Source organism: Zingiber officinale, chromosome 2A (assembly GCF_018446385.1).
Source record: "Zingiber officinale cultivar Zhangliang chromosome 2A, Zo_v1.1, whole genome shotgun sequence".
NCBI classification, from domain to species: domain Eukaryota; kingdom Viridiplantae; phylum Streptophyta; class Magnoliopsida; order Zingiberales; family Zingiberaceae; genus Zingiber; species Zingiber officinale.
The window spans coordinates 39,514,516-39,586,604 of NC_055988.1; the positions used below are offsets into that span (position 1 = coordinate 39,514,516).

General features: G+C 36.6%; 3 protein-coding genes across 3 annotated transcripts; 2 read left to right on the forward strand and 1 right to left on the reverse strand.

Moving 5' to 3' along the window:
• The first annotated feature begins 5,398 nt into the window (after nucleotides 1-5,398).
• LOC122041051 (ubiquitin-conjugating enzyme E2-17 kDa-like) lies at nucleotides 5,399-20,358 on the forward strand. The gene is made up of 5 exons (XM_042600591.1): nucleotides 5,399-5,552; nucleotides 5,676-5,760; nucleotides 7,214-7,341; nucleotides 19,448-19,552; nucleotides 19,975-20,358. The coding sequence occupies exons 2-5, from the start codon at nucleotides 5,691-5,693 to the stop codon at nucleotides 20,116-20,118; spliced, it is 447 nt and encodes a 148-aa protein (XP_042456525.1). The 5' UTR covers nucleotides 5,399-5,552; nucleotides 5,676-5,690; the 3' UTR covers nucleotides 20,119-20,358.
• Nucleotides 20,359-35,105: 14,747 nt separating this feature from the next.
• On the forward strand, nucleotides 35,106-35,576 carry LOC122043636 (protein STIG1-like). The gene has a single exon (XM_042604242.1). The coding sequence runs from the start codon at nucleotides 35,106-35,108 to the stop codon at nucleotides 35,574-35,576; it is 471 nt and encodes a 156-aa protein (XP_042460176.1).
• Nucleotides 35,577-36,020: 444 nt separating this feature from the next.
• LOC122043638 (probable serine/threonine-protein kinase At1g54610) lies at nucleotides 36,021-43,238 on the reverse strand. Its single transcript, XM_042604243.1, has 9 exons — nucleotides 42,747-43,238; nucleotides 40,905-41,189; nucleotides 40,493-40,810; nucleotides 39,430-39,657; nucleotides 38,893-38,990; nucleotides 38,698-38,800; nucleotides 37,651-38,091; nucleotides 36,189-36,320; nucleotides 36,021-36,122 (listed from the first exon to the last, which is right to left on the reverse strand). The coding sequence occupies exons 1-9, from the start codon at nucleotides 43,236-43,238 to the stop codon at nucleotides 36,021-36,023; spliced, it is 2,199 nt and encodes a 732-aa protein (XP_042460177.1).
• Nucleotides 43,239-72,089: the final 28,851 nt, after the last annotated feature.

Here is a 72,089-nt window from a genome sequence, read left to right on the forward strand (position 1 = left end):
GGATTCACTGTTATTTGCGAGGGGGCGTATACCCTATGGTCACTCATTAAGATTATTACTCAAAGTCCTTGGGCAAAGCATCACTTGTTAAGAGTGTGAGACTCTTATACATATGTACGAGTAATTTGAATCCATAGAATGAGAAAGTATTACTTGGGCTAGGTGTGATGTAGTCAACCTAGTGGGGACAAGACACATAGACCATATCCTGAACCAAGTGGGTATAAGACGAGCGAAAGGAACGAGGCACGACTCACTATAGTTGCTGAAGGGTTTAAAATTAATTCTAAAATCAACTATGATTTTTCGACTAATTGGGGATTATGATGTACTACTAGGTGTCACTCATGATCGTTCTATAATTAAGTAGTTAATTATGCACGACCAAGATAAATCGGGAACCTATTGGGTTACACACACTAACGAGTCTCTAAAAGACGTAAAACAAATTAAAGAATAGGATTCTTAGATCAAGAGATAAACATTTGGTTGGATCATACATAAGATAAATATGGAAATATTTGTCGCAATAGAAGCATGAATGAGTTATATCTCTTATGGAAGAGTTGGACTATATTTGGTTTAATCATGAATTAGTCATAAACCAACTTGGTTTAGTTGTGAAACAAACCAAGGGGTTAATGGGTTATTTTTTGATTAAGGGACAATGGGTTTGATTTGAGCTTTCTAATCAAACTAATTAATGATGGCTATATATTAATATGGTTGGGAGAAGATTATACATATGAAATCATTAATTGGCTTGTAAGGTTTTTGGAAAACTTTAACCTAATTTCTCTTCTACTCTCCCTCTCCCCTTCTCTTTGTTGCTGACCACACAACAACAAGGAGAAGTTTTCTCCTTGTTGCCGTGACCACCATAAGGGAGAAAACTCTCCCTTGTGTGCTTCTCTTCTTCCTCTTGATTCCTCTTCTTCGCTCGTGGTTAGTAACTTTCGAAGGAGAGGCTTATACTCAAGGAGTTGTCTTGAAGAGCTCAGCGTGAATATGAATAGAAGCGAAGTTCAACAACATTGCTACCGTTGATGTCTTTCTTGTTACAGGTCATCCGTAAGGTACACTTAGCGTAAATTTACTTTTCATAAAAATTTAATTATACGATTATGTTTGGCATGTTATATCCTTGTATGCGTGTGGTGTGTGTGATGTAATAATTTAGGTATTATTATTATTTTATTTTTTGTTGCGCATGTTTACGAAATATGTTTTAGCATACACTACATCGAGCATATCCCAACAAAAACCCTACCTTCATTTACCTTTACTATAGGCACGAAGGTGGAAGGTCCATGTAAGCTGTCATGTAAGCTCTAAGTGAGTTGCATAGACGACCACATGAGCAAAGCGTCGCCTGCTGGCCAACTACATGAGTGGGATGTTATAGTAAGGGTAACAACTGTTGAGCCATACCTCTAACTCAATCTGGTTGTTATCCCAATATCATTCTCAAGGTAAGCAACCTTACTAGATTAGTTTCAGGTCAAGCACTGTCAAAGCTTGAGATCAAAGGGGACCCACTCGCCAGGAGGTTAAGATCAAAAGGGACCCACTCAGCCAGGATTTCTCGTCGTTTAGGAACCACTATAATTGTCTAAGTATGGGAGGTCAGTGTCAAATAGGGTATGATTGCTATGAAAACGTCGGTTAAATCATGGGGCTTAGATAGGACGATGGCCCAATTTGATTTACTTGGGCTATATCAATAACTTATTGGGAAAGTATTTATATAAATTGGGCCAAGTTTTCTCTATATGAAATCACAATAAAAATATGTATATCTATTTTAAAAATTAATAAATCAAATAATCTGTTTGTAAGCTGCAACGGTTGGAATTATGTCCTCCCTCTAATTATATGATGAATCTAATGTATTTACAATTAAAAATAGTCCTTTGCTTTTCTTTTTATTTTTCATTTTTGAAGATGTCATACAGTGGCGGAGGCAAGCGAGCGCGGGGGTGTGCGGAAGCACCCCTTGCTCCAGAAAATTCCACTAACAAACTACAGATTGCAGTGAAGAAGACGGCCACCACTTCCACGCCTAGCTTATCGACCTCTGTGCCAACTCCGGATAGCTCCACTGTGCCCTCCTCATCTTCGCCAACGTCCACCGCCACTCCAGCGTCATCGCCTAGATGTCTGTCATCACCCACATCTCCCACCCCTGCCGACCCCTCGATGCCCTCTCCCTCTTCGCTCAGCTCCACGCCTTCGCCGACCTTGCTCCCAACTCCCACACCTTCTCTGTCATCCTTCCCGCTTGAACTGGTGCCGACATAGACCGCTTCGGCCGCCAGGTCCATGCCCTCGCTCTCCGGCACGGCGCCGCGACTTCGTCTATGTCGCCAGTGCCTTGACCGACATGTACATGAAATGCGACCACATCATGGATTTTCTAAAAGGTGTTCGACGAAATGGCTGTGAGGAACCTCGTCTCTTGGAACGCGTTGATTGTGGGGCTCATCCACATCAAGCTGTACTGCGATGCTATGGAGGCTTTTTGCTCATTGTTGAACGATGATGGGTCCTTGCCCGAATCAGTTGAGCGCCAAGGGCGGTCTTGAGAAAAATTAGGTCCGGGGTAAAATTATAAATTTGGTCATTTGAGCTCTCCCTCTTGCATTAATTTGAAAAATCAAATATATATTAAAAAATTAATTAAATATCATAATCAAAATAAACTAAAATATGTAATTGAAGAAATTATATATTAGATAACATTTTACATGATTTCTCAAAATAACTTATTCAACAATCAATATCACTTAAAATGTACTCTTCTTGCATTTTTTGAAGCAAAGTCATCAATTATATCGTCATATGAGATATCCTCCAATATGTCTTTTTCCATGCAAAGGATCGCTAAGCTATTCAATCTCTCTTGACTCATTGTAGTTCTCAAATAAGATTTCAGTAATTTTAACTTTGAAAAGCTCCGCTGATGCTACAATCACAGGAATAGTCAGTAAAATTTGATAGGCAACCACGATCATAGGGAAAATATCCATTTTCAATGCAAACTCTAAAATTTTAATGGTCGCTCAAGATTTATTTGTGTCACATGCTTCCAGAGTAGCATCTCTTACAACATTCGTAATTCCAAAAGTAGATCATATGCATCAATATCAGACATATCATCCTTTTTTAGAGCAGATTCAAGATTCACACAATATTTTCTCAAATCATCTTCATCCAATGTCATTAATTGTTCTCCATTGAGCAAGAATCCAAACATCTCTTCAAAAGTATTCAATTGTTCAAACCTACTTCTCAACTCCATAAGAGCAATATCTACCACAATAAGAAAATAATCAACCCTAAAATATCTCTTGCAAGTGAGAGCGGCTCAAGGGAGGGCACGGCGAGGGACGACACCGTCGCGGGGAGCTTCGGAGTTCAGGCGCGATGAGGGAGGTCGCGACAAGAGGGAGGGCGAGAAAGGGCTAGGGCGAGAGAGCTTCGCTTGAATCGGCAAGAGGGCTAGGGCGAGAAAGCTTCGCTTGAATCGCTTCGTGAGGAGGATTGAAGAATCGAGAAAATCTAATATATTTTTATATAATATATTAAAAAAATTAAAGGGCCCCCACCCAAAGTGGGGCCCTAGGCAGGTGCCCTGCCTGCCCACCACAAGGGCTGCCCCTGTTGAGCGTGTGCTCAAATGCGTGCAACATCAGATTCAGGAGAGCAGTGCACGGCTTGGCGGTTAAGCTTGAGTCGTCTTTGGCCTATGTGAGGAACTCGCTCATTGACATGTACTGCAAATGTGGGTGCTTGGAAGAAGCTGCAAAGGTGTTTGACAAATGCTCCACATAGATGTTGTGACTTGGAATACTATGATGATGGGTTGGATCGAAAGTGATTGCCTCGAAGATGCTTGTGGTTGTTTCCTACATATAATGGGATAGGGAGTTTTCCCAGATGAAACCTCCTTTTCTACCTTACACCAAGCTTTGGCCATGCTAGATATAGTGGGAGAGGGAGTTTTCCCAGATGAAACCTCTTTTTCTACCTTACTCTAAGTTTTGGCCATACTAGCTTCATAGGGGCACAGTGCTGCAGTCCATTCCTTGATAGTGAAAACCACGTGCGCCCAAAACCAATGTGATGGGAGCTCCTTGATCACCATGTATGCAAAATGCGGTAGGAAGATGCATATCAGACCTTCAATGAGGCAAAGGACCAGTTAAATGTGGTCTGCTTGGACATCCATGGTAACTGCTTTCCAACAACATGAGCATGGATACAAAGTGATCAAATTGTTTGATGAAATGGTGGATTTGGGGATCGACCTAGACTACATCACATTGTTAGTGTTCTATTAGCTTGCAACCATAATGAGCTTGTTGATCAGGGATTCAAGTACTATGCTTGCATGGTAGACTTGCTTGGATGAGTTGGCCACTTGGATGAAGCAATGCAATCCATTGATGCAATGTCTATACAGCCTGATTCATTTGTGTGGGGTGTTTTGCTTGCAGCTTGTAGGAAGTTTAGGAACTTAGAGCTTGACAACAAAGTGGAACAAAAGCTCTTCAGGATCAAACCCCATAACTCTGGCAACTATGTATTGTTTTCAAAGATGTATGCATCCCATGGAATGTTGGAAGAAGCTAAAGAGATCAGGAGACTGATGCAATTCAATGGGGGAGACTGATTCATCTATGTATTGTTTTCAAAGATGTATGCATCCCATGGAATGCAGCTGAATAGACGTATCAAACAAGACGTTTGTTTTCACAACGCATGACCAATCGCACCATGCTACAGAGCAGATATACGAAATGTTAGGGAGGTCGAAGGAGTTGGCGAAGGCAAAAGGTATGCACCTAACTACGTGGATTTCTGAAGCTAAATCGTTTAAAATTTATATCTAGTATCCCTTTAAATTTTTATTTGGATCTGCCACCAATGTCATATTAGTTTTTTTAATTTTTAAGAAGGGCAAAACTCTTTTTTTTTAAAAAAATTATTATTTAAAGGTATCACAAAGTTATTAATAAATACGTTTTTATTTTCAATTTATTTCCTAGGAAATAAAATCTAGAAAGAAATTTTTCCATAAATTAAGACTTTTAGTTTTAAAACCTCACTATATTTTCCGATTAATTAAAAAATTAAAACAATTTCATTTAAGTAATATTTTTTAAAAGGAAAAATAGATATAAATTATCTTTTTTTTTTTTAAATTAGGCAAAAGGTGGCTTTTGGACACGCCAAATTTCGATCGTATGACAACATTCCTAATTTTAATCACCGCAAGGAAATTTTTTCCTAATTGAGGTGGTTAATGGGTGAATTGATCGAAGATGGAAATTTGAGTCACGACGCCGCCTCGAGAAAGCCATGGCTCAAACTTACCCGACTTATTACACGACTTTTCTCATGACGAGGTGGAATCCGTCCATCGTGAGACGAGTCGGTTGGTGGGTCGTGTAGCAACCTCGCGTACAAATTCAGATCTTGGTTCTTTCCCTTCCGCTCCCAATCGCGTGCGAGAGAGATCGATTCCAGGATTTTCCAAGACAGTTTAGGTAATCGCCTCTGTTCCTCCGCTCTTGTTCTCGATTAATCGATTGTTGGTTTTTCTTCTGCGGTTTGATTCGTTCGTAATCGTTTGGATTGTTTTTTCCTGCCTTTTGGCTTTCAACTGGTAGGTCATCGCCGAATCCATGGCTTCGAGGCGTATCATCAAGGAGTTGAAGGATCTCCAGAAGGACCCGCCGACCTCTTGCAGCGCAGGTCCTTCTTCCTCTTATTTTTGTTTTTTTTTCTGGATTACTTGATAAATTCCCTTTAGTTTCTTCATCGGATTTGTCTGTTGGAAACTCGTTACGGGAGGAAACAACGTCATCTTTTCTTCGAAGCATAGACCTGCTTGCTTAGGAGTTTTTAGGATTAGTATGTATGTGTAAAAAGTTCTTCCTTTACTCGTTCTACAGATTATATTCTGCCTTCTGTCTTAAGTGATAATGGTCTGGACATATGATAAAGTTATATTGCAATTGTTCGTGGTAGTGGTTTGGACATTCAGTAAAGTTATACGGAAAATATCATTTTCTTTTATCTGGAATGATAGTGGTCTTATTAGATGATAGGAAACATAAATGAATGCATTTATGGTGTATAGTTGCTTCTCTGTCCTACAAATTATGTTCCTATTTGTTATGGCAAAAATATATAACCAATACAGAAGTTTGTCAGTTTTAAATCTAGCTTGGATCTTAGTTGGAGAAAATGGCTAGAGAAGGCTTGGTTGAGGAGAGATTGATCTGGTTGAATAAGGTATTTGGTTTAACTTGATCAAACTGTAAGGAGTTCAGATGAGGCAGGTTGAATTTTGACGAATGGCAAGCAAGTGGATATAATTTGGGGTTGACTCAAATAATTTGAGTTAAGGTTGAATTTGGCTATGGTAGTGGTGTGGCAATTTGAAGTAAGAAGGATTAAGGTGGAGTGAATTTTGAATTTTGAGATTTAATCGGAGGTGGAGAATGTTGACTACTCCGAGGTGGCGATTAGTTGCCACCCATAGCTTTGTGGTTCCCTGTGGTAGGTCCCTTTTTCGATGTGCCCTGTGCACCCTTGTCCCCTTGTATATGCCTCAATGTGAGTGCACATCCAATGCCTATTAGCTACACGGTCGGAGGAAACATATAGTGCAGGATTGTTCCTTCAAATAGTTTTCACTATGTTAACTAGTCTAAGTGGACAGATGCTAGCTTTCTGTTGGTTGAGTCTATAGAACTTAGATCATTCCCTGTTGGCTTTCTCAAAGAATATGTGCCATCCATCTAAGAGCCTTTTAGAATTGATGGATAATTTCACCTACATCACTATTCATGTATCTTCTTTATCCACTTATCCATGTTACCAAGTTGCTCATAGTTGCTAATTCCATTATATTTCGTATAAACTTTAATGAACGGTAAAGTAACCAATTTCATGGAAAAATATAGAACATGTCACCTTAAGAATGACCCAGGTACATATAGAATAAGCACGATGATACTGCTCTTTGAGGAAACTTGCTAGTTAGTTCAGCAAATGAGTAGCTCAATTCAATATTTCAAGGATTTGAGTGCTTGTGGATTTCTAATGTTGGTTTGGTTTTGGTTAACTTCTCAAGCTTCTGAATCATGCTTATCTAACCTTAATTTGTACAATCAGTTTCAAAAATTTTATTGTCCTGCAGGACCAGTTGCTGAAGATATGTTTCATTGGCAAGCAACAATTATGGGTCCACCTGACAGCCCGTATGCAGGGGGAGTTTTTGTTGTTACTATCCACTTTCCTCCAGATTATCCCTTCAAACCCCCTAAGGTATTGTTGGCATAAGAAGCAAACAAAAGACTTGCACCATGATATCAATGTTCTAATAGAAACAGAAAACATGCACATGCTATGCCTTGTGTCTAACATATAATTTCAGTTTTGTTTCCTACCTGTTTTTAAGATAAATTAGTTAAATAGCATGGATTTTATTGTAGGTTATAAAATATTACCCAATGATGTTGTATAGTTCAAAATATATGCAGAAGTGTGTTATATAATTCAGGGCGTTGTACAAATCCATTATAATGGGACACACATGGACACACATTGAAATATCAGTTTCTAGGGAACATATGTAGAAATTTGAAAGCATATTTGTTATTTTTTTTCACATTAAGCTGATTCTTTGAAGTTGATTACTGCAAATTCCTGATGGATGCTTTATCATATTTCAACTTGGATCAAGGAAGATGTCTCAAGCTTATGTAGATCACATAGATCCTATGCTTAGGTTCGATTTGAGCTATATAATGTCTGGAATACATCTACAATGCCATGTAGGATAAAATGCAAGATGATGACTAAGTTGGTACTAACTGGTACTAGTTATTTGGGTCTTCTTCTTGTCCTTCATTGTAGAGTTATGTGGTGATTGGTACAGTTAGTTCCAGAAAATATCTGCAACCAGGATTATACCCATAATTGAGCTGTTGATCCACACTTGAGAATCTAATTAATAATGTTTGCACCTCAAGCCTATCTCGATCTATAAGGGATTTAGTTTATTTTTGTTACTGAATCTTGCTCAAAACAGAAGACAGCAACTTCTGTTCTGATCTTATAGTATAGGAAACAATTTTATAGTAATCACAAGGTTTAGGTTGGCTGGCTTTATACACTCATATTTAGACCTTGAATTGAAGCTAAAAAAATATGATAACTTAGTGTTAGAGCAGAAACAGCACATCTTGATCATTTTAGACCGATTGCTTTGTCAACAGCCAGCATGAAAGCTTTTACCTTAAATCTTGATCAACGGAGCCTGTATGAGAAGATTAAATGTCTTGGATGCTTCTTCGTATTGGAAGAAGATGATCCATGGCCTTTATGTCTTGCAATTGAGTTGCAGGCAATGTTTAAATATCGTGCCGAGTCGGTCGAAATGAGTGAAACATCTCGTTCCACCCGTCGACCGGCATTGGCACAACCTGGCACCAGGCCCCGCTATAGCTGGGAGCCATCATGTGACCCTGCAGCCGCAATGGAGGGGTTGCGCAACCCTGCAACAGCAGTAGAGGGGTCGCATAACCCCTCCATGACCGTCGCCGAGGCATCGCGCAACTCCGCGGCCTCTCGCGGCCACGCCGGAGGAGTCATGCGACCCTCGCGACCGCTGTTGAGGGTCACGCGACCCCGCGACAGTGTTGGAGGCACGTAAGCTCGCGAGTGGTGCCTAATTTCGGATTTTTTTTAATTAAAACTTAGGTTAATTACTTTAATCAACTCCTAATTATGATGAGATAATCTAATGAGGTTTTATTAAACCCTTATAAAATTATCTAATTAATTTTATATTTCATTTATTTTAATTTAAAAATTATAATAAAATTTTTATTTTTTATTTATCTATTTTCATATCTTTTCCTATTTTAAAAGATTATTTTTTATATTGTTTATTTTTTTAAATATTTATGTTAAATATTTTATTTTTTAATTAATATATTTTATATTTAAAAAATATTAAAACTATATCGGCATGACATGATACGGTACTGAAACCGTATCATTCCTGTTTGATACCGAAAATTCGGCATGGGTCGAAATTTTAAACCTCCTGACTCAAAGGCATCAAACATCAGACATGCATGTTGGACCAAGATCAGCATGCAATGATATGGAATTTTACCAAGATCAGCATGCAATGATATGGAATTTTCTTATCCATAAATGGATGTGTTTTCTCTTTTCTTGTAGGATTCTTTATTTATTGATGAATTACTATCCCACAAGATTAATCAAGGATATATAGTATAATTACAGGTTTTATCATGGAGTATGTTAGAGCATGATTGTAACCTAAAATATCGACCAATTAACATTGACTATCTTATATTCTTTATTAATTAAGAAGATCATCTTGTTGTCATCTACTACTATGGTTTTACCAGCTTTTGGTGTTTCCAAGACAATGGTACAGTTGACTCATGCAAATACTTGAAATTGTATCAAATCATAAATAGAAAGCACTTAAGATGTGCTTTCCTACAAAGAGAAAGCATTTGGAGAGAATGAGAGTAGGGAAATAAATTTATAGGGAAGGATAAGGAACTCCCAATTGTGTTTCCTTGGAGGGAAGAAAAGAGGAAAAGAAAATCTTTCCCACTACTTCCTTGGAGTGAAATGAAGAGGGAGGATAGCTTTATTTTGTTAAATGATTTTTTAAAAAATAAAACAAATAAAAATAAAAAACAATGAAAGAAATAATTTTTTTGCCAAAATTTGTGGCATTTAGGTAGAATTGGAACTTTTTGCTTAATTTTTAGGCCCAGTACTTTGGCCAAAATTGGGGATAGTGTTCCTCAATTGTTTTCTTCCCTCTTCCCATTTTTACCAAGCAAACAAAGGGAAAAAGATAGGTCAGATACTCTTTCCGAGGGGTCATTTCCTTCTCTAAGTATTCTTGCCCAAGGAAACATGTCCTTAATAATTTGTTTATGACAGTAGAAAAATGAAAATTCCATATGGAGTTATATTAATAGGCATGCTATTTCCTTTGATTTAACACTTAGTTTGAACTTTGAACAATTACTCCACACATAAATGTATTTTTATATTAACATGCATTTTTTTGTGTTTATTTGGAGAAGGGCAAGTGAGACAGAAAGCAAACAATTTTAAGTCAAAGGAAAAAAAAAAGAAATGCTGAATTCATTTCCTTCATTAGTGTATATTTGAGGGAAGTTTGCAGGGAAGGAAATAAAAACTTTAATGACTTTGCAAGTTTGCCCGTCAATTTAGTCTTGCATCATTTTCTTTTATGATGTATCTTGGGGTGTTAACCTATGGTTATGTTATTTTTTTCATGACATTTTGTGTTGGGCTGGAGGTTGTATATCTCTCTATACTTTGACATGATGTCTTATTTCATTGTCTTTTGCGGTGCTTGCCGAGGTTAGTCATCGGTGATTTTGATCCTTGTTTCTCACTCAGGCTAAATCTACTTCAGTTGAGGCTCAATTAGTTTGGCTCGATGTCGATTTGCTTAAGAACACTTCAGTGGAAATAGTACAAATCATTAGAGCTTGGAACTCAAAATCATTATCTTTTATGGAAAATTAAATGTTTCAGTCATGTGACACCCCATCTACTACTAATTAAATATTTAACTAATACTAAATTGAAATTTATATTAAAATTTGATATACTAGGCCCAACACTTAATTGATGTTAGACTTAAGAGTTGGTTTGCTTCATCTAGGGTTTTGTGATTTCCTTTCTCTCCAACCTAATGAATTGGTACAGTGCTGGTCAAAATGCATGAACTTAAGGTTTGCTACATCTTGGGTCAAAGTGTTTGGTGTTACTTATTAACTGTTGAATTTTCTCCATGCCAGTTAGTACTTACATCGATTTAATATCACACTTCCTCAATATTTTATTTATTGCATTTTCGCACAAAGACAAAAAGTTGAGAGAAATTACACAGAAAGTGCAATGTGAGATATAAGGCTTGTCCTCAACATTAATTGCATGTCTGCTACTTGTGTCTTGATTCTAATCTCCTGATACTTTGGTTCTAGCCAAATTACTACTTCACTAGACTCCTAGTGTAGGTGCAAGAGTGCCTAGATCTCTGTAGTTGGTTTGACTCCTTGCTCTTCAAGCTCCCTAAGTTGATGAATGGATGCTCTCTTATCTTATATAGTGGGTGTCCTTGTATCATGTCTGAGATTTCATCGAATTAACCATAGCCACCTTGATGCCTTGTAAGGTTAGGAACTTCATTGCCAAGTGGTAAATTAAAACTACAACTCTATACTTGCATAGAGTTTGTCTACCTATGGTAACGTTGTGTGTTGATGACATATCTACTAGACTACTACCGTAATTTTAATTTTAATTTGAACAACTTGGATATATAGTTCCTCATCTAAGTTAATGGTAGGCATAATTGTTCCGTGTGTCATGATGCTATTCCTAGTGAATCTTGTTAGAGTAGTGGTCTGTCCTTTGAGGTCATCTTAAGTGTTACCCATCTTGGCGAACCATTCAAATAAAGTACATCAACCAAGCTATGTATTTATCAAAACTCTTTCCATCAAGCAGTTTATTTGTGCACGCACCATTGATGCGTCTTGGTGTCCTAGATCAATGCCTCTATTATGTTCTTTGTGTTAATATTAGCCCTAGTACCAATTATGAGATGATTGATAGACATTATTGTATCATATTTTATTTTATTAATAAAAGGCAAAGTTGGTTATTATATTTATTTTAGTTCAGTGCCGAATGAATAAGTATAATAATGTGTTAGGATAGTAGGTTCTAGTCTATAGTATATCAATTAGTTGAATTGATAATGGGAGCTTGAAGTATATATAGACACTACTCTTAACTATTCCTAATCAAGTATTAATATACAAGGACAATATTAATGCGTTAAGACTAGTATTAGGTTAATGGATGACTTAATCTCATAAGTCATGGATATGAGATAGACACATAAGTATATATCAGATAATATGTACTGAATAATGCACCATAAGAATGTTTCATGGATCATTATATGAGTGCCATAAACATTCTCATGTGACTATTGGTATGAATAGTCCTTAGACATAAAGTTACTACAGTTTCCTACATAAGGAGTTGTGTACTTTGGTATTGTCAAACATTACCTATAACAAGGTAAATTATAAAGTCGATTATTGGTATGCAATGAGTTATGCAGAGGGATGTGAGTGATGTAGATGTGATCTATCCCTTTCATATAACGGAAATAATATCTGTGGACCCCTTGATTAGTAGGACATAAGAATGTATAACCATGCTCAAATGAGCCAATATGAGATATTGAGCTTATTTGTATAAGTGCGTACTTAAAGATCAAGAAATATAAAGATTGATAAGAGGATAACACGATCTATGCCTTATTGATCAATCTAGATATGAAGGATAGAGGGATTGAGTCATATAAAATAATAGTCACATAAAGGTTAAGTCGGATCTCGACATTCTCATCACTTGGGTAGCAATGATGCCTTGCTAGATGCCACTGATTGCTTATGTATCTAAAATGTTGATTTGGATACATTGCCAACGTTACGAGAACTTATTGAGTCACACACAAAGAACAAGTTGATTTGGATATGAGTTCATTTGATGGATCATTGGATTAAGTCCAATTCGAATTAGACTCATACAATCAATTCGGATGGATGAGAATCAATGAGTTGGACTCTTTGGGTGAACCCGAATTCACCAAGGAAGAGGAAAGATCAAGATTTAATTGGATTAATGGAGGGCTTAATTGAATTAATGGAGAATTAATACCAATTAAGACAATTATTGCCAACTAAGACTAATTGGGTGAATGAATACAAAAGGGGGTTTTGTATTCATTTGGTGGATGACTTGTGTTCTTCCTCCTTGGCCGAATTTCCTCTTAGCCGAACCTCCATGTGTGGCTAGCACCACAGTGGTGGTTCTTCACTTCTTGAGTTTGTGAGACGGACGAGAAGTTTGTTCGTGTGGATACCGAAAGAGGCATGGACTCTTGATCGTGCTGAGATCCTAGTTGTCGGGAGTTCGTGTGCACGCAACAAAGGTATAATTCCCTTTTAACAAATTTAGTATATGTTTTCTCCTTCGCATAGATCTTCTAGAGAGGATCTAGTTAGTTGTTTTCTGTTGCGCTTTTTGCGTGTTTAGCACGCTAGATCCTTAGACTTTGGTAAAGGTAAATTCTAAGTCTATATGCAACTCGAATCAAGATTGTTTTTGCCGAGCTTACATCTTAGATTTCTGATTTTTCTCTCCTTTAGTCATCAATCTTCCAATAATAATTTCATTGCCCTTTGTAGTGGCTCGTCAATTAGGGTCTTCGTCTTTATCTCTCAAGATTTCTTGAGCCCTACAAACTTGTTGAGGTGGTCCTACTCAATTAGTTTCTCAATCTTATGCTTTAAATGCATGCAGTCATTAATGATGTAACTATAATCTTTGTGGTACTAATAATACTTTGGTTTGTCTCTCTTGTGAAAAGTTTATCGGATTAGAGCATTGTTGGACAAATGCAAGTTCTGATTCTTAATCTCTGTGAGCATCTTGGACTAGCACATTGAAGAACACTGATTGACTTATAATTGAGGGACCTTGATAAGTGTCCCTTGACATTTTGCCTTTGAGTTCTGTTTCATTGGTTATTTGGTTTGTTATGGTTGTAGTTTGGCCGTCTTGGCAAAACAAACATTGTTTGCCGTGTCATGGTGGTTTACCATCTTCATCATCTCCACCATATTGCTTTGTAGGGTTTTCATGTAGTGAATGTATATTGTGGCTCTAAGTGCAAGCTTAGATGTCGTCTTGAGACCAATATGATTGGAGTCACCATGAACAAGCCTAAAGATAGACCTGACACCTATTCGGAATTGTTGGTTCGATGATTCCGTCGACCCTTAACCTTAACCATCCTAGACGATTACGGTTGATGATTCGGAACCGCCGGTTCACGGTTCGGTTCATGGTTCTCCACGGTTCAATATTATTATATTAAAAAAATTTAAAATTATAAATTAATTAAAAATAAAAAAAGGCTTGAATTTATTTAAGTTACTTACATATCCCTTTAGAGTGTAGGGGAATCAAAGTCCACGTAGTTCTCTTACCTTTTACCCTTTTAGCTTAAGAAGTGGCATTGCTACTCACTTTCGTTTTGCGTAGTATTTGTTCTTTCGTTATCAAATTCTTCAACTTCATCGTGAAAAATGCATTCTTTGAAATTTTTTTTTGTGGCTCTAGTCCAATCGTTGAGTAATGCTTAGGCTTCTAATGAGTCAGAAACAAAGGCGGTCGTTCATCCAATATTGCTTCCAGCACTGAACGTCTGTTCCAAACTGTTGACACTGAACAAGCTAAAATTTATTTGACAATCATTGAGCGGATAGACTTTGAGCCTTTTGTGACCATCACTTGAGGATATTGAAATATGCTTCGCTATTTATTTCACTAAAATAAAAAAAAAATTGTAAAATAATTCTGTGGAACTTGAGGATCCTCATGGACGGGTTGCCCGTTCTTTTAATAAAATTTGTACTTTTGTAAGTTTTAAATTAATACTACTAATAGTTTGTGTTTTATAAATATTAGTTTGTCTTCTATACTATGTTCTTTATAAATATCATATAAATAATTTCTAATATTATATACAATATTATTGGGATTAGGAGAAGAAGAATCTTTAAATGGAATTAAAGTGTGTACAAAATTAACATTTCTTGTAAAACTTCTAATTTACATCTAGGTTCTAAAGCAAATGCAACTAAATAAATTTTAGGAATATGAAAAAAAATATTTTTCCCATTTCGTTTTCATTACTAATACAGAAGAAGATAAAAATTCATTGACATTTAAAACTAATACTATATTACAAAAATTCATTAAAATTAAATGAGAAGTAGAATAGTAAAAATCAAAAAGTTATTTGGTTGCATCATTAATATTTTTGAAATTTCACAAATATTACTACAAATATTCCATTGGTGTAAAAATAAATATATTAATAATTTGTGCAAAAAATGAACATAATAATTCTCTATATTGAAATGAATCTTATAACAATTGATATGTTGAATTCCATCATGTTGATGCATCATGTGGAAATTTTTTAGGTCTTATCCCATTATTTTTATAAAATTTACCCCATTGTTTCATTATAGCTGGATGTGACCATAAATAAGAAATAATAGTTCTAATTAATTTAATGATTTTCTAAGACTCTTAATCTATCTTGAACGTATAAATTTAAAATATGACATATGCAATGAATATGAAAAATAAACTATCAATAATAGGGTGACATAAAAATTTTAGTTCATCAATACTAGTGGTATTAGAATCAGTGTTTATCCATATTTTTCTAAAATTAAACATAATAATTATGAGATGTTGTGAGCAATATGCGATTTATCAAAAACTCTTTAAGCTAACAATCTTTTTTTTGGATATTCTAGGAGATATCGATTCAATGACAAGTCACACCCATATATGAGTGTGTTCGCCAATTAGCATTTCAAATATCGGAACATAAAGATACCTTATTATTTAATTTTACTAAATTCTTCAATTAAATTTTTTTCTCCTTGTTTTACTATTTTTTAATTATTTTTGTACGTGTAGTTCTAGGAACACTTTTAGCAGATAGATTAAGAAATTCTTTATAAAAATCTTCAAAAGTGCATTTATATCCAAAACCAAATGAAAGATGTTCTATGAAAACAAATCTCGTGAATGATTATTTTAATTTATTATCGGAATATAAAAATAAAACAGAATCAATACTTTCACTAGTGGAAAATCTAGATAATTTTGTTTGAGAATGGTTGATTCTATATTTCGTCGGGTGCTTCATTTCTGTGTCATTTCAACGACCCATAGCTGCTGCCGGCTTGGAATTTGTAGGAAGCATTGTAATGCATATATTTTGAACACAAATCTCCCAACGGAAGAATAACTTTCTCAAAATGTTTAATAAAAATAGAAGATTTTAAAGGAAGAGCTTCTCGAACTTTAAAAATAATTGTATCGGTACTTCCTTGTGTTTTGAGTGTCAGAAGTTGCTCGGTCTCATCATCTGTGGATTAAATCATGTTGAGCTCCTCATTCGGATTTACTATTTCCTTGCCCCTCCAAGATCGAGATGAACTTTCTTGGTCTCTTTCCATTGTAGTTGGATGTGGGAGTCGAAAGCGCGTAGAGATTATGGAATTGAGAATGAAAGTAGAGAAGATGAGTATTGAAATAATGAAATAAATTCTCTATTTATATAGAGTTTAGAGAGTAACGAATTGTAAATCTTAGCCATTGATAAAAAACGGTCAAATGATCCCAACCATTAAAAAAATACATACCCCCTTTTTTATCCCAACGGCTAGAACTAGTTCCAACGGTCATAACTACCAGTTCTACCATTCACAAGAAAAAAACAATGAAGTGGTTAATCACTTATTGGGTTGGAACTGTAACCGACCTGACACCCGGCTAGGCCAGTTACGGTTCCGGCCCGACAACTGGGTCAATGGGTAACCGATCCATTGACCCGGTTACGTGCCCGACCCGACCCGACCCGGCTTGGGGTTTGGTCTACCTAAAGATGTCCATAAATTTTTAGAGGAACTTGAAAATCAACTTGTCCACACAGGGCAATAATGTTATATAGCTATCAACACTTTAGCTACCTCGGTATTGCCAATGAAGTCTTAAAATCTTGTATCACCTCTTCAAAACATGAGATGTTCTAAAGAGGGAGTTATGAGAACCATTTATTTGCCAACCTTTGGAGTATTGTCGCATAGAAGTATGTTAGATACCTCACATAAGGACCTCCAAGAGTTGGAAGGGTTGGTGCTACCTTTGTGCGTCTCTAGATAGGGACTTGAAGGGGCAATGTCTCTTGGATTTCAATGGTTAATGGAATTCTAATGACATGCTTGGCACATGTTCTTCTTAGCTCAGGATGTTTGTCTCATACCAATTCCTTGACCTGATATTCATTTAGTTTGAGACATGCCTTGATCTATATCGAAGTTGTAGTTGTACTCAACCTTCTTCAACTCATAGCTGCCAATAGTTATGTAGTTGAATGTGTTGAATGTTTTATTTTCTAGCCTTCTTTCTTTTTCCTTGCCTTCTTGTTCAAATCTTAGGTATTGGATCTTACGTGAGCAATCTCATAGTGTCTCATGAACTCATAACAAATTAAAGATAGAAATAAGAAAAGGCTAAATCAATAATATGGAAGATAAAATATAGATTTAATGCTTACCAAAGCACAAAGTTATGAGATAGAAATTGCTGCTTCAATTGTAATCTTGGTTTTGACATCTTCAATCAGCTCATAAAGCATTTCCTTGTTCCCACGGATGCCCAGTTGGCTAGAGGGTAATAGACTTGTTATAATGGGGCAAAAGATCAATTTCCGATAGGCGCATGTCCTCAGAAAAAAAACCTCTCACCCTAAGCCAATTTGGCGGTCGACTATAAGCTCACTTCGTGATTTACATCCTTTCACAAAATCTAGGGACGGGCTGTGTGGAGCGTCTGGGATGAGCGTAATCACCTTTGTGCTACAATAAAACTTTTCCTTCATCTTTGCAGCTCTAGCCATTGTAATTGGGCTTCTATCGATGCATAATGAGCCGTGAAGAAATTTTGGAATGGGATGCTCCTTCCTTTCCATTCCATGACCTTATCTTGATTCACATCCTTAGTATGCTTGGCTGCAACTCGGTCTCCTTCGTTATCTCCATTAGGATCATCATGTTGATTTGTATTTTCATAGTTTGTTAAGCTTCTTTAGTGGCATAGACAAGTCATTTTCAGCCTTAGTTGCTCTTAATTTGACAACCATCATCATTCTTAGTAGAAAGAAAACATCATTGTCTTCTTTCTCTATATCTTCATGATTTATTTTTTGTGTGTCTGTGAATCAAACATTGATCTCTTATTTTCCCTTCTTGGTGGCACCACCTCATGCGCTAGCCACTAGACCCATCCGAGGGAACTCTTATTTTCCCTTCTTGGTCCCATGTTTGATGGTGTTCCATAAACAACATCAATCTATTAAGGCTAGGGCTTAATAGAGAAAAATAGGCTATTAAATTTATTGCCTATGATGATCAGCTTTCATCCGTAGCACTTTGAAGGGCCTTTTCAATTTCGGTCAATGTTGTAATTCTGCCTATTTATGAGCACTTGAAAAAGCACTGTCTAATCATGTGCTAAATGTAGTGTTTGGCTGATCACGCCTTCATTACACAAATTGTGCTGCATTTGTTGTTGCAGGAATATCTTACAAAACAGCATGACATAGTGTCTCTAGGGGAGGACTGAAGTCTCATAGACTACAGTCAGCATTGTATCAGATGTGAGAATGAGCATGATACGTTGCTTCACTTTCCCAAGTATCTTAAAAATGTTATACGATTCCATGAACCAAGTTTTCTCAAAAAGGGCCATACTCATTGGAGATGCATGCAAACTCATTGAGTGACCATCTTTCAACATCAGCTGTCATTCGGAACTTTTCTATAACAATTGGCTGTTAGCAACGCCCATACAGAGTAGTTTATTTGGAGGCAAGCACAAGCACCTATAGTCCTGTGGGATATAGTAGAAGATGCTGCAATTTAGCGGAATCTGAACTGTAGAACTAAACTGGTTCATCCATTCTTCTTCTTGAGGAGGATGACTGATTCTTTTCATTTCAATGAAATGACATTGTTCAGTGAATATTATAGTTATTCAAGGTGGAAATAGGTTGCATTCCTGTTGTATCATGGATACCAGTAGATTATTTTGTTCAAAGGAAAAGAAGGGTAAAAAGATGCAAAAGCCTTGTATGATTGCGTTAAAATTGGTCAAGGTTTTGTGGCTGTGGCATGCTGTTTTCTTCCCATTTTATTGGAATTATAAAAGTGTAGGCTCCGACACAAAGACCTGCATTATACATATTTATGGTTTTGTTACTACTTTGGTCTATGCCATGAAAAGATTAATTACATGACAATCCTCACCAACATGTTTTGCGGATCTCTCTTCTATTTCAATATTTGTTTTAGGGTTTGCACAATTATTATTTATGCAAAATATCACCATCAAAAACAGGAGAACAAAGGTAAAAAAAGAAGCAAAGTCACTTTTGCATTAATAAAATTGCATTATCCTAACCTGTTTTGTTGGATGATTTGTGGTACTACCTTTGATACAAAGGTCTTACTGTAACATTTATGGAAAATATTTAAAAACGTGGTAAAATTCTCTCTGCAGCATTTGCTTCGCTTGGACATCATGACTTTCTTTTTCCTGTTGATAGCCCAAGTTAATAAGCATCTTTTTAAGAGTATCTTTGAGTTACCCATCTTATTTTCTTCTCCAGGTTGCTTTCAAGACGAAGGTTTTTCATCCAAATATTAATAGCAACGGAAGCATTTGCCTTGACATCTTAAAGGAACAATGGAGCCCTGCATTAACGATTTCCAAGGTTCTTTATTCTTTGTATCACTTAATCTTCTAACAGTTTGGGTTGCATGTATTTTGCAATGAAATGATCATATTTAAGATTCCATCAAGGGCTGGTGATTCTCATGGATATGGTATGGGATTAATTCTGCTGTTTTCTCAAACTGTCATATACCCACAACAAGAACTATGTTTGACCTTGGGATGCTTAATCTGTGACCGACTAATAGCAAGCTTTCAAATGGTTTTCCTGTTCTCCAAATTGTCAATGACTTTCAGTAGTGCCTTCAGTTACTATAATCATTGGTTCAACAAATCTAAAAATGATTCTTGTGAATTTGCTTGTCATTTGTTCGCATCACCCTGAATTTTTATCATTATCTTTCCAAAACTTGTCTTATATCATTGTCTAACAAACTAAACTAAGAAAATTTTCTATTTCAGGTGCTGTTGTCAATCTGTTCCCTTTTAACTGACCCAAACCCGGACGATCCGTTGGTTCCAGAAATTGCTCATATGTACAAGACAGATAGGACCAAGTACGAGACTACAGCAAGGAGCTGGACCCAGAGGTACGCAATGGGTTAAGGTTATGATGGGAAGATGACTATTGGTGGGTTATGGTTTAGTGGGAAGATGACATTTGATGGGCGTCTCTATTATTTATCTGTTGTCAGCGTGATGCATGTTTTCATTGCAAGACTCTGTATACTCCAAATATTTCACCAATTAAAGAGGTCATCAAGTGAAACCTCAAACTCTAACTACTGTGTTGTATCTGACTATTCGAAGAAAATTTAAATTTGGAGTGTCGGTATTTTTTTTTCATACCATCTGCATTGTATTTGATTTTCCATAAGCTGGCATTGATAAGAGGTTCGTTGTTCCCATGGGTTGGTGTAGTCCATATTTATATGGCCGTTTGTTCTAATAGATTTTGAGATTGATTTTCGATGTGGATAAAATGTTTCGTTGGATGTCTGATCATTTTTTATATAAAAAATTATTGTGTTAGGATAAAATGTCTCATTTATTTATCTATTTATATTTTATTACAGGACTGACAATATTTAATTATTTGAATGGGCAATAGTACTTTTGCTCCTCTAAGAGCTTCATTGAATTAGCTATTTTACAATTTACTACAGTTTGTTTGAGAAGAAATAGATCCCCTAGTGCTCCGAAATGCATGATCCTATGCCCTTTTCCTCTTTACTGGCAATTACTGTTCGGTTGTTTTGATTTACTTTTCTATATTTGATGGATTTGCCGGATCAAAAATTATCAAATTAACGTATTTAATAGAATATTTCCCCTATTTACATAATTGGATCTATATAGTTTTTATATCTCTGGTCCCATCCGTTGTATATATATATATATATATATATATATATATATATATATATATATATATATATGCTAAGTGACACTGTACGTGATCGTAAGCGAAATCCGACGTAGGTTATCTAACGCGGTTAAAATTTTAAATTTTAAATTTCTCTCTCATCTGCCTGCAATAACTTTTCTCTCTCATCTGTATGTAATTATAAAATTTTTTAATCTCTCTTATCTGATTGCATGCAACAATCACTGTGTTGTTATTTTTTAAAGGTGATGTAATTGTTAGAACGTTATAGCAGTTATTACACAATAGCTGCTACACGTTTTAGCAATTTCTGTATAATAGCTGCTATAACGTGTAGCAGTGTTATTGTGTAACTACTATGTTGTAGCAGCTTCTGTACCGTTGTAGTAGCTTCTGTACTGTTGTTGCAGTTTCTGCACCGTTGTAGAAGCTTTTGCATCGTTATAGCAGCTTCTGTACCGTTGTAGCAGCTTCTGTACCGTTGTAACAGCTTCTGCACTGTTGTAACAATTACTGCATAGTAACTGTTACAAGTTGTAGCAGCTACTGCATAGTAATTGCTACAAGTTGTAACAGCTACTGTATAATAACTGTTACAAGTTGTAGCAGTTATTATACTGTTGTAGCAGCTACTGCACCGTTGTAGCAGCTACTACACCGTTGTAGCAGCTTCTGCACTGTTGTAGAAGCTACTACACCGTTGTAGCAGCTTTTACACCGTTGTAGAAGCTACTGCATCGTTATAGTAGTTTCTGCACCTTTGTAGCATCTTCTGCACCTTTGTAGCAGCTATTGCATAATAACTGCTACAAGTTGTAGCAGCTATTACATAGTAGCTGCTACAAGTTGTAGCAGCTAGTGCATAATAACTACTACAACGATGTATCATCATTGTTGTAGCAGCTACTGCATAGTAGCTGCTACAAGTTATATCATCACTACCACAATAATTTTTTGCATGTACTAATAGGAGAGAGAAGATAAAATATTATTTTAATTTAAAAAGAAAGAGAGAAAATTTGTTGCATGTAGATGGGAGAGAGATTAAAAAATTTTATAGTTGTTGCATGCAGATGAGAGAGAAAAGTTGTTGCATGCAGATGAGAGAGAAATTAAAAAAATTAGGTTTTGGTCGTGTCAGATAGCCCACGTCAGATTTCGTTTACGATCGCGCACAAATATTGCTCAGCATATCAAATCTCTCTCTCTCTCTCTTTATATAGATATAGGTTGCCCGACCTCTTGTGTGAGTGATGCATTTATAGGGCAATGGCTACTTAATTTTTTTATATTATTAATTTTTTTATTTTCTCTCCCCTTCCAATCTCCATTCAAAATATGTGGTTCGATTTTTTTTTTCAAATCTAAATTTTCTTTCACTCTTGTCGGCAAGTAAAGCAAAGGTGATGTAAGCTAAGCACAACATACAGTTGCATGTTTATTCTTGAGCTGGTTGGAAGCTCCCCAAATTACCATCGCAAACAAAGCAGACATTGTTATGCTTACCAATCTTCTCCATTCTCGATTGTAAGTCTTTTCATTACACTATATCTTTACAACTTTATATAATTATTTTTTATTAAGACTTATGCTACAATGTACACGCCCTAGCTATTACAACGCATAGCAGTTACTTGAAAAGTTAGTTGCTTTAATATGTAGTAGTTACAACATACGAGCCTTAGCTGCTACAACGTGTAGCAGCTACTTGGAGAGTCCAAAAAATCTTTTCTTACAATGATATAAAAATCTTTTTTGATAAATCTTAAATTTTTTAGTTATAAAATTTGTAGGAAACTTGCCACACATCATTTCCCACATTTCATAACCAATGGTAAGTCATTTCATTTTAAATTGTAATTTCCTCTAATCCTAATATATTGTTTATACGTGATTCTAAATGATTTATTTAGTATAGGGAAAAATATATGTTGTCTTTATAGGATGTTAGCCGGATGGTTATGATACCTGAATAGAAGTATCTATACAACTTAATCGTTTTAAGGGTGCTATATATAAGTCCTTTGAAAGTAAACAGGAGGTAAAAAGAGTTTTTGAAACCTACCGCGTACCATCTTACAATATTAATAATTTTTTTTTGATAAAATTTAATTTTTTTATTATATAATTTGTAAGAAATTTGCTAAACATAATTCCCCACAATTGATTCGATGGTAAGTCATTTCAATTTAAGTTGTAATTTCCTCTAATCCTAATATATTATTAGAATTTATGCTATAACAAACAATACCTATCTGTTACAATGTATAACAACTACTTGGACAGTTAGCTGCTATAACGTATAGAAGCTACTTGGACAGTCCAAACAACCTTTTCTTATTATTTTTTGATTATATAATTTGTAGGGAACTTGCCAAACATCTTTTCACAGAATTCATTCGATGATGAGTTATATCAATTTAAGTTGTAATTCCCTCTAATCCTAATATATTATTAGGATTTATGCTACAACATACAAGCCTTAGCTACAACATGTAGCAGCTACTGGAACAGTTAGCTATTACAATGTGTAGCAGCTACTTGGATAGTTAACTACTACAAATCATTTTCCATAATTCATTCGATAGAAAGTCGTATCAATTTAAGTTGTTATTCTCTCTAATCCTAATATATTATTAAGATTTATGTTATAATGTACAAGCTTTAGTTGCTATAATATGTAACAACTACTTAGATAGTTAGCTGCTACAACATGTAACAACCACTTAGACAATTAGCTGCTATATGTTGTAGTAGCTACTGTTGGATTGTAAGAGTCGAGAAAGGGGGAGGGGGGGTGAATGTTGATCGATTAAAATATATTCTTTTCATAACGTAAAACCAAATAGAGATAAGCAGCAAAATGAAATAAAAACAAAAGACATGTTTGGTTTTACTTGGTTCGTAGTCCAACCGACTACTATTCCAAGACATGTGATCCTTGATCACTTCCGATGGATAATCTAATGTAGTTCTTTCGAAGAAGCAGAATCATACAAATGAAGGGTATATTAACAAGCTACTAACACTTATAAATGAATGCAAGAATAATAACAAAGTATACTGACAAATAGGATTAAGAAGAAGCTTAGTTGTCTGTGAGCCTTCTGACGTCGTAGGAGCAAGACTTACATGAATAGCAGTAGAAATAGAATGAAGCAAGGCTGATAATTTTTTCAGCTCGAACCTTAAGGTCTTCTTTTATAGGTACCTTTCAGTCGATTGAAAAACTATTTAGTCGACTGATCCATTCGGTAGACCAATATATCTATCCATCAATTGAACCCTGTGCCTTTTCTTGTTTGCTGTGATCCGAATTGTCCTGACTGTTTTTCCTTGTTTTCATTAGTCGACTGATCCTACTGATCAGTCGACAGAACTTGATTTCCCTTCATGTCTTCTACAATTACTAAATATGGATCGGTCGACTGATCAAATGTATCAGTCGACGGATAATACCTGCATTTCTAACTTTTGCAGAACTTTGATTGGTACTATGCCATAATGGCTGGATCGGTTGATCGATCCCATTTATCAGTTGACTAAACCCACGGTCAACCTGATTTTCGCTTATCTACAACACAGAGTTAACACATGCAATAATAATAAACCTGCAAGACAAGATTAGTATAAATATATAGTATACATGATTAAGATAGTAAGGATTATCTTGATCTCAATTTAGAAATCTTCGTTAGTTTCTTCAGTTGGATCAACACCTAGGGTTTGTCTCGATCGGGACACGACCTCACTGTACTCCCTTTAGGAGCTTACCTCAACTTATCTACCAAACATTAGATCCTTTTAAAAATATCTAACTTTAGCTTGTAGTTGTTTATTTGAAGGACTCGATGTCGAAAAATTGTCCTTATTTGAAAATATTTAGCTTTTAGCTTTTAGCTTTTACTTTTAGCTTTTAGCTTTTAGCTTTTAGCTGTTTATCAAAAGATATCAATTTATTTGACTAAGTTAGTCAAGTTGAGTAAACTGTGTTTCAATTAATTTTGACTAAACAAGATCACTCAACTTGATCATGTATGTTTAAAGCTCAGATTTATGTCGATGCATTGATAAAAGCATATGAAATCTATGCTAAGTCCTAAGTACCTTATTCTAAGTTTCACAATACACAAATAAGGAACCCTAGTATGCTTGTAAGATGCTGACTTCCTATAGCTATAGGTTCACGCTTTCTATAGTGTGACCTAGGCTAGTTCCATTTTTGACATTTTTGAAACTCTAAGTTTTGAAAATCATATATCCAAAATAAAATATAGGTTTTTGAAAAACTATCATTTTAAAAATACTATAAAAATATATACATATTTTACAATGCACATGCCTAATTATCGTCTTAGATTACTAAATTCTGATTCAGGTAAAGGTTTAGTAAATTTGTCTGCTAAGTTTGATTTAGATTCAACAAAATGATATTTAACTTCTATGTATTTTATTTAGAGTAATGTATTGGATTTTTAGTTAAATTTATTGAACTTATGTTATCAATGAATATTTTAACAATTTTATAGTCTAACATATAATCTTTTAAGGTGTGGGGCATTCATAACAATTGTGCAACACATCTACCCATGACTATGTATTCAACTTCAGTAGTTGATAGTGCAACATAGTGTTGTTTTATACTAACAAGCTCACTAATGAGGATCATAATAATTGGCAACCTCCACTTGTGCTTTTTCTAACTTACATTAGAAATTGTCTGAGTCAGACTAGCCAACTAACTCAAAATTTATAGTTCTAGGATACCACATTCTTACATTGACTGTTCCTTTTAGATACTTATTTTTTTGTTAATATTTGCTAAGTGAGATTCTTTAGCACAAGTTTGGTATCTAGTGTTGGTGTAGTGGGCCAACAAGAGGGGAGAGGTGAATTGCCTGAAACAAAAAAAAAAATACTCTCCTCGTTCTTTCAACTCTTAAGGTGCAACAATAATAAATAAAAATAAAAGAGCATAATTAAAGAAGAGACTCAGGGATTGACTTGGTTACAATCTAGGTGGTTGTTAATCTAAGGTGGTTGAAAAGCTCAGTCAGAATCTCCTTCTCTGAAGGCGAAGAAGTCTTTTACACAATAAAAGCTTAAGTAGTTGCTAGGAAGTTAGTACAAGAGTTGATAATTAATTCCCTATCTCCAGGGCCTTTTTTATAGGGCATGAAAACTCTATCTTCGGCTTGAGGGCGCCTCCCATAAGCATGGAGGGCGCCTCCAGCGTGGCATTTGAATAAAGTTTTATCCAAATGTGAAACAGTCACTTTGACTGGTTTGAGGGTGCCCTCAACACTATAGAAAGCGCCCTCAATGCTACAGCATATAAACAACTCCAGCTTTCCTTTGGATCTTCCAATGCTTCGTTCGCTTAGGTGATTACGACCAACCGAAATAGGGCTCACCCGAACTCAATTTCCGGCCTTCTCCTCGAGCAGGCTTCTGCTCCGGCTTTTCGTCCCTCAAACATCGTGTACGTTCTTCTCGTCCACCGGTGTACTCTTCTGTAGCTCTTTCATCCCTCGTAGGGCTGTAAACAAGCTGAGACGAGCCGAGCTTTGGGGTGTTCAAGCTTGTTTGATAAGCTAACCAAGTCAAGCCGAGCCAAGCTTAAAATGAACCAAGCTTTTGAAATGAGTGTTCAAGCTTAGCTTGGTTTATTTTTTATGAGCTTGAGCTTGTTTGAAGCTTGGCTTGAGCTTGGTTCGTTTAGATGTTATCAAGCTCTCAATTCAAGCTTGTTTGATTGTTTGAAACTTTTAGTTGTTTGATTGATTATTAAGTTTGATAATTTAAATATATTTATTTATTTCATTTTATTTTATTGTTTATTTAACATATTGAAAAGAGTTTTATTAATGAATATGGTTTGTGAACATTGTTCATGAACGTTGTTCACGAACGTTAACGAGCTGAACACATATGTGTTCAAGCTTGTTTGTTTAGCTTAACAAGTTGTTCAAGCTTGTTTGTTTAATTAATCTTATGTATATTGAATGAACATAAACAAGCTCTTACCAAGCTGAACACCAAGCTTGTTCACGAACGCTTGGTTCATTTACAACCCTGACTCTCTCGGACGTACCGAGACCGTCGGCTCTCTTCTCGTGCTGTCCTTCTCGCCTACTACGTCTTCCGCTCGACTTCCTATGCTCTTAAGCTCTTGCACACTTAGACACAGGGATCAAAACCAAACAGGACCTAACCTAACTTGGTTGATCACATCAAAACAACCACGAGATCCAACAATCTCCCACTTTTTGATGTGCATCAATCAAAGTTCAAGTTAGGGTACTAACAGACAAGTAGTAAAAAACATTTTAAGTATAAAGTTTGCAATAAAATAAATGCAACAAATTGATTTTAGAATTTTTTTTTAATTTTAATTCCCTCTAAACTTGTACCTATTTCTCCCTCTTTGATCACATAAAAAAAAAGACAAGGTACACATAAAATAAGTTTCAAAAAAATTTCTGAGTTATGAAATTTTCAAATAATTGACAAGGATTTAAAAACATTATCTTAATCAATTTGTCAATTAAATATTCAATTCAATAATCGGCTTCCAAGCTGTGACGAGACACTAAGCTTTCTTGGTTATTGGATCATCAACCACTTCTAAATAAAATCTTTTAAGGAATTTAAATATTTAATTTTTCTGAAAGCTTTAAATTAAAAAAAAATAAACTAAGTACAATTTCAGAACCCAATATAGGTTCTTTCCTATTGGGTTGGTTAAATATATGGGGGGTACATATCCTCTAGGTATTCTTCTAAGTTTTCCTTGATATTTTCTAATGTACCAGTTTAACTTTCCATAAATTCTAAGTTTTGATTTTTGAGAGTTATTTGGTTTTAAGCATGCATTTGTTTTCAAACTTTCAATTTGCATTGTTAATTTATCATTTTTTGAATTTAAATTATCTAGCTGTCTTTTTAAATTAGCAATCTCTTTTTCTGAATTCACTAAATCTTTTGTAAGAATCTTGATAAACTTAAAAGACTGCTTAGGATATAGAGCACGTACTTCACTTACCTCAATTTCTGATGCCCCCTTCATCGCAGCTTTCTTCTTCTGACCCTCCTCCTACATTGATGCTCATCTCCGAGCTTGTCTCATCTTCTACTTGGTGATTTGATGTTAGGGCAAGTCCGGCGTAGACTTCGACTTCAGATTCAGAGGACGATGAATCATTCCACGTGGCTTGGAGGTTATGTTTGGGTCGAGCTGGTTTCTTGTTCTTTTCCTTATCTTTTCCCTTCAGTTTTGGGCAGTCATCTTTGATATGCCCTTCTTCATTGTAGTTGTAGCAATGGACTGTCTTTTTATTTCGATACTGCTTTCTCCACTGTGATTTAAATTTATTAGTTTTAATAAATTTATTGAACTTTCTTACCAGTAGAGCCGCTTCATTTTCATCGATCGATGCTTCGAAGTCAGGATCGTCCATCTTGGCTTTTAGGGCAATATTGAGATTTGACTTTTCTATTTCTTTAGGTTCTGCAATTCGAGATTCATAAAATTCAAAAGTAGAAAACAAATTTTCTAGCGTACTTACCTCAAAATCATTAGAGATGTAGTATGCATCTACTAAGAAAGTCCATTCTGAAGTTCTCGGGAAGGCGTTGAACGCATACCGAATTGAATCTCGGTTTGTTATCGATTCTCCAAGATTATTTAGTTAAGTAATCAGTTCCTTGATTCGTGCTTGGAGCGCTACCTTTTCCCCATTGTTCATCCTCAGGTTCGTTAGCTGGGTTCGGAGAATGTCTCGCCTTGCTAACTTTGCTTCTGGCGTGCCTTCGTAGAGTTCTAGAAACTTCTCCCAGAGATCTTTGGTGGAGTCATAGTTGCCAATTTGATTGACCTCCTGGGGTGGAAGAACATTGAGCAGATGAAACTCTGCTTTGCCGTTCGCCATGAAGTCGGCTTGCTCCTTCTTCGTCCATTGGTATTCTTCTTTATCTTTTGAAACTACAAAGCCGTATTTCATTATTAATAGAATTTCAAAATTTGTTTTGAAAAATACCTCCATCCGGCGTTTCCATTGTCCGAAGTCTCCGTTGAATTTTGGAGGGTAAATGCTTGCACTGGACATCGTCTTGATCTTGATGCTTCAGTCGGCGGTTTGTCCTTCTGAGGTGGTTGGGCTTTGATACTAATTGTTGGTGCAATGAGCCAGCAAGAGGGGAGGGGTGAATTGCTTAAAACAAAAAAAAAATACCCTCCTCGTTCTTTCAACTCTTAAGGTGCAATAATAATAAATAAAAATAAAACAACAGAATTAAAGAAGAGACTCAGGGATTGACTTGGTTACAACCTAGGTGGTTGCTAATCCAAGCCAGTTGAAAAGCTCAGTCAAAATCTCCTTCTCTGAAGGCGGAGAAGTCTTTTCCACAATAAAAGCTTAAGTAGTTGCTAGGAAGATAGTACAAGAGTTGATAATTAATTCCCTAGCTCCAGGGCCTTTTTTATAGGGTCTGGAAACTCTATCATAAGCATGGAGGGCGCCTGCCATAAGCATGGAGGGCGCCTCCAGCATGACATTTGGATAAAGTTTTATCCAAATGCGAATGGTCACTTTGACTGGTTTGAGGGTGCCCTTAACGCTATGGAGGGCGCCCTCAATGCTGCAGCGTATAAATAGCTCCATTTTTCCTTTGGATCTCCCACTGCTTCGTTCGCTTGGGTGATTGCGGCCAACCAAAATAGGACTCACCCAAACCCAATTTTCGGCCTTCTCCTCGAGCAGACTTTCGTTCCGGCTTCTCGTCCCTCGAACGCCGCGTATGTTCTTCTCATCCATCGGTGTACTCTTTCGCATCTCTTTCGTTTCTCAGACGCTCCGAGCCCATCGGCTCCCTTCCCATACTGTCTTTCTCACTAGCTGCGTCTTCTGCTCGATTTTCTGTGCTCCTAAACTCCTACATACTTAGACAGGGATCAAAACCAAACAGGACCTAACCTAACTTGGTTGATCACATCAAAACAACCACGAGGTCCAACATCTAGCATACATACTTACTGTAAATAATATGTCAAGTTTACTTACAGTTAAGTATAATAAACTATCTATCGCACTTCTATAATATTTAGATATACTGCTTACCATTTTAGTCATTATCTAATATTATGTTTGTTTCCATATGAATTTTTAAATCTTTAGCATTTCCTTTCTAAATTTCTTAAGTAATTCTTTTGTATACATAGTTTGGTGTACATGTTGGATTGTAAAAGAATGAGAGGGGGGGATGGGATCTCGTAGATTTAAAAACTTTTCTTCTTTCATAAAAACTTAGAGTAAGCAGGGGAATAAAGTGAAAAGAGAAAGACAAAAGATAAGTCTATTTTTTTATGTGGTTTGAAACCTTTGACAACTTCTACTCCAAGGCTCGCGATCGTCAATCACTTTCGTTGGACAATCCACTAAACAATAAAGTGATATTACAAATATGAATACAATGTGGAAGTAAAATAAATATACTGACAACAATGAATATAAGAAGAAACGTAGGTTGTCGGAAGCCTCCCAATATTGTAGCAATCGCAACTTGCACGAGCAGTGAATGAGAGTAATAGAAAATTAGAAGGCAGAAGTTATATTTGGCTTAGAGCTCGAGGGCTTCTTTTATAGGTCTCGATCCGTTGACTGATAAGAGGTTTCGTTGATTGAATTGATCCATCGACTAATCCTTCTATCCATCGACATATCCTCTATTCCTTCCTTGTTTGTGGTGGTCTAATCTGTTCAATTGGAGAAATCTTACTGTTCCATTGACGGATCAAGATCTTTTTATCGACTGCACATCTATTTTCCATTTGTACTTTGATACGAATCTTGTTTTAATTTGGGAAGTAAACTGATTTGTCGACTGAACACTCTTTTTTGTCAATGAAACCGGAAATTCCATTTGCATTCTCGATCGAATCTTGCTGTTCTGGTTTTTTAGGGATCCATCGACTGAACAATCTTTTCCATCGATAGAATGATCCTACAAAAATAGATTAGAAAATTTATCTTGCAAAATAGAGTTAGAGCATAAACCTGCAAAACATGATTAGTATAAATATAATATGTATGATGAAGACAGTAAGGACTATCTTGATCTCAACTTAGAAACCTCCGTTAGTTTCTCTAGTTAGATCAACACTTAAGGTTTGTCCCTACTGGGATATAGCCTCACTGCACTACCACCAGTAGCTTACCTCAACTCACTTGCCAAACATTGAGTCCCTATTGGAATATAACCAGTCAACATCAAATCTACTGCTAGGGCTTCCACTTGACTTGATATCAGGTCCTCTAGACCTATTGAATCTACCTACCAGATATCAGGTCCACTTGACCCATCTAGACTTCTTGCCTGGTTTCACGATTTGCTGAGACTTCTCTTGCCTAGTATTGGGTTCATCTAACCTAATAGGACTTTTTAAGTTGAGCATCCTACATATTGGATCGAGACGTGGTTGGGGGAGGGGGGGGGGGGGGTGAATGGTTTTTAAAAACTTATTTTATGATTTTGAAATCAAAGTACGCAGTGGAAAACTAAATAAGAAAGCGAAGTAGAAAAATAAGCAAAAGAACACGCATTCGGTTTTACTTGGTTTGGAGCCTTCGGCGATTCCTATTCTAAGACCCAGGTCCTATGGATCTATCGATGGGTAATTCACTAAATGCCTCTTCCGAAATTGTCGAAAGAGGTAATCGAATATAAGAGATAGGGACAGTACCTTCTAATTGAATTGGAGGACATAGAAATATCCTGGTCAAATACTCTTTTCGGTTATGCGACCTCAACGGTGTGTGGAATGATAATCATTTCACTATCAGTTGCATCAGTAGTTAATATATTCGGATCACCAATGCTCTCCTCAAATGATATTTTCCTCATTTTATCACTCCCGCCATCTTTAATGAATTTAACATTACCCGTCTCGAAAAAGGATCTACTCAAGAGGTTAAAAAACTTGAATTCTCTTTATTTTTATAGTATCCTAGAAAATGACAGCTAACAGTGTTTTAGTCCAATTTTCATTCGTTAGACCTATAGGGAGGGCCTAGTCTCAGTTGGACAACCCTAGACATGTAGATGCCTAAGACTAGGCGCTCTACTTACCCACAACTCATATATGGGTTTTTGTTACTGCCTTTTTAGGAATTTTGTTGAGTAAGTAAACTGTAGTCTTGAGTGTCTCACACCATAAAAACTTCGGTAGAGAAGAAAATGTAATCATACTTCTTGTCATGTCTTTTAGGGTCCGGTTTCATCACTTTGCTATGTCATTCATCTAAGATATCCCAAGCATGGTGTATTGTGTCATGATACCACACTCGTAAGGTAATCCGCAAATGGCCCGGGATGTTGTTCACCTAATTCGTCAGATCTACCATAGTATTCACCACCACAGTATGATCTTATGGCCTTAATCTTTTTACCAAGTTAATTTTTAACTTCAGATTTGAAGGTTTTAAATATGTCTAGGGATTACAACTTCTCATAAATAAGGTACAAGTATCTATATTAGAAATAGTCATCTATAAAGCTTATAAAGTATGCTTGACTGTTCTAAGAAGTCATAGGGAACAGTCCATATATATCCGTATGTATAAATTCTAAGACATCATTACTCCGCCTTGAATCCTGATTACTTTTGTTAGTCATTTTTCCTTTAATACACTCAATGTAGATTTCAAAATCTGACATATCAAGGGAATCAAGAATTTCTAATGACATTAACCTTTCTAAACGTTGTTTAGAGATGTGTCCTAAATGTCTATGCCATAACATGGATGAATTCTCATTTGTCACATCATGCTTCACACCTATACTATGCATCACAAGGTTATCTATATAAGTTTCAGTATTCAATCTATATAGTTTGTCAATCAAGGAACTAGTACCACATAAGATAGAATTTTTAAAAAAATATTAAACTTTCCTTTTCTAAGTGAACAAGTGTATCTAGATTTATTCAAACATGAAATAGAAATTACATTTCATCTAAAAGAAGACACTACAAATGTATTTTTCAAATTCAAAAGTACCTTATTTCCTAAACAAACTCTAAAGATATCTATTTCCTCTACTTTTGCCTTCTTGCCAATTTCTGTGTAGATGAATCTTTTAGCATCAATTGACATTTAGCTCTTGAGGCAGCACTGCATAGTTACACTTATATGAGTGATTATATCAATATCTATTTATCAAGTGTTATTATGTACAATAGGTATATTAACTTTTGAACTGATAAAATTGAGAATTTTACCTTTCTTGATACGCTAGTTGACATATCTAGGATTAATTCTTCTTCAGGTGATATTTCTTTTTACAAAAGAAACAAGTTAGGGTCCAGATCTTATTGTTTTTTCACCTTATACCTTGAAGCCCCAATCAATCCAAATTGTTTATCCTTTTATCATTATCCATTTCTTTCTTGTTCGAATGTTGAGATGAGGATGCATAGTGAGCACTATAAGATATGTCACCCCCCTCAATCTTTTCTTCTATACATACTAAGCTATAAACTTATTTAGTGTCCATTTCTTTTTTTGAGTGCTATATAGTTAATCTTAAAAGAAGTGAACTGTGTAGGTAGAGAGATTAGGATAAAGTAAAAATATGATTTATTTTTTCTTTTGCTCTGTACCTAAAAAGACTTCCATTTAATTCTTCATAAACGATAATAGTTAGTTTAGTCTTATTGTGATCTTTATTTTTTAAGGATTGTATTCAGTTTTTATCATTTTGTACATTATTTTTTATTTATTTATTTTTTGTTCTTTGCATGAGTTGAGCATGGGGGCATGATTTTTTTTTATTGTTATCCTATTTTATTATTCTTATTTCTTCAATTTTGTTCCTTTTTTAAAGATTATTCTCTACATCTTTCATTTAAATAATTAGACATGCTTCTATCTTTCTTCATTTTTAAACAATTTCGAATACACTTATTTTTAGTTATAAGCTTGAGTCGCCCTGTCTATATTTTTATTTTATTTTTTTACATATAATTTCTCCTTTTACATGTTCCATGAGTGATTGAAATGATATATCAGATATTTAACACTCTGAATTGATTAATTTAAAATATTAAATAATTTAAATATATAACTTTTTGAACTAATTAATTTGAAATTTAATGATTTGATAACATCTATTTAATGAATTAAAAAAATAATTTCGTGCCTCTAGGACAATAGTGTAATAATAAAATGCCTTTTGAGAATTTAAAGATCGAGTTTTAATTTTAATAAATTAACGGATAAATTTTTATTAATGAGATGTTGATCTAAGAACACTAGGTTGATGCACTGTCCACTATGAGTACTTTCTAATTTACCCTAATAGTCAGTGAAAATTTCTGTCGGATCAAACCAGTCACTCTTCGGATTAATCGACCTAAGCAAGATACATGATGTCAATTATTTTTTGTTAAAAAAAGAAAATATGATTTCCCTCACCTGAGCACCTGTCATCATCCATCGCATTATGAAATGAAAGGTGAATCAGATACCACTAGTCTCATTTAATGACTTCTTTTAAATTGTGATAAAATGGTTATTATACTCATCTCAGTTGTCTTTCACAGTTTGTCTCAAATTATGTGAAGGGAGATAAATTACAATATCAATTTGTAGACTATTGTCAAGTAATTAATGGATGGAAGAAATTTTTCTCCAAAGATATTCATGTATTGAAAAGTGATCTTGTCATCCTCTAACTAATTGAATATCCTAATATATTTGACAAATGACTTCTTTTCAAAGACGACGTAATGGTGGATACATTTAGCCTTTTTTTTATTCCCACATGAACACTGCCACTCCAAGACTGACCCGACCACAAGTTGATTCCTCTAATTAGATTTGTTCACAAATGACCCATATTACAACACTATACACATGACTCTCGCCCATCGATCAACATTTTACGCTTCAAACGGAACTCAGAGATTCTAGCAAACCCAATTAACTTGTTTGGTTGGATAAAAATATCACATTACTGCACAGTAGCAAGGAAGGCATGGTACACGTTCCACTGAAAGTGTGTAACGCTCGTCTTTTGACGTACTTAACCACTCCACCCTAATAATGCTGCCTCTCCATTTTTCCACGCTAATAAGTTTTGCGTGGGAGCCAAGGGATTAATAACTCGAAGCTCTTTCCTATAATTGACGCCATCCTGATCCCGCCCCATGAAACTCACGCTCCTCCTCCTGCTACTCTTTTTGGTTACGCCCTTCGCCGAAGGAGATACTGCAGACAACTCCATTCCCATCTCTCCGTGGCTCCGCAGGGGAAGGACTCCGGCGCCCAGGCGACAGGGCTGCTGGTTCCGGCCGTGGATATGCTGTGAGAGGCAACGACCCTTGGAGCGCCGCCTGTGCTGCAGCAACCGGTGCATCGACGTCGGCTCCAACGCGGACAACTGTGGCCTGTGTGGCATCCGATGCCCGTTCCGGTGGCGGTGCTGCAATGGCCTGTGCGTCGACATCATGTGGAACCCAGCGCACTGCGGCAGCTGCGACAATCGCTGCTCGTTGGGCTCTCGCTGCCTCTTCGGTCTTTGCGGCTATGCCGAGCCAGTGTCCACCACCCCGCCTCTGCTACACTTCCTTTCTCCGGCCTGCCCGCCTCCACCGGTGCACCCCGGAGCCACCGCGTAATTGTGTTTGTTCTCTATATATGCAATCTATTCTATTCTACGTGCATGACAAAATTGTTTAGATGTAATACGCTGTGGCTCGTATAACTACGAAGTTTGTTCTTTGATCATTTCAACCAATGAAATACTCAATTCCCTCTGTTAACTCCATCTCTGAAATATCATACAGATTATTGGCCACCATAAGGTGTTAGAAGCGGCACCTCTAATGCGGTTGTACGAGGAAGAAATCAAGGATTTAACACACTATATTTCTAATGAATATTGGCCAGCAAAGTATTGCAAAGAAAACAATGGTTAACCAGAAAGAATTAATCGAATTCAAACCATCTATGGCCAATAAACTTGTTCACTATTCAACACCCAATGAAAGACGGCTACTTGTTCTTTAATAATGACCTAAGACTAACAAGTCTTCCTCACTATTGTACAATCGGAAGAAAGCTTAAGTAACATGCCATGACGAATGATCCTTGATTGCTTTGATTTTACCTTGTATTGGAATTACATGATGTACCTCTGTCTTAAAGCGATGTCGATCCTCTGCCTGCCAGTTATTGATTCATACACAGCAGAAGAGCAAGGCCATTGCGGGAAGTCAAAAGTTTTTTACTTTATCCTTGCGTGCTTTGCGAACTGCTTGCTGAATCTGCCTCTCATGTTCTTTGAGCACATCGTCAATGCTACCTCCATGTGTTATCAATGGACCTGAGTATTGTATTCGTCGTATTCGCGTATTGTAACCCTGCGAATCAAGTTGAATTTATTGATATAGCACACGGTAGCAACAAGAAAAGTGAATTTAGCCTGGGATTAGTGAAAAATTACAGGGGGGCAGAGGAAGGGAGAAGAAAATTCTGGCAAAATTGTCACATTTTTGTGTCACTTTTACTCCTCCCATTCCCTGTCCTATCATTCCACTCAAGTAAACCCTGTAGGATTAAGTTCATATAGGTGGATTAAATCAAATTAAGTCCACATGGGTGAGTTTAATCTCCATAAAATGGACTGAATCCAATTAAGTCCACATGGATGAATTTAATCTCCATAAAATGGACTTACACTTGATTAACACACACAATTAATTGGCATTAAAGAATTTAAACCTTAATTAAGTGATCTAATGCTTAATTAAAGGGGGTTTTTGAATTAAATGTATGTGGATTCAATGTGTAAATCCATTAACCTGGTTCATTAACATGGATGGACTGTTAATAAGGGACGAGCTTTATAATGAATAGTTCTCATAGGTTGAGCCGGGTATATATAAAGGAAGAGATTGGTTCAATTCGAGTATACTGAATCTTATTCTTTTCCTCTTCTTCTCTCCCATTGAGAAGGACCTTGGGTTGTCCACCACTTCGCTGCTCCATACCCTAGAAACCCCCGAAGGAATTTTTTGGGGAGCCTCAGTACCACTGTGTTGATAAGAACATGCGCAAGACACCTCAGTCAACAATAATCAAACGGATAAAGAGTTGATAAGAGGGCTCAAACTCGACACCTCAATCAATGGATAACAACGTCATATCTAGAACACCTCTAGATCAGTTGTTTAAATTAAGATAGGGTAAACTTTTTATAGTGACTGGACTCACTGTTTCGTGGCCCCATACCCCAGAAACCCCCGAAGGGATTTTTTGAGGAGCCTCATACCACTGTGTTGATAAGATCGTGCACAAGGCACCTCAGTTAACAATAATCCGACAAATAAAGAGTTGATAAGAGGGCTCAAACCGGTACCTCAGTCAACGGATAACAACATCATATCCAGAATACCTCTAGATCAGTTGTTAAAAACAAAGGTATGGTAAACTTTTTATAATGATTGGGCCCACCGTTTCGTGACCCCATACTCCAGAAACTATCGAAGAGATTTTTTGGGGAGCCTCAATACTACTGTGTTGATAAGAGCATGCGCAAGGCACCTCAGTCAACAATAATCCAACGGATAAAGAGTTGATAAAAGGGCTCGAATCCGGCACCTCAATCAACAGATAACGACGTCATATCCTGAAAAAAAAAAAGAATATTCTGGGTAGGTTTTTGCAAGATTTTGTAATTAAAGTGCTTACCACCACCGAATCCTTGTTTCCAATTGTGTCGACTTTCTTATGAACAGAGGCAGGCCTATCAAATCTACGCTTCTCCGAAGGCTCAGCTAGATCAAGCCTGTTGTATTTGGAGTATGAAATGCTTCTTGTTTCTAATGAACCGGTGATATCAAGGAAGTCTGCATCCATTGGCCTAGCCCAGTATGATCTCTGTGTATTCAACTTAGGACCATTGGGCACCTGCGTTGAACTGTACATACAGCTAGGAATGCGTTGAAGCTCTTCATGGTCTACCATGTTCCAGTGTGAAGTAACAAATGCATTTGGATGCAGAACTCCAGAATGAGATGAGTCAATTCGTGATGTTCCTCCTGGAGGTTCAATTGGGAACCCCGATCCACCGTCATCTTGGGCATCATACTTCTCACTGCTGCTTTTGGGATTTACCTTCACTGGACGCTTCTAAAGAATCAGAGGGAGATGTCTGTTAGCATCACTAATTTTTTGAAGCATTATCATGAGTTAGGGCTTTTAATTTGATCTATTTGTACAAAAACCAAGTTAATGCTATGTCAAATTTTTAGCAAGTGTTTCTACACTAGGACAAGCAGATAGAAGAGTAGCAATATCAATTGGAGATCAGTTCTTGTAGTATGAACTATGTTACTATTACAGAATTGTAATTATTGTATTCTGGGAGAAAGAAACTTTTACTCGAGTCATCAAAATGCAAGAAGAGGTTTCCATGATTTGAACCCATAAATGCATCAGATTAGAGCAGTAGGCTCAGGATTTGAGAGTTTTGATGCATTCTCTATCTCACATTTAACTTTGTGGAGATTGTTAATTAAGTTGGTACCTATGGATTTAGATGAATGCTAATTGTAATTTGATGGCTTTGAATAGAACAGGTAAACGTCTAACGCCAGTTTTAATAATTTGTTCTTGGATAGCTATCCTTTACAAATTTTGTTTTGCCAATCAAAAGCACTCTCTTAAGGTGTATGAATTCCTTTAGAATTCATAATGGGGAATTTTGAGAATCACGCTATAAACAAGACAAAGTACCTGCATTTCTACATTTCCTTCTTGCACTGGCACTGCCTTGGTGGCAACTCTCCTTGGTTTGCCATATTCAGATACTCGTCCATGGGCAACTTCTGCTCTTTGCCTAGAGATGCTCATGGTTAACAAATAGAGCCACCAACTAAACCTTGTATTGTCATTGCCCAATTATTACAAGCAAAGTGTATGATTGAATACCTCTTTGCCTCATCTGCGAGTTTAGCATCATACTCCTTGCTTGGTGGATATTTAGGCAAACTTGAAGGATCACATGCAAAGGGCTTTGTTAAAAAGAACTGCAAGATGTTGCCAGAGAGTTTTTTCAAAAAAATTTTAAAAAAAAAATAGGGGAAACATATAAAGGCATTCGAAATTGGTGAAATGACCACAAAATTAATCTCATCCTTAGAAAAACCATGCTTTAGTACAAAAGAAAATACAGAATGATCACATTCAATCCTTAGCTACAAAAAGTCTGATTAGTGCATAGATAACAAGTCTGAGAAAAACAAATGACAATTTCTGATCAAATTAATTTAGTGGAATTGCATAAGATTATATCTACAGCAAAGGCATGAAATTAAATGTTGTTCACTTGTGAATTGTGATATCTATGCAGGTGCATGCCAGGAAACTTAATAAATGGATTATGCATATGAGATCTGCCAAAAGAATATTAAGCTTCAAATGTTTATGTTCCCTAATCAGATTATGAAAAAAAGGGAGCAATCTTACTTCACTCTTAAGGGCTGAGGAAGCAGTCCCTCTTTTTGAAGGTTCTATAGCAAGTAAAATCTCCATGAGAGCCAAAGCTGATGATGAGAAATCCTTAAAGTTCTCAGCAATGCAACGCTTATATTGACGTCGGGGTTTAAAAACAGTTGCATGTTGAAGCTTCGATTTATTCCAATACTCATCAGATGGGGAGCCACAAAGCTTGAATATCTTGTGTAGTTGTTCCACCTATATAAATAGTTTCAATGAACCAATTCAACAAAATTAGAGCAGCAAATGAAGATGCCTATTACTGAATGTTAAGGACCTTAATGGTTGTAATTGATACACACACACAAAGACATAGAACCTGAATCCGTAAAATAGCAGCAATTGGTACAGCAGCAATACAACCACAAAACAGGACAGTAAAAATTACTTTTTAATCAAAATAGTTTGGAGAAGGAAATCAAACTTCCCAAATAAAAGAAAAATAGAAAAGCTTCACCCATAAAATTGACTGAATTATTTAAATTTGAGGAATTGTTAGGTCAACAAATTTTTAAGGGACAAGTGATGATAAAACTCTTCATCATGTGAAATTGACTAACATATGTCAGTTGCATAAGGCAACAGGACATCAAGATCAATAAAAAGAATAGCCATAAGGACAGAGCAATCATTTTGTAATTACTTCTAAAAAATTGTTGGAAAGGGTATAACTAGAGTTTCATAAAGTGATGATGAAAAAAAATTTAGAACAATGAAGCACAGAAGTTGGTGTTTGATGCTAGCATTCTTATAGAACTGAAAACAAATAGTTGCATAACAGTGGTTCCATCTATAGAAACATATGATCATAGTCATTGTTTCTTTTAGAAGGGATGACGTGACCTGATGGAATTAGGTTATCCATCAATATATAGCTCTACAAGGATCTTTTTTTAGTTGACATTTGCAGAAGTATTTAGATATTTATTTTAGTTGACACTTGAGAGATTACAAAGGTATCTCTTCTTGTATCATATTAGTACAGAACTCCATCTAATTGTTCTAGCTAAACGACTTGCAGAAAATTACAAACCTCAGTTCTACCAGGCATAATGGGCTTCCCAGCAAGTAATTCTGCAAGAATACAACCAGAACTCCACAAATCAACAGCAACTCCATATGTTGTAGCACCAAGCAAAAGCTCAGGAGGCCTATACCACAAGGTAACTACACGACTTGTCAACTGCTGTTTTGGATCAGAATTAAAGAATGTTGCCAGACCAAAATCTGCTATTTTGAGTATCCCATTACTGTCAATTAATAGATTTGAACCCTTAATATCCCGATGCAGAACTCCACGACTATGGCAGTGCGCAAGGCCCTCAAATAGTTGTTTCATATAACACTTGGCCTGATTTGATGAAAAGGACTGAGGATGCACAGTCTAGGCAGGAGAACTAGAAAGAAAGGAGTTGAGCAATGAGATATTTCTGAAAGTTGAGTACCTGTGGTTCAGTGAAGTTCAGATCTGGCCTTGCTGCAAGTCCAGTTAGATCATGCTCCATATACTCAAATACGAGATATAAGTTGCCAGACATCCTCGATGTCACTATACCTTCTAGTTTCATAACATTTGGGTGATCAAGTCGACGAAGAATTTGAATTTCCTTGGCCATAAAGCGGACACTTTCTGGATCCATATTAACAAATCGCACTTTCTTGAGTGCAACAATTTTACCAGTTAGAAGATCATGGGCTCGATAGACAGTACTATAAGTTCCTTGCCCAATCTAGCATAGTAGAGTTCAAATTAACAATCATATAACTATCACTAGAAAAGAAATTTAACGGATTATATGGTCTTAGAGTAAAGATATGCAACTTGCTGCAAACTCAACCTAGGCAGAGCTACATTGATGCTGCACATAACCTCACTAATGACAAGCACGTAATTTTGTTAACGAGTATCTCAACTGTCCCTGTATTGATTATAGATCACCTTATGCTGATACATTTTTCTTGCAAGTTTAATTATATGAACTTCCATTTTTTTATTCATATTTTTTGAACATACTCCAAGATCATGGAACTCAACTTCTTCAATAAATAGTTTGCATACTACCATATACTCTCTGATGTTTCTTCTCAGTCAAATTTGTAATGTCACTAACTCTATCTCAATAATTCAAACCACTAGGTCAAATTCTTAACGAGGAATTACAAACAGATGTGTGCCTAAATGTCTTCATGTCATAATATAGTCAGTGGCTGCACTAGGATATATATAACATTGCATGTAAAGGATGTACAAAATAACAATGTACAAGATAGTAAAACTTATTTTTCTCTCCGAAAGACGACTAACTTCTTTTTCAATCCATTCATAGAAGATTCTTATGAAGATGGAAAATTGATGATGGAAAAAGTTAACAGCCAAGCATCAAAAAATCTCATTATAGTAAATAACTCACCAACCAGATCTGAATAATTGGTTATGTGAGAGAAAAACAATATTAAAAGGATTATAATTCACATTGATGATTTAATTAGATAGCTATGGTTACTAATCTCTTTTCCATCTTCACTGTTCTGTTTGCTTCCATAAGAATAGGTTTTTGCGCAGAGCTAGCTCGAATTCAGAGAATTAACCGCAGGTGTGTCTAGGCCATTGCTAAACAAATTCCCAAGATTAAAAAGGCTCCTCATCCCATCTTGTTATTTTTTTATTATTTATTTATTTTTTTGAGGCCTCTCAGTTAATTGTGACACATTACACTATTGAGTTTCCTGAGAACATGTCTTCACAGAAAAACATTAAATTACCAAGCACATCAACATTTTGAACACCATTTTAGGCACTCTGAATTAGATGGGAACTAAGTAATGATATGGCTTTAGGGTATTTAGTTTCCTGAGAACATGTCTTCACAGAAAAACATTAAATTACCAAGCATGACAACATTTTGAACACCATTTTAGATGCTATGATTTAGATGGGAACTAAGTAATGATATGACTTAGTACCCTTGCAACAAGATAAATAAGAATCTAAGCAATCTCGACAAGAGATCCGAATTGTTTTTCTAACATGATAACTAAATTGATTTACTAGAATTCATGAAATCAAGAATGGATTCAATTGTATCATTTTTCTTGTTTGTAAGCGATTGAGCATGAATGACCGGAAACAGTAAAATGAAATGAGCAAGTGCACAAAAATTTTGGCAAACAAAAAAATGAAATAGGTTGCAGTATATATCATAATCAAGATGCGACATATTAACGTGTATAATATTAGAATGGAGTAGTAGAGAAAAGCAGGAGTTGGTACAAATTGAAAGTCAAACCTTGTTTAATTTTTCAAAGGAATTTGCTCGTCTAGGAAGCCATCCCTTTACTGCTTCCCCTGCCACAGACGCCAGCCAAGAAGGCCAGCCTGCTGCAGCATGCTCTCTTGCAAAACCATTGGGGACATCAACAATACCAGCACTGTCTTCTATCTTATTGGAAACCCCGACACTTTCCAAACCATCTGCATTCGCACCAGCAGCCGCAGTAGCTCGTCTCGGATGTGCTCCGACACTCCGCTTCCTGTCGGCCAAAGGCGCAACTTTCTTCTCCCTCTCCTCCGGTGAATGAGGCAAGGCGGCAAAACTGCTGTTGTGTCTCTTAGAATAATACCTCGGTGTGCTGGCACGGCTGCCATTGATCGCAACATCGAGGATGGCGGCTACAACCTCATCTTTCTTGGAAACGGAGAGAAGACGGTTCAAAGACTTGGGTTGCTGCTTTCTGATATGCTCATCTGGATCTGTACCTTTGGAGTAGATGCAGCCCATAAGCAGAAACGTGGGGCGACCTCTAAGTTAATCTTGTGAAGCATGATTCCATGTTCCGATGCCCTCCTTTCCGGAATTAAACCAGCAGCAACGTGCAAAGGATGAGGCTGGCCAATTGCCGTGGAACACTTATTTTAGTTTTCCATAACAATCTGGATTCGGCATCAATATCTGAACAGAGCAAACCGATCAAGGAGGAGAGCAAGCTAAGGGAGGCAAAGAGTTTGGTGGATGCCGTGACTAATAATTGCCGCCATCTTAGGCCTTCAGACTCCAGAGCACCAATGAGTTCACCTCGTGGCTCTCTGCGCGTAATCGATACACCATGAGAGGGGAGCACGACGTCCAGCGAGGTCAGTGAGTCCAACTACGTGCGACCAACAACGATCAACAGTTAGCTTCACAACCAACGACTAGTAATCTTTTACTCGCTGTGCAAAATAAAAAAATAAAAAATAAAAAATGAAATATAGAAATAAATAAATAAATGAATAAAAATAGAACTAGCCCACAACTTATCCCAAGTGGAATTTATTTACAAAATTAAATATACCTGTGCAACGACAGTCCTCAGAAAAGTTTGATGAATTAATAATAATAATAATAATAATAATAATAATAATAATATCAAGAGCTACAATAAAATTAGTTTCAATAAATAATTTTCACTGTATAATAATTAGAGTGAAAATTAAAAGAGCATATTTTTTATTAGAATCATTCAATAGAATGCTCATTTTTTATTTATTACCAAAATAACATTCCATCTCACCATAGCATTTTGATTTTTGAAAATGTTTTCATTTTTGAAACTATTATAGTAGTTATGGTCAATAGGAATAATACTGTACTAGTCATCACGTACCCCCATTATATGTATAACATAATACATAAATACATGTAAATTAGTGCCTTAAGCTCATGTATTGGACTTAGTAAGGATGTACTAAGCTCATGCAGTAGTGCAACATAAGAATGACACTCAAGAACCCCAATAGCTGTCGGATCGAGATGCACGTGAGAGGGAGGGTGAATCACGTGGTTTTTGAAAAACTTTTTCTTTTCAGTTTTGAAAACAAAAGTGCGCAACGGAAAAATAAACACGAAAATAAAATATTCGGTCAATTTTATTTGGTTCGGAGTCTTCGGCGACTCCTACTCCAAGACCTATGTCCCGCAGACCTATCGATCGGTAATCCACTAATAACTTCTTCCGGAATCGCCGAAAGAAGGGATCAAGTACAAAAGAATAGGAAAAAGTATAACATTCTACACTTTTCTTTTTGTAATAATTAAATACAGAACTAAACTCCATTGCCCAACACTTTCGAAAATGATCGGATCACGTTCGATGTTGGATGACTTCTCAATGGCAGTCGGACGTAGCAAAGTCGTAGCAGGGGCAACAATCAGAATGCCAAAAGGGTGCATAGAAGCTTGTAGAATTGATGTTTTAGAAGCCTTGACCGAGATGCTCTTTTATTAGGGATGGAAGACGCCTTTTATAGCATTGAAGACGTCTCTAATGCCAAGTTTTATCCCTTAAAAATTAGCTTTTTATTGTCGACAACGTCTCTGCCTTATCTGACCAAAGGCGCCTTCCAAACGCTTGAAGGTGTCTTCCATGAACAGTACTAAAGGTGCATTCCGTCTCCTAAAAGGTGCTTCAGGTACTGTTCACTTGAAGCCTTTTGTGTTCCCTTTACCCTATAAAATATGTTAGTTCAATATAAAAATATTTAACCTGCAAAATTAAGTTAGCACAATAATAATATGATTAATTTATAACTTAGAACTTGTCCTCTAGACTAGGATCTAGTCAAGATTTCAACTTAAGTTTCTGAAATGGACATAAATTTGAATAACACTTGCTGCCCCTCAACCGAGACGCGCCCTCACTAAGTTACTCTCCTTTAGTGACTTATCTCAAATTACTAAGTGTCAAGTTACTGATGGTGCAACAGGGGCCAACAAAAAGGGGTGGAATTACCTGCCAAAAGAAGTCAAATCCCTTCTCATCCTTTAACTTAGATTAGTAGGCACAATTAATTTAAACATAAAAATGAACAAATAAAGAAAGAAGTAAGGCGACCAAGATTTACTTGGTTACAACCTAGGTAGTTGTTAATCCAAGTCTTTGAAAGTGCTCCCCTAGAAGTCTCTTTCATTGCATGCGAAGAAGCCCCTTATAGAAGTTAACAGCTCAAAAGAATGACTAGGAAAGTGTACAAGACATGTTGTTTAAGTTATTGAATATTTCCTAGTTTTAGGGGTTTTTTTATAGCTCCTGAAAAATTTTATCCGAGGGTGGAAGACGCGTTTAAGGTGCCTTCAATCGGTTAAGTTTTATCGTAGATGATAAAACTTTCTCTTTGGCTAATGGATAGGGAAGGCACCTTCAACACTTTGGAAGGTGCCTTCGACACTGTTCATCAGGCGCCTTCCACATTATTCATCGAAGGCGCCTTCCTTCCAAGAGGTATATTAGCTCCTTAGCTGATTATTCTTCACTTGGGTGATGCTCCGACTAACTGGAGTTGAGCTCACCTAAATCCAACTCCGACCTTCTCCTCGAGTAGTCTTCCTCCCCGACTTTTTGTCCCTCGGACCACCGTACGTGTCCTTCTTGTCAATCGATGTACTCTTTTGCAGCACCTCTTCTTTCGGATGCATCGAACCTGTCGGCTCCCTTCCCGTGACATCCTTCTCGCTAGCTTCATCTTCCGCTCAACTTCCTATGTTTCTAAGCTCCTATACACTTAGACACATGTATCAAACACAATAGGACCTAACTTAAATTGATTGACCATATTAAAACTACCCCGAGATATTTACAATCTCCCCTTTTTTGATGTGTATCAATTCAAATTCAAGTTAGGGTTAAAAATATAATAAAATAACTAAAGTAGATAAAAAATTGTAATTCAATGAATTAATGAAGTTAGCAAAATAAGTACAAGGATAAAAATTCTACATCTAAAAAATATCCTAACTCCCTTTTAACTTGTGCTTACGTCTTCTCCTTTGATCATATCAAAAAATAAGGAACAACATAATAAATAGTTAATCAAATTTGAAATAATTTTCTTGGAGTACATTATACAAAATTATCAATTATCAATTCAGCAGCTATTTACAAGTTGACAAAGTTTATTAATTTATTGATAAATCCATAATCAAATGTTTGTTTTCAGAAAAATTTGTAATTCTCCTAGCATCTAATCTGATCATGTATGAGCAAGGAGAGAAACTTGATCCTTCGATCGCGAGGGTACTAAGGACTTTATCCCAAGAATACCATAAATACCAGAAGTGCCAGAAGTCTCGTCCAATTCCCACCGAGGAGAGGAGTTCGATCTTCGGTCAGGAGGATAATAATAATAAGATGAAGATCTAGGATACCACAAGAATGTTTGAACGCCATGAATATTGGAAATCCCTTCTTGTCTTAGAGAGGAGCTCGATTGTTCAGTTGGGAGGGTAATAAAGAAATGATCGGAATACTCCGAGAATACCATAAATACCAGAAATGTACAAGACCAGAAATCCCTTCGGTCAGGAGGACTACAAGCATCATTGTCACAATTATACTACCAAGCTCTAAATGCCTAAAATATTGATTATAATCTGACTAAGGAGAAAAGCTCGATTACACAACCATGAAAATAATAAGCATAAGGATGCTTGAAATACTAGAATACCATTATAATCTAACCAAAGAGAAGCTCAATCCTATAGACATGAAGATAATAAGGAGAAGAATTCCTGAAATACCTAAGTACCAACTATAATCCGACTAGGGAGAGAAGCACGATTCCACGGTTAACAATAAGAATATATGCACAAAATAACTTAATACTGATTAGAATTTTTTAGAATTTTTAAATAAAATTTAAAATAGTAAAAACAATTTTAGAATATTATTTAATAAAATTTATTAATTTTTAAAAAATTTTAAATATATTTTTTTATAATTTATTAGTATAATTTAATTAGAGTTTATGAAAGGCTCTTTAAAATATCACAATTAAGTGAGAATTGTTTAATTTATTTAAATTATAATATTAATTTTGCATAGTAACCCCAAGCCTGCAACCCCCGCATGCCCATGACATGACTGCGAAGATCCCACGATGCCCCCGTGAAGCACCCACGACGCCTCCAACACCTTGCGGACGCCTCTGACGACGTCGGAGGCATCTAGCGACGATTCCGATGGTGCCAAAAGCGTCCCATGACGCTTTTGGAGTCGCCAGAAATGTCGCATCACGATGCCTCCGACACCCAAGATGCTTCAGGCGCCTCACGACGCTTCTGGCGGCACCGAAAGCATCTGGCGACGCTCCCCATGCTGTCGCGCGAAGACAAGCGTGCGCAATTCCTTCTGGCACACACGATTCCTCCTGGCACATGACACATGCGATGACATGACGAAATTGTTGCTAGTCTAGTGTCGATTTCAGTGCACGGATGGAACAATAAGTTTCGCTCATTCCTCCCAACATAGAACAAAATTTTGAACTGTGAAAAAAACAACCTTTCACTTCTTGTCATCTAGGGGGTTGAACTTCAATAGCAAAGGTAAGTGCCCACATCATCAGCAGTAGCGAGATAGTCTAGTTGTTTTGTTCCTACCATGATAGAGACATTTAAAGTTAATATGAGTTTCAAATTTGTGTAGAATGTTGAGGAAAAATCATCTTCTAAATAAAGTACCCACTACAAAAGTGGAAAAAAAAATTATTGTAGGACTGAATTTAGTAGTCAATAATTAAATAAGGAAAAAATGTTGCAATATTTTTCAGAATTGAAAATTAATACATATACCTCAAAATTACAACTTGTTGTTCCATTGATCGAATACCCACTCTCATGATGTTCCCTTCTAGGATAAGTATCACAAGAAATTAGGAGACCATCAATGAGGACCATCATCTACTGCATACCACAGAAATTATCAGAATACGTCGGTACCAATGTGGATGCTAAAATATAGAACTTTTAACTCTTGAGAAGTGAAAATTTATCCTACACCTTCAGATAATGAGTTCCCAGTTTGGGAACTTCTCACAAGGTCTTTGAAAGATGGATGACTTTTAGATTCAACAGTATAGAGTACTGAATGAGTTTCCCCTTGATTTATTTGAGCTGAAGCATCCAGGTTCTGTAAAAAAAAAAAAAAGATAGTCCGGTGCACGAAGTTCCCGCCATGCGAGGTCCCGGAAAAGGATCCATTGTACGCAGCCTTATCTTACTTTTTGCAAGAAGCTGTTTCCAGGATTCGAACCCGTGACCTTTTGATCACATGACAATAACATCCAAATTTTGTAATCCCTAAAAATACCTACATAACATCAGAGTAAATTTTAAAGCGCTAAATTTAAAATAGTCCATATATTTAATGTTAGCTAGAGCCCTAGAGCCAATCATTTGATAGTTGTATTTCGGACTTGTTGTATCATATTCTATATAAATAAAGGTATTTAGTTTTTGGTTACTATACTTACTTGTATTGGTGTCAAATAAACTAAGTATAATAACGTCTTTGAGTAGAAGGTTCTCACCTATATCAATCGGTTAGTTGAACCGATAGTGAGATGATATAGGGAACACTACTCTTAATCATTCCTAGTCGAGTATTAACATTCAGGGACAATGTTAATGCAATAAGACTAGCATGTAGGTCAATTCGATGACTTGATCTCACAAGTCATGGATATAGAGATATCAAGTTGACACATGGGTATGCATTGGAGAATGTATACTGAATGACCTGCCATGAGAAAGTATCATGGATCGTTATATGAGTGTCATATACTTTCTCATGTGGCTATTAGTATGACTACTAGTCCTTAGACCTGAAGTCACCATGGTTCCCTACATAAGGAGTTATGTACTTTGGTTTCGTCAAACGTCACCCGTAACTGGGTGGACTATAAAGGCGATTACTGGGTATGTAACAAATTATGCGGAGAGATGTGAGTAATGTAGATGGGATCTATCCCTCCTATATGACGGGAGAGACATCGGTATTCTTGATAGAGTGAGACCACGAAGTGCATGACCATGCCCAAATGAGTCAATATAAGATATTGAGCTCATTTGATTTAGTGAGTCTACTTGGAGTTCAAGATTTAGATTGATCAGAGGATGACACGGTCTATGCCTCACATTGATCAATCTAGATGTCTAGGATAGAAGGACACTTGTCATATTTTGTGAGAAGTCACAATTAGTAGACACAAGGTGATGTTGGATCTCAACATTTCTTGTAACTTGGGTAGCAATGATGTATTGCTAGATGCCGCTCATTGCTTATGTTTCTAAAGGAGTTTAGAAACATTGCCAACGTTACAAGAACCTATTGGGTCACACACAAAGAACATGTGGATGGAGATTGGGTTCATATGATGAACCAATTGGATTAGGTTCATATGATGCACCAAGGATTGGATTCGGATTAATTCAAATTAGACTTATTGAGTTAGACTCAATTAGATTCAATTGTTGAATGAGTCTAATTTAAATTTGATTCATTGAGTCAATTTATATTAATGAATTGAGATTCATTAAATTGAAATTGACTTGAATCAAAGGTTGGATTTAACTCAACAAGGAAGAAAATTGATCAATTTTGACTTGACCAAATGGAAGTTGAAACATCAAGTTTGACTTGATGCATTGCCACATCATGAAGGTTGACTCATCCTACATGGCATGACTAACCTTGTCACATCATCTCCACCTCATGAGGTATGCCACCTAATGGAGGTTACACATCTCATGCCATTTAATGTGGCCGCCCACATTAATGAGGGAGGTTACATGGTGTGGCCGACCACACTAATGAGAGGAGGGGTTTTTCATTTGGTGGCATTCATGTGTGGTAATTGCTTCATCTTCTTCCTTGGGTTCTTCCTTCTCTTTGCTACTGTTGCCGTGGGTTTTCAAGCAAGAGGAAGGTGAGTGAGTTGAGTTCCAAGTGAAAATGTTGAGATCCAACATCACCTTGTGTCTACTAATTGTGACTTCTCACAAAGGAGGGTACCTAGAGGAGTATGTGAGATTCCTTTTACTTTCTCTCCTTTTCTCCTTTTAAATCCTACCCGAGAGCCCTAGAAAGTGCTAGCACACTTGTGGTGCTCTTCTTCTCCATCCTTGAGTGTTAGAGAACACTTCTTGTTCGTGTGGATATCATTAGAAAGTTGTCTACGTTGACAACTTCGAGATCCGGCGTACCTTGGACTTGCGGGATTTGCGAGGGCACGCTTCAAAGGTATAAAGTGTTTTTCCCTTTGAAGATCTACTGTAGATCAAAGTTTAAAACTCGTACTCGTAATTTTTGTTCTATACTCTTCGCACGGATCCGTTGGCTAGGGTGATTCGGGGTTTCCGCGACGTGAAAAAACGGTTTTCGCGGCCCGAAAAACCCAACATTTAATGCCACATACAAAGCCTAAATTAGCACAAATGGTTGGATCCACTACCAAAAAAAACTGCTATTTAGAGACGAAATTTGGGGCGAATTTGATAAAAAAATTCGTCGCAAAATATTTTGTGACGAATTTTGGGACGAAATTATATTCGTCCCAAAAATGGCGTTGCAAAATGTTGGCGACGAGTACATAATTTTCATTAGAAATTTTTGCGACAAATTTAAATTTTCGTCGCAGAATTCGTTGTAAATATGCAATGAACATTTATTCGTTGCAAATTTCATAATATCATATCTGCGACAAACATATATTTTTGTCCCAAATTTGCAACGAAAATTTTTCATAGCAAAAAACGTTACATAATTACAAATAACTAGAGGGAAAAAAATATCCTATTTTCGTCGGAACTTTGCGACAAAAACATATTTTCGTTGCAAATTTGCAACGAATCCAGATTCGTTGCAAATTTGCGACAAATCCAGATTCATCCCAAAAATGTCACTTTAACCACGTCGAGTAGAAAAAAAACTATTTGCGACGAATTTTGGGACGAATCTGGATTCGTCCGAAAAGTTGTTCCTAATATGCTACGAAAAACTTAATTTTGTCCCAAATTTACAATGAATTCTGGGACGAATCTTGATTCATCGCCAAAGTTGTTTCTTTAATTTGCAACGAAAAACTAATTTTTGTCTCAAATCTGCGATGAAGTTTGGTACGAATTAATATTTATCGTAAATTTGCAACAAATAATTTGTCGCAAATTTACGATAAATTTGTGACAAAAATTGATTTATCGTAAAAACAAAAAAAAATCTAGAACCTGTTTTTGATTTTTCTGTTATCCTGTTGACATATTACACTTACAACATCTTCAACAAATTATATCCAATACATCCATATCTAACATCCAAACAAATCATCCCAAAACTAAACACATCATATCCAACACATCCATATATCTTATATCCAAACAAATCATCATAACTAAACACATCATATTCATATATACAAATAACCAAAATCTAAACAACAAGTTCAACAAATCATCCCAAAACTAAACACATCATATTCATATATACAACTAACTAAAATCCAAACAACAAATTCAACAACTCATAATATCCAAACATGAAAGTTCTATCATAATCCAAACAACAAATGTAACAAGACATCCAAAGGAAAATCAAATACATATCGTCATGTCTCAAGAGCTTTGGTCGCCTTCCGTGCTTCTTTTCCTGCATCAAATTACAAACAAACAACAAGTAACATTTATAACTAAAAAAAATGTATCAAACATATTAATGATATCTGTATCTAACCTTTACATACATGAATGAAATTTGTTACTAAGATTGTTTATCATAACATGCAAAGTATCATCATGACATAAAATGCAAAGTATCAACGTGAAATTAAAGTTGTTTGCAATTCATATCCTTTGTTCAAGACTCATGTTTCTAGTTAATTTTTTGTTTCATATTTCTTGTAGATTGTTGAGCATTCTAAATGATGCCACCTCACAATTTTGATCTCGCACAGAGCCTTGGAAATGTACCATGGGTTGTCTCCTCTGTAGAACAAATGACAACGCATGGCTTAGATGCGGAATATGAGAAGTTAATGTCAAAGTTGATCAAGTGATGCTGAAATTTATAAAGGTATCTTACTGGCCTCTTGAATTTTGTTTATAAAATGTAGGTAGCCTCAATCACACTTCTCTAACACATTGATCTACACTATAAAACATACATCAAAGATTTTTTCTTACATTTTGGATACTAGTAAATTTCTTGAGCATTTTAAACGAGACTGTCATTTATTATTTGCATATTGAATCCTTGAGAACATTAATAGCTTTTGCATAGGACACCTTGACCCATTATTCATACCATTGGGAATGATCCAATAAGCAAATAGAGATAAATCAACACTATCAGAATATCTCATTGTTATTTGAATAAAAATGATGGAAGAACTAGAAAGTTGACTATTAACCTACCAATGCCAAACTCATAATATTGTTTTGAATGTTTTTTTTACAATTATGACAAATGATGTACTTGTAAAAATATACCAAACATGACATAAGATGCAATGTATCAAGGTAAAATAAAAATATAGAATCAACTATAACATGACATGAAAAAAATCCAAACATAAAATTTAACATAAATTTATGAAGAATCACCACCGCCGCTATTATCATCATCACCATCATCATCGTCATCGGGAGAAATTTGACTTGGAACATAACTTAATTGAAGATGTCGCATAATAAAGTCTTGTTGTCGGTGCATTTCTCTCATTTCTTCATCCCTATCCTTTATAATGCCCTTCAACTAGGAAATCTCTTCAGTCAAGTTATGCATCTGCTGGGTATGTGAGGAGGAGGAAGAAGATATACGACAAACTCTATGTGTTCTGCTCAATGAACCCATTCCGAATATCTATCCTCCCCCTTTTAGCCCCCCACTCGCCTATAGTCACAAATTGAAATCAGTACCAATAGACGGCTCAGACTCCTCAATATCAGAACTAGTAGAAGCTGAACATCTCTATGCTACCTCTAGCTCAACATATTTTTCCTGTATTGTAAAAAAAAATAAAACAAATTTACAATAGTAAAATTTTAGGAATTCAAGAGTATAAAGTTAGAGCAGATGCATTAATAATAGATTCTAAGTTATAAATTAAGATCCAAAGTTTTTTCAAACATTAATTGCTTTAGATCTTTCGTCGCTCCAAGTCTTATCTTTTTTCTGAAATGTGTGGGTGAAAGAATCTATAAAATTAGGCTCCTTTCCCAATTCTTTGGTTAAAAAAGATAATTAGAAATAATTAAATAGTGTAAAATAGATTAAGAAAATATTAGGGGAGTTAAAAAATTACCAATCTACGTCTATGCTCATCCACATTGATAGAGCCTCCTGCATATGTCGCAGACATTTCTCCAGAATTAAAAGATTGATTTATTTTATTCTGGTGATCTTCTATTTTTAAACTCCTCACTTTCCCAAAAATTTGAAATCCTTATCCAATTTTTCTCGGTGATGAATGGTGGTTTTTTCCCCCCTCAACTTTGCATGATTGAGTATATGACGAATGTGATCGCCACATTTTTTCATGAAAATCCTCTTTATTTCCATCTCATCAATCATGCCCCAAGTGAATGATCACTACAATAGAAGAAAAATAAATATTTATAAATTCACTTTTATTTAAGATATGAAATGTTTGAGATATACCTTAAATTCACTCCACCATAGCTCTCTTGTCGGTGCTGGAGTGCTTATATAACTCATCGAGTCTCCTCTCCAATGGTTATTCACGATTCTATTAATCTCATGAATAACACAGATAGAATTATCAAATCTATTATAAATTACAAAAAAAATTGTTAAAAAATTAAAATAGTTAAAAAATGAAATAGTTTGATTCTACTTATGAATCTCCACAAGGGGATATAGGCTCTCGAGTGTCTGGCCTCTCATCAATCGAGTGTCAAGAAAGAATGAAAGAGGGTACTGGCGACTCAATCGGTGAAGGTACTGTGGAAGGAGAAGGCACTGCAGAAGGAGAAGGCAATCCTGTAGAGGAAGGTACTGGTATAGCTATATGTGATGAGACTGACATAGGTGTATGCGATGATACTGACATAGGTGTATGCGATGATACTGACATAGGTATATGCGACGGTGCTGCATCCTTTACTGGGGGCGTAGGTGTATGCGACGGTGCTGCATCCTCTACTAGGGGCGTATGTGTATGCGACGGTGCTGCATCCCATATAAAAGAGATATTTGTATATGCTGCTCTTTGTTTCTGCACTCATCTCACCCACGACATCTTGCTTGAAGTTCAAAGTTGCTTACAAAGGTTGACTATATGAATTAACAATCGCTTATCATCTAAATTTACAATGCACCATCCTTCATAATGGTGCATATTTATTACAAAGAAGGATTCATGATGTTAACTTATCAATTAGCCAATTAGGTAGTTAAGTTTGCCTTGGAGATTAAATGACCATGAACAAAAAATAGATCTCTTTGACACACATATAGAATTATGCAGTTATGTTTGCCTCGGAGATTACAATGACTATATCACCAAATAGATCTCACACACACACACACATAACCTTCTTAATTAATCCTCGTCTTTTTCACATATATAGCAAACTGAAACTTTTATGAATGGACTAACCATATTTATTATAGAGAAGCACTTTTGTAGAGTGCTAGCAAATATGTAGGTTTACATTTACCAGTTCTTTTTTTTTAATTTTTGTTCAATGTACTTGCATTTAAGTGATTTTAATTTAAGTAGATCTATTGTTCAAGGTCATTGTAATCTCGAAGACAAACATAACTATCTAATTTATTAGTTTGTTTTTTTTAAATAATATTAAAATACTTGCAAAAAAGAATGAGACTTAGAACCAATAGATAACTTAATCAGAATCATTATTCTATTCTTCACAAATTCATAAGCACTTAGAAAATCACTATGAACCTGACAAATTGAAAAGACAAAAAAAACTTAAATGATTTTAAAATAAATAGAGTAAACATATTTCATAGATTGAATATAAAACTAGTGTAAATTTAAAAGATTGAACTTACACGATTACCTGAACTTCATGCTTTAAGTCACCACTCAAACTCTCGAGGTTGAGCCTATATGATTTGATGGAAAATAAAAAATAAGAACACTAATTATGTAATAATTATTCTATCTTCTCTCTATCAAAGCTTAAACGTGTAATATAGCTAGGGAGGCCACTAAGATAGCGGATCTACCTTTAAAAGTCTAATATAACTAATTAATATGAACAAACTTATTAACCTTTAGTTTTAAATCAACTCAAATCCTTTGATTTAAATCAAATTGCAATATAGTGAATTCTAGCGGTAGTATCCTTGGTTTAAAGGAATCAATAGCATTATTTCCATTTTTTCTTTCTATATACCCATTTCTTTCTTTGGGCATTAAAAAGAAAATCAAGCGTAATCATAATTATATGTGATTTACTTCCAAAATATGGGAAAACAAAAGTGATACTAAAGAGAATGGGTATGCCTACATCCAAGTTTTTAGGATAATATATGAACAAGTAATAAAAAAACTATTGAATAAGTCATTATAATGATGTAAAAAATACATAAGAATCTACACAAGAATTACACTTGTATATATTAAAAATAGAAAACTAAGAATGTTTAAAGCTCTTACCCAACAAGAAGTAACATTCATTCCATTCGTAGATCTTTCAATTTTGACTGACAAATAACACAATTTCACATGCAAGTATCAACATCAAAAACCATCAAAAAAAAAAAAAGAAAAGAAAAAACAACGAAGATTTCATTAATTAAAAAACAACAAATGTGCTCAGTACCCCTGAAAGGCAACAACTAATCTCTCTCGAAGTCGGATTTAATCAAACTACGATGCCCCAATGATTGTAAGTTCCCTCATCTTGTCGGCTTTTTGTGATCTCAATGTCTATAGTTACATTTCCTGTTTCCTTTTGAAAAAATCTTCCACATTTTCGTGATTAGTCTTGGAGATGTATTTATGATTAACATTGCTACCATCAACTAATGACAATAGATCCTTCCTTGGTTTAGACTACGGCAGTGAGGATCATTAATGAGTCCAATATTATCTCTGTTTGACTTATCATTTGATATTTTATTTATGTCCAAAACTGAATACTTGGAACCATTAATTAATTATAGATGGTTGCTCATTCCTTTTCTCATCATCATCCACTTCTTCTTCAGGTATTGCTAATCCAAATTCCGCATACTCTTTTTCTGCAATTGTGCGCTAATCGCTATTGTAAACTAACCTTGCTTAACATATTAAATCCGTCCTGAAACTTTTAGGAACTGAAAAGACTAGATTCTGGTAAAAAATCTGATTAATACTAGCTGCAAAAGTTCTCCAATAATACTCATTTGGTGGTGGATCAGATCGCATCCTGTTTTTCGAAGGACTGTCTTCCTTTAACAGTTTGGAGAGGAACAGAGGTAACTTCTTTCTCAAAGTTTAAGTTATGTATGGAGCCACCTGATGATTGTGAATTGCTATCTTGCCGTAGAAATGTAGATGAGCCAGGAAAATTATTTGTTTTAGCACGTTCTGAACCAACATTATCACTATTGGATGAGGAAGGCTTCTCAAGATAAGTGTATCTAAATGTGTTTAGGATTTAGTGTTTAGGGTTTAGGGTTTAGGGTTTCTCTTATAACGGAATACCAGTTTCAGTGCAGATCCATAGTTGCTTTTCATAAGCATATCTGACAAAAAAGATGTTCTCCACCATTGTTTATCTTTTTCAATTTCATCACAGCTCTTATAAATAACCTGATAATAGTCATTAATTGGATAACCTTAAAAGTCACACATAATAATAGATGGGAAATAATCCACAAGAAACACCCATAACAAATGAGAACTGTCGGAGAAAGATATGGCCTAGCTTTATAGAATAGAAATTCCTCTCAAAATACATAAGAAAATCACATGAATCAGAACTTTTTTGGCCTAGCTTTATAGCTTCTTTTCGAACAAATTTCACATGCATTTCTATCCTTCAAATTGAGTTTCTCAAATGAGAAAATGCAAGCAGTTATGCATTATTCCTTTTCCTTTATGATTAATGCGAGACTTTTGCAGAACTTACCAATAGAATCTCTTGCATTTTGAAGCAAATCAAATAGTCATTTCCTTCCCTCTCGTGTATAAGCAGCTCTTAGTATTTGCACTAATCTCAACCATGATATCCTGCTTCAAGTTCAAAGCTGCGTACCAAGGTTGACTCTATGGATTAACAATCAATCATCATCTAAATTTACAATGCACCATGGTTCATAACAATACGGGAAACTGCATTTCCTCCTGGTTTTTTTTTAGAAGGCCATGAATGGATGCGATAGTAAGTCATACAATGAAATACTACTTGAAGAATTGAAAGACAAAATTCAAAAATAAAAATCAAATTCTAAAAGTTGTATGTGCCCTAAGCATGAATTTATATGAACCACTAATACATCCATGATGTCAAAAGAAAAACAAAGTTCCTTTATTTTCTAAACTGTATCAAGCAACAATAGCAAACTCAAATCATTATCATGTGATCAAAATGTATAAACTGTAGCATATTGTTTAGATCAATAAATTGATCACTAAATATCATGCATGTGCGATACGAGAATTAGCAATAGGTGAACTGCCTAATCCTTAACATTTATATTGTTTGAGGGCAAGATCCCCCTATCACAATCATCAAACTAAGAAACACTCCTTTCAACGTCAGACTAAACACTCAAAAATACATGATGTGGAATTAAGTTTTACCTTCATCAGTAGTTAGTTTGCATCATCCAGAGTAGATACATCAAAAAATAAACATCAAACCAGTTGCAACATCTTCCCTAATCAAAAGGCACTACAAAGTTCAAAAGCTAAAATTATATAATGATGATGATGATGAAAGTAATAATAATTGAAAATGCCGCAGACAAGAAAAAAAAATACTATTATTGCTATCAACCACAAAAGCCTTGTGCGCCTATTAAATCTGATATTGAGTGTTGAACCAAGACAAATGTTTCTCAACCTTAATTCAAGCATAAGGAATTGGAACGGATCTTGCTAGTATTATATCACAAAGAGAAGGAACTGCCTAACATTGCAAATTAAAGAAAATTTGGAAGAAAAGTTGGTGATTCCAAGAAATCAAACGAAATTGCAGGTGTGATCAAGAGTCAGCTGCAATGACCTAGTTCTTTTTTTCCATCTTGCTTGGAGGCATGATCCTTTCTATTACCTAGCAAATAAACAAACCAAAACCCTCAAGAAACTCACAATGACTAAACCATACTCGAACTCAAGAATCACACACCAGTGATGGTTTCAAATCTGAGCTTCCTCTTGGGAAGGTTGACAATGGGTAGAGAAAAGTCAGATCCTTAGTTGAACCTAGACCCAAGAATCACACATCGGCAAGAATTTTCCATCTGAAGATTCTCTTGGGAGGGTTTGCCACCAAAAGTTTAAAGTGCATTGGTGGTCAAGAAGCATTTTCTTAATTATCACATAGAAAACGCAAAAAAAAAAAAAAAAAAAAAAAAAAAAAAAATAAAGAAAGAGAAAAGAAAAATTAAACAAACTTACAAAAGACTTAAACCTTCTTGAGATCCTCAAAGACACCTAGACCAAGAATAAAAAAAAACGAGAGGTGTTATGAAAAAATCTCTTTATTATTATTCTTAATATGTTTATATGTAAGTATTGATATATATAAGGAGAGAAAAGAAAAGTTAACCCCAATCACTACAGTCGAAATAATCAAGATCAATCTCAATTCTAATAATCAAGGAAATCCAAATCAATCATAATCCCTACAATCAAGGAAATCTTCAGAAGTATTCAATATTTACAATTTAAGCATCTTTTTGGGAATGCGGCACTAGGTCTAAAGAGAAGAGGTGGTTGAGGTGGTATAGTGTTTTTCCAAGGTTCACGAACTGAGCATCTCTTGAAGGAATCTAATGAGAAGCACAAGGGAGGACAATTGCAATATAGGTGTATAAAACAACCATCAACACCAAATAATAATACAAGTCATTGGATACCCTAGCTTCGACCCATAATTGAGACCATTTGTTAAGCAAGGGATACAAGAGTTTGTTGTCAAGCATAAAGCATCTGCAAGGGAGTGATTCTTAAATAGACATGATAAAATAGAAAATCACATGAAAAAAATCTACTCACTCGATTGACAAAGTGATCTTTAATAGATCTAGACAATTCGAGCATAATTTTCATGGGATGGAGTTTTAAGCTCTCATTAGCTTGGAAAAGTGTGCTTTTGCATATCAATGGAGTATCACACCATTTTGTATGGGTATGTAGGGCAACACATATTTCCTCACATAAAAAAATGTAATATTAAATAAAGTTGATGGAAAATACCAATAAAATGTTAGACCCCGTGTTAGTTTTGATGTGATCAACCAAGTTGGTTAGGTCCGGCTTTGTGTTTGATCCCTGTGTCTGAGTGTGCAGGAGCTTAGGAGCGCAGGAAGTCGAGCGGAAGACGCAGCTAGTGAGAAGGACGACACGGGAAGGGAGCCGACGGGCTCGGTGCGTCCGAAGGACGAGAGAGCTGCGGAAGAGTACTCCGGTGGAGCGAGAAGAACGTGCGCAGCGTTCGAGGGACGAGAAGACGGACGGAAGCCTGCTCGAGGAGAAGGCCGGGAATTGGGTTCGGGTGAGCCCTATTCCGGTTGGCCGCAATCATCCAAAAGAACGAAGCTTCGGAAGTCAAAGCGAAGGAAAAAAGAGAAGCTGGAAGCTATTTATACTATGCAGAAATTAGGCTATGCAGAAATTAGGCCATGTAGAAATTGTGCTATGCAGAAATTGGGCCATGCAGGAACCTTGAAGGCACCTTGAACATGCATTGAAGGCGCCTTCGACATTGAAAGCGCCTTCATTTCTTGTTGAAGGCGCCTTGAGCCAGGTCAGAATGACCGTTCGAGCACCGGATAGAATTCTATCCACTCACCGAGCTGGAGGCGCCTTGGACCTTGTTGGAGGCGCCTTGGACCCTCGGGATAGAATTTCCAGAGGCTATTTAAAGGCCTCTGGAGCTAGGAATTAAATATAACTTCTACATTCAACTCTGTAAGCAAGTCCTAGCAATAGTTCTGAGCCGTTAGAGTGTAAAAGGCTTCTCTGCCTTCAGCAAAGGAGATTCTTTTTAGTGCACTTCTCATTGCCCTGAATTAACAACCTCCTTGGTTGTAACCAGGTTAAATTTCTATCTTTCTTTTTCTGCCTTTTAATTGTTATTGTTTACTATTGCAATTTTGAGTTGAAAGATCCGAGGAGGGTATAATTTTATTTTTCAGGAGCAATTCACCCCCCTCTTGCCGGCCTCCGCTGCACCTACAAGTGGTATCAGAGCCTGATCGCCTCAGAAGGACTAACCGCTAACTGAAGCACTACGATCAAGACGATGGTCGGAGTGAACATCCATCCCCCGAAGTTCGACGGAGACTTCGCCACATAGAAACGCAAAATGGAGGTATTTTTTAAAACTGGATTTGACATTCTTTTAATAATGAAATATGGCTATGCAGTTCCAAAAGATAAGGAGGAAAACACCTGGATGAAAAAGGAGCAAGCAGATTTCGTCGCTAACGGAAAGGCTGAGTTCCACCTACTCAGCATTCTGCCGCCTCAGGAGGTAAATCGGATCGGAAGCTACGACTCCGCGAAAGATCTCTGGGAAAAATTTCTGAAGCTTCACGAAGGTACCTCCGAAGCAAAGCTAGCGAGGCGCGTCATCCTCCGGACCCAGTTAACGAACCTCCGGATGAACCAAGGCGAGAAGGTAGCGCAACTCCAAGCAAGGATCAAAGAGTTGATCACGCAACTAACCAATCTTGGAGAAGAAGTAACGAACCGGGACTCGATCCGATACGCGCTCAACGCCTTACCCAGAACTCCAGAGTGGACCTCTTTAGTAGATGCGTACTATATCTCTAAGGACTTCGAGGTAAGTACTCTAGAACAACTGTTTTCCACTTTTGAACTTCACGAATCTCGAGTTTCAGAGCCCAATGGAGTGGAGAAGACCAGTCAGAACATTGCCTTAAAGGCAAAAATAAACGGTTCTGACTCAGAAGCCTCAGTCGACGAATCCGAAGCGGCACTACTGGTAAAACGCTTCAATAAATTTTTTTTAATACTAATAAGTTTAGATCGCAGAGGCATCAACGAAAGAAAAGGATGATTCGTTGCTACAACTGCAACGAAAAAGGGCACATCAAGGAGGACTGCCCAAAATTGAAGACCAAACAGAAGGGTAAGGAAAGGAGCAAGAATCCAGCTCGACCCAAACCCAACCTAAAGGCCACGTGGGATGGTTCGTCGTCCTCCGAATCAGAAGTCGAAGAATTCTCGGGAATAACACTGATGGCCAACCATCAGCTAGAAGAAACGTCTAGCTCAAAGATGAGCATCGATGAAGGGGGAGGAACATCAGAAGAAGAAAGCAGCAGTGAAGGGGGAGCGTCACTAGATCAGGTAAGTAAGGTACGCAATCTAACCCCGACTCAGTCTTTTAAATTTATCAAGTCTCTGTCCAAAGAATTAGATCAATTAGAAAAAGAAAATGTTGAATTAAATAATATCTTAGATAAATTTAAATCAGAAAATGAAAGTTTAAAATTAGAAATTGAGAAATTGAAATATCATGATGCATGCTTAAATAAATTTCATAAATTAAAATTAAGAATTTATGGAAAATTAAATTGATATATTAGAAAACACCAGGGTTAACTTAGAAAAGTGCCCAAAAATCATGTACCCCCTAAGTTTTTGACCAATCCTGTAGGAAGGAACCTTTATTGGGTTCCAAAATCTCTGCTAGTTTAACTTTCTCTTTTAGTTAAAAGCTTACAGTAAAAAAATTAAACATTGAAATTCTTTATGGAAGCTTTGTCTAAGGAAGTGGTTGTTGCTCCAATAACCAAGAAGGCCTAGTGCCTCACCACGACCTGGAAGCTAAAATATTGAAAGAAAATGTTTAATTAACTTTTTGAAAAAACATTAAACAAGAATTAAATAATGCTTTGAAAGTTTTTCAAACATTTTTGAAAAATTCAAAAAAAAAATCGATTTTGACTTAGAAATTATTGTGAAAAGTCATAGATTTTTTTCTTAGAATTTTCTTTAAATCTCAGTTATTTTTACTAAGAATTATTTTTTAAAAAATTAATTTTTCCTTGGAAATATTTTTTTGGAAAATTCAAAAACTCATTTGAATTGAAATTTTTTTAAAAAAAATTCAAAAATTTATTTGACTTAGAAATTTTTTTCAAAAACCTCATTCTTACTTAGAATTTTTTTTTTGAAAAATTCAATTTTCTGAGATATCATTTTTATTAAATAGAAATTTTATCTAAAGTTAAAAAAAAAATTTCTAAAATATTTTTTGAGTTATCACCCCGTTTTTGCTGTGATCAAAGGGGGAGAGAAATGTTACAAGTTAAGGAGATATGGACAAGTTAAGGGGGAGTTAGAATGTTTAAAATTTTAATATTTTTCTAAACTGTGTTGCAATTTTATTTATTGTAAATTTATGCTTAAATATGTTAGTTTAGTAATTTCCTTTAAAATTACTATTTATGTCTATTTTAACCCTAACTTGAACTTGGGTTGATGCACATCAAAAAGGGGAAAATTGTTAGACCCCGTTGTAGTTTTGATGTGATCAACCAAGTTGGTTAGGTCCTGCTTTGTGTTTGATTCCTGTGTCTGAGTGTGCAGGAGCTTAGGAGCGCAGGAAGTCGAGCGGAAGACGCAACTAGCGAGAAGGACGACACGGGAAGGGAGCCGACGGGCTCGGTGCGTCCGAAGGACGAGAGAGCTGCGGAAGAGTACTCTGGTGGAACGAGAAGAACGTGCGCAGCGTTCGAGGGACGAGAAGCCGGACGGAAGCCTGCTCGAGGAGAAGGCTGGGAATTGGGTTCGGGTGAGCCCTATTCCGGTTGGCCACAATCACCCAAAAGAATGGAGCTTCGGAAGTCAAAGCGAAGGAAAAAAGAGAAGCTGGAAGCTATTTATACTATGCAGAAATTGGGCTATGCAGAAATTGGGCTATGCAAAAATTAGGCCATGTAGAAATTGGGCTATGCAGAAATTGGGCCATGCAGGAACCTTGAAGGCGCTTTGAACATGCATTGAAGGCGCTTTCAACATTGAAGGTGCCTTTATTGCTTGTTGAAGGCACCTTGAGCCAGGTCAGAATGACCATTCGAGCACCGGATAGAATTCTATCTACTCACCGAGCTGGAGGCGCCTTGGACCTTGTTGGAGGCGCCTTGGACCCTCGGGATAGAATTTCCAAAGGCTATTTAAAGGTCCCTGGAGCTAGGAATTAAATATAACTTCTACATTCAACTCTGTAAGCAATTCCTAGCAATAGTTCTGAGCCGTTAGAGTGTAAAAGGCTTCTCCGCATTCAGCAAAGGAGATTCTTTTTAGTGCGCTTCTCATTGCCCTGGATTAACAATCTCGTTGGTTGTAACCAGGTTAAATTTCTGTCTTTCTTTTTCTGCCTTTTAATTGTTATTGTTTACTATTGCAATTTTGAGTTGAAAGATTCAAGGAGGGTATAACTTTATTTTTCAGGAGCAATTCATCCCCTCTTACCGGCCTCCGCTGCACCTACATAAAATATCAAACAAGAATAGAAATGTCAACAACGAATGCAAACAAAATTAGCAAGAATGATGATATATAGTATCAAGATTTAAAATATTAATGCATGTTAAAGTTTCAGTTTTTGGTAGGCCTTTCCTCATTAAATAAATAAATAATTCACCAAAAATAGGTTGGAGCTTGAGGAATTTATTGTGCTAGAAATTTTAGTGGGATGATTGAATCAAGGTGGCCTTCTATAAGCAAATAGTCTATTGGAGCAAGCAATAAACCAACATCGAATATTAGAAGAGAAAAAACAAGTTAGGGAGAGAGTAAGCAAAAGCTGTAAAGATGTAAAAAAAAAAAAAATAACAAAGGCAAAAGCACCATTCTCTCTAAACTATGTGTCTCTAAATTATGTGAATAAAAAATGTATTGAAAGAGATAATTGCTTGTTACAAATCTAGTTTCTTACAGTAGTCGGTGATTGCTTATTATGCTTGGATAACCCATTTGATTTTTTTTAATACAAGAAAATTCTATATGTTTTATGTTAGGTCCTTACTAGAATAGCGCATGTATATTTGTCCTTTAGATTGGAGAGAGAAATTAATTACTGAATTGTAAGCAAAAACTTATAAAGAAATAACATATAAATTCAAGAGCAACTAGATATGATAAATCATGGATACCTTAATAATGAGCATAAAGGAAAATGCAGTGAATTCACAAATCATGTACTAACGGTCGACGGGCTAACACTGATATCCTCGTGAAGAAGTCCATCAGATCCAAATGCAAAAGTTTTGCACTAATATCCTGTAAAAATGTGAACAAACAACAAAGAAGTAGGCAATTATATCTTCCTTCAACAAAATAGGAGTTATCTTTTGCACTAATATCCTCGTGAAGAAGTCCATCAGATCCAAATGCAAAAGTAGTCAGTGTTGATGCGGTTAGCACTAACGGTCTAACTCAAGTTTTGATGAATGATAAAATAAGTTAAGTTAGTTTCATTGTTATCTAACACTCTCCCCGAGTGTGCAGGAGAAGTCCAGATAGGTTGACGGACTGACCTGATGTCTGGCACGAAGCTCAGCTAGGTCGACGGATTGACCGGATAGCTGGCACGAAGTCCAAAAGGGGTTGATGGGCTGACCGGACATTTACACGAAATCCAACTAGGTTGACGGACTGCTCGGATAGCTGGCACGAAGTCTAGACGGGTCGAAGGGTTGACCAGACGTCTGGCAGGTAAGTGGAGGTAAGTCACTGGAGGGGAGTGACTGTGAGGATGCGCTCCCGGGAAGGGAACATTAGGCATCGATCCGACTTAAATCCATTTCGGATATCTAAGTCGAGATTGTGACTAGATTCCGGCCTCGAGGAGACGGAATCTAATTACTATCTTGTTTTGATCATAAACTGTGCTAACACTCTGTTTTGCAAGATATTTTGCATTTATACTTCGGACTAACATTTTCTTGCAGGGAAATGAAGTTGCTGGAAAATGGAGTCCGGGCGTCCGGAAGGGATCCGGGCACCCAGAATGCAAGTTTTATCCACAACGTTACTTCTCCACGTGGAGCGCCCTGGTTGGCTCGGCTACGTCATATTCAGGGTGCTTGAAAGGATCTAGGTGCCCCGAACCTCGTATATAAGGAGGGTAAAGGCTGGAGCTAAAGAACAACGAAACAACTCACAATCTGCTCTCCTGTGACGCTGTGAAAACTCTCCGACAAAGTGTTGTCTCTTTCTTTCTGTCTCTTTTATTGTCGGTTTTTGTTTTCTATATATAATTCCTGTACTTCAATTATGTAATTATTCTTCGAATTATTAGTGATTGCCCAACGAAAGCACTCAACGAGTGCGGGCCTTGGAGTAGGAGTCGTTAGGGGTGATCACGGATCGGGTTGGTTCGGTTATTGGGGTAAAAAACTATCCGGCCTTACTATATCAGATAATGCAAAATCGGGACGTATATCCGGCCCTATATCCGGCGGTTCTTATGTTTCAGATATCCGACGGGTTGTCAGTTATTTGGATATCCGACCCTATATCCAATGAAATATAAAATATAAATATAAATATAACAAAAAAAATAAAAATTTTTAAAATGATAATAGACATTACTCATTACACGTTATAGCAGCTAATCGGAAATAACTATTATAACGTGTAGCAGCTTATCGACAATAGTTGTTACAACGTGTAACAGTTTATCAACATTAGTTGCTACAAGTAGGGGTGATCGGATCGGGTTGGTTCGGATATTGGGATAAAAAACTATCCGACCCTACTAGATCAGATAATGCAATATTAGGACCCTACATCCGGCCCTATATCCGGCGGATCATTTTTTTTCGGTTCGGTTCGGGTCGGTATAAGCGGGTTGATTGGTTTAGCGGATTGACTGCTCACCCCTAGGAGTCGTCGAAGGCTCCGAACCAAGTAAAACAACTTGTGTTAGTGTTGCTATGTCTTTTCGTTTATTCTTTTCTGCTACGTACTCTTACTCGATTTTTTTAAAATCGCTATTCACCCCCCCTAGCGAAACTTATCGATTCAACAAGTGGTATCAGAGTAGGTACCGCTCTGATTTGGTGCAACCACCAATCAGACAGGGGGTGAAACTAGTTTCTTTTCCTTTTTTTCTTTGGTTTTCAGTTTTTCGTAATATTCCAAATTGGTACTATTACCTTTTTGGAATTTTTTTTTGCAATCAAGCTGAATTGGTGCAACACTAATTCAGTTTTTAAATTATTTTTATCTTATCCCGCACTACTAATCCAAGACCAAGTCTTGGGACTTCTTATCTATTTGTTTACTTGTGTGTAGGATAATCATGTCTCAAATTGAAGACTTCAGCACAGTACGTCCTCCCTTATTCAATGGGGATGATTTTCCGTACTGCAAGAAGTGGATGGAGGTCAACCTGAAGACGGATTTCGACCAATAGTTTAGCGTCACCAGAGGCTATAAGGTGCCGGTCGACAACTCCAGAATTCCACTGAAACCAGAACAATGGACTCCGGACATGAAGAAAAGTCGTCAACGGACTTCAAAGCCCTCAACACCCTACAATGCGGACTGACAAAGGAAGAGTTGAATCGGGTAGGACTGCATCAAAATACGAAAGAACTATGAAATAAATTGATCGAGCTACACGAAGGAACTAGCGACGTTAAGGTAATAATTACTCATCCTTAAAATATATGCCGTTCACAAATGGTTTGCTGGTATGTACATTTAGGTCCCTAATAATTGCCCTTCAAAACGTTTTCCTTCACAAGAATATATACAAGTCACAAGTTATGATGAATTATAACATTTACAAGCTGCTTTAATATCAAAATGCATTCATTTTATTGTGGGTACACAAAGTTCATTAAATATATATATCTTGTGAATCAAACTTAATTAGAAGATAAGTTGACTGATGAGAAAAATGAATCTAATCAACAGTAGTGTAGCACCTCCTCTACAACATGCCTCGATTAGTCATTAGTTATTATTAATTTCTTTTGCTTTATATAGCAGCCACACGTTGTGATGTTTATCTATTGAATTCAAGTGCCTGGTTCATAGCTTCAGACCAAAGCAAAGGTTGTGAAGACGATTGATCCCCTGTAAGCATACTGTCCAGACTATCCTTGTTCCATCCAACTTGCTAGCCCTGCAATAAAAAAGGGAGATGAGAAATAAATTAATGTGCACACTGTGTGTAGTGTAGAATTTCCAAATTTGGATTTTTGATAGGATGGTTTCCTCACTAGATTTAAGGGGTTTAGAATCATTTTCTTTCTTTACAAGTATGATTATGCTATGTACGCTCATGCTATGTTGATACACAAGTCTATGTTTAAGCTCATGATAGGAATTGGGATGCTTATGTTTACGTTTACGATTATATCATGTTTAAGTTGCCATGAATGCTCAAGCTATGTTGATACACAAGTCTATGCTTAGACCTATGTTAGGAATTCACATGCTTAGGTTAAGATTTACCATTATGCCCATGTTTAAATAGTTTGCAAGTTGAGGGTAAGTCCATGATTATGCTTATGCCCATGTTATTATAATTATGATAGGGAATTTACACGAGTATGGATAACCAGGTTTTAATGATTATGCATGATATAGATTTTATGATAATTAATAATTTTGCATATTATGGATGTTATGATAATTAATGATTATGCATGTTATGAATCCTTTGATAAATAATGGTTGCGCATGTTATGAATTTTATTATGGGTTGAGTTATATATTGGGGACCTAAGCTTGGGGAGCTCACCAAACCTATGTGGTTGAGTGTGACCGGTGTCCATAGCCCGGGAGCTCACCAAAATCTATGCAGTTGAGTGTAACTGGTGTCCATAGCCTGGGAGCTCACCAAAATCTACGCGGTTGAGTGTGACCAGTGCCCATAGCCCGAGAGCTCACCAAAATCTACACGGTTGAGTGTGACCAGTGCCCATAGCCCGAGAGCTCACCAAAATCTACACGGTTGAGTGTGATCGGTGTCCATAGCCCGGGAACTCACCAAAATCTACGTGGTTGAGTGTGACAAGTGTCCATAGCCCGGGAGCTCACCTAAATCTACGCGGTTGAGTGTGATAGGTGTCCATAGCCCGGGAGCTCACCAAAATTTATGTGGTTGAGTGTGACCGGTGTCCATAGTCAGGGAGCTCACTGAAGTCTATGTGGTTAAGTATGACTGGTGTCTATAGCCCGGGAGCACACCAAATTCCATTTGGTTAAATGTGACCGGGGTCTTTAGTCTGGGAGCTCGCCTACCCCACATGGTTATGCTCATGTTTATATTTATGTACATGCTTATGATTAAGTCTACTCTTATGCTTATATTTATGTCATGTAAGTATGCTTATGCTTATGTTTATTCTTATGTGCATGCTCATGATTAAGTCTATTCTTATGCATCTGTTTATGTCATGCAAGTATGCTTGTCACGCCCCGGAGGAGTCCCTGTCCGAAGAAATTTCGGCGCAATCTCCCCTGTACGACGGACAATCTGAAACTTTCTACATATCGATATACCCCAGCCACATGCGGCTAGAATAATAACAGTAAATAAATAATCACCCACGCAGTTTAATAGTAGACAAACAGAGTAGTAATAAGATGACTCGAAAACAACCATACTCCACTACACCCATAAAGCTCAAATCCGATTTTTCCTATTCCACTACACTCATAAAACACAAATCCGACAAACTCACCTCTTCTGCCGTCCAGGCAGGTATGTAGTAAAACATATCGAATAAAAATCCATCGACAAATACAATCCATACATTATCCAAGTATCAAAATAAATCAATTCTAAACATAGTCAAATAAGAAGAAAAAATAAAAGGTCAATAAATCCTCGTGGTCTGCAGGGGACCAGCAACTGAAACTCTCTCCTGATAGCATCAACCTGAAAAATAACAACAATGGAGGCGGGGTGAGTCCAATACTCAGCAGGTACAACTGATATCTAAAGTAGTGAAATAACACCTAGCATTAATCATGCGTACAGTCTCCTGATATAAGAAAGATAAAAAAATGCAACTGAAGTAAACAGGAGAGAAACTGTACTAACCAGGACCTGGGTATAAGGACAAACAGTCCGAGTGGCATAGAAATCCTGTATGCATGTCAAACATGGCGTCCAAACAATATACAACATATAAATGCAGCAAACACAAACACAAGCAATAAATGCATCATGCATATGATGCCAATGATGCGTCCTGGTCACCCCTGACGCCAGTCAATCATCTCACACACAGTAGTGAGGTCGAGTGGGTAGGGCTGTGACAACCGTGCACTCTATCGTCACTGCTCCTGATGAGTGACCGAGTGGACGGGATGCTGTCGGAGTACACCTATCCTCCTACCCCAAATCATAAATGGGGGAGCACAATGCTCTCAACTCCCGGTACACGATGATGGGGAGGAATCCCTGCCGGCTAACACGTTGCATCACGCTACCCATGAGCGGACCAACGGAGCCAAACAAAGTCCCTGCTGCAACACACACTGCCTGAATCGACCACTAACCCATGAGTGGTGGTGTGTGCAGATCCATGTAACTGGCGATGTGCTCAACAATAATGGACCGGACTATCGCACAGCATGCAATCATGCAAATGGTGCATGACACTAACCACAAAATATCCTGAGCTAATCCATATATATATAAAAGCGCACCATAGGTCAATGAATCAAATCAAAGGTACACTGAAGGTATAAAACCTAGGTCCTGAACATGGTGAAGTATGGTATATCACTACCCCTATAAGCATGTATCAACAGGTAAGGAATACATGAGATGCAAAACAAGCAATTAACCAATCATATAACAGGTATCGGGTAGTGATTAACCGAAACAAATAAGAGAACATAATTATTGCTATTTGTTAAATTACTACTATGCATATCAAAGACATAAAGTCAAAAGTACCCGCCTCCAATCGAAAAGTCCAATCCGATAATCGAGATACTCGTCTCGCATCAAGGTCCTATGATATCAAACATACATTTTTATTTAGCTACAAATTAAACGAATAACTAAATAAAAATCCTTAAGAACAATTTAGGGAAAAACCCTAAACCATAATCTCGACTTTCCTAAATTAAATCCAACAATTAACTAGGGTTAATTTCCTTTAACCCTAATCATAACATTAGATTAAAAATCTAAAGCTAATCCAATCTACCAATTCCCAACATAAACCTAATCAATCTACACTAAGCTCAAAACCCTAAACCTTACCTCAATCCACAGCCTTAATTGTTGATCCACACACGGTTTGTTGCTGCCTGAATAGGACTGTGGGCTACTGCAATTCAAGGTAAACAACTACTGGACAAAATAATAACAGTACCACAGTGATCAGCCCCACAAATTCAGCACAAACATTCTAATCAAAAATCCAAATACCCAAATTAGCCTTACCTAACTCGACCCCCCTTCCTCTCTGATAGTGTCTTGTTGTTGCCAACAGTGATCGGTTGGAGATAACAACAATGGCGTCAACCACACGGCCAGCGTCTAGATCTAGTGATGGGAGCACGATCCGGCGGCACCAGTACGATCAAACTGTGAAGAAGATCGTGAGGAAGAGGAAATCAGGATTCTCTCTCAGAAGTGGCCGGCGGATCAGGGCTAGGGCACCGCTGGAAGAGGGGCTCGGGTACCAGAAAAGGGGAGGCAACACAATGAGGCTAGGTGGCTGCGGTGGGGTAGAACTAGGACAGATCAGGAGAGGGCTCGGTACTCCCTCTTCCGGCCAAAGCTTGCTGACGAAAGGGGGTGGCGATCTGAGTCCTCCACGGCGAGAGGCGACAACAGAGGAGAGGAAGCTTCAGTGAAGCGCCGACTGTAGGGCGTTGTCGCACTCTGTGCGATAGAGGGAAAGGGCTCTGCTCACAGTGGCAGTGTTGTCCGGCGCTAGGTAGAGGAGAAGAACAACCGGCGCTAGGGCTGAGTAGGAACGGTAGTGGCATCGGTGTGCGGCTCGGGAGATGAAGAAGAAGTGTCGGCACGGGCTTTGTGCACTCGGGGAAGAAGGAAACCGAGGGATTTTGTCGCGAGAGGGGGAGGAAACTGCTCGGGGAAGGAGGTTAGGGCTCGCGGCAAAGAGGAAACGACGAAAATAAAGAAAAGGAAAAAGAAATAGGAAATAAAAAGAAAATAAACATTTCCTCGCTTAAATGGGTAACCTAAACAAGCTTTCCCGAGGCTCTGTTTTTATCCCCGCAAACTCGTCCATACGAGCTCCGAAAAATTCCCGAAAAATTCTGAAAAATTCCCTTATCATTATCTGCCCTTTTTCCGATATTTTACATTCTCCCCCACTAATAAAAATTTGGTCCCCAAATTTTGTTATCTACCATCAGCAAATACTAACAACAGATATAAAATATAAATGTTGAACGGTAAATTAAATCACATACCTCAAGTGAAAAGATTGGGGTATCGAGCTCGGATAGTATCCTCGAGCTCCCAAGTTGCCTCCTCATCCGAATGATGCTGTCATCCGACTTTAACCAGCCGGATAGTCTTGTTCCGCAACTGACGCTCCTTCCGGTCCAGAATCCGTACCGGAATCTCCTCATAGGTGACGTCAGGCTGAACTGAAACTAAGATATTTGTCAGCACATGCGTCGC

What these genes read in the sequence shown, in the direction of transcription:
- LOC122041051 (XM_042600591.1), top strand. Translation starts at nt 5,691, where the DNA reads ATGGCTTCGAGGCGTATCATCAAGGAGTTGAAGGATCTCCAGAAGGAC. An exon ending in ATCCCTTCAAACCCCCTAAG is followed by an intron (nt 7,342 to 19,447) that starts GTATTGTTGGCA and finishes TTTCTTCTCCAG; the next exon opens with GTTGCTTTCAAGACGAAGGT. An exon ending in CTGCATTAACGATTTCCAAG is followed by an intron (nt 19,553 to 19,974) that starts GTTCTTTATTCT and finishes TTTCTATTTCAG; the next exon opens with GTGCTGTTGTCAATCTGTTC.
- LOC122043636 (XM_042604242.1), top strand. Translation starts at nt 35,106, where the DNA reads ATGAAACTCACGCTCCTCCTCCTGCTACTCTTTTTGGTTACGCCCTTC.
- LOC122043638 (XM_042604243.1), bottom strand. Translation starts at nt 43,238, where the DNA reads ATGGGCTGCATCTACTCCAAAGGTACAGATCCAGATGAGCATATCAGA. An exon ending in CCTTTGAAAAATTAAACAAG is followed by an intron (nt 41,190 to 42,746) that starts GTTTGACTTTCA and finishes CTACTATGCTAG; the next exon opens with ATTGGGCAAGGAACTTATAG. An exon ending in GCAAAGCACGCAAGGATAAA is followed by an intron (nt 36,123 to 36,188) that starts GTAAAAAACTTT and finishes AATAACTGGCAG; the next exon opens with GCAGAGGATCGACATCGCTT.